General features: G+C 38.1%; 1 protein-coding gene across 1 annotated transcript; it reads right to left on the reverse strand.

Annotated features, from left to right (window-relative positions):
* Positions 1 to 21905: 21905 nt before the first annotated feature.
* On the reverse strand, positions 21906 to 43299 carry LOC131573868 (uncharacterized). Its single transcript, XM_058828195.1, has 7 exons — positions 43186 to 43299; positions 40001 to 40171; positions 37998 to 38120; positions 35944 to 36015; positions 33494 to 33582; positions 32108 to 32200; positions 21906 to 24570 (listed from the first exon to the last, which is right to left on the reverse strand). The coding sequence occupies exons 2-7, from the start codon at positions 40110 to 40112 to the stop codon at positions 24382 to 24384; spliced, it is 678 nt and encodes a 225-aa protein (XP_058684178.1). The 5' UTR covers positions 40113 to 40171; positions 43186 to 43299; the 3' UTR covers positions 21906 to 24381.
* Positions 43300 to 51991: the final 8692 nt, after the last annotated feature.

Here is a 51991-nt window from a genome sequence, read left to right on the forward strand (position 1 = left end):
CATTCAACGAACTGTAAAATAAAAGCGCACCACAACGTATCATGATGTTTTTGTAGGCCCGTTTCTCAAGTCTGTCAAAGTCCAGTATGGCATTCTCTCTCACATTTGTCAACCTGAGTGGTTGTACTCTCAACCTGAAAGTAAACCACTGTAGTGGTTTAGGTTCACCAATTTGAGTTTTCTGGCCAACACAACAAATAATGTAGTGAGTTTAGCCCTGGCTAAAATCGCCAGTGCACCTATTAGAATTATTTATTCATTTCCTGCTGTGAGGTATGAATTAGGAGGAAGGCAAAGCAGGCTCAAAACTTAAAATATATAAAGAAAACTTTATTAATATAACTAAAAGAATAAGAAAATTCAGAATAAAACCTTCAGGACGCTTTTCCTCTCCCTGCCTGACTTCTTTTCTTTCCCAGCTGACAACGTAGAGATGAAATCTGGGATTTTTCAATCAGTTACCACCTCTACAATAGTCTTTCATCATTTCTTGTAGGGAGATGAATTTTCACTCACCATGCCATGGAGACTTATCCCGAAGAAACAGTTCTCTCATGGCTTTTAATTTCCACGAAGAGCATCTGCCTGGAAAATCTGCAATCATGAAATTCCTCCCATTTCCACAGCCTTTCCACAGCTGAGTTAATGGGCCATATCAGCTTATGCGGTATTATTTTAAGGATGAGCTGTTCAAAAGCAAAGGTTCTCTTCATCTATCTCTGTGATCATCTTCATCTCTGGGGACAGAGGTCTTTTTCTCTCCCTGGGAGCAAAGGGTCTATATCACTCTCTCTCTGTTAAAGCCTCTCATGGGATCACAGCTACTTCCACATCTGCTTTGCTTCATTATGGATGCCTCTGCTCATGTCTACAGTTTGAACACTCCACCCACCCATACTTTCTCATGAATTAAAAGGCATATTCTAGTCCTTAGTGTACCACAGTCCACTAAGCTCCATGGCCTTACCAAAGGAACTTTCAGCCCAATAGTAAGGCATCTCTTCATTCTCCTTCCATCTGGGACTTGACTCCTTCTTTACTGACCTTGGTGTCTTCATTTTGTCCTCTACAAGTCTTCATTCTGTCCTTTTCTCTCACTCAAGAGAGGATCAATGTTTTGCAAGTTTCATCTGTGCAGTGAAAGAGTTAATATCTCACCCAGACCTGTGGACAGTCATGATAGTTCCTGCTGGGCAGTAGCCAAAGGAGTCACAGTGATGGATTTCACAGCTGGGGATGTGCCAAGATCTCAGGGGGCCCAGCCAGAACAGTGGCAGCTGCTCTGGCCGCATGGCTGGTCTCTGGCCCCTGCTTCCTTCAATTTCAGCTGTGGGCTGATGACTTCCCCTCTCTTTGCCTGGCAGCTGCTGGGGCCGCATAGGGCCACAGTGGAGGGAGCCTGGCCTGGCCCAGAGCCACTCCTGGGGCTCAGCGGACCCCAGTTTGGCATGGGCCAGCAGTGGGACAAGGCTCAGTGTCAGCAAGATGCTAGCAGCCACAACCCAGCCCAGCCTTGGCTGGGGCCCCATGGCCTCCCCTCCCCCAGCCTGGCCACTGCAGGGTCCAGCCTGGCCCCAGCAGGCTGCTCGGGCTGCAGCGGAGTGGGGCCAGCCTGACTGGCACCCAGTTACCTCTTCAGAGCCGGAAGCAAAAGAGAGATTTCCTGTGCTTGCCCGCCTTTGAATGTGAATCTCACAGAGGTGGACTCAACTTCTAAATGGTTCAATAGCTTGTCAGTTCTCAGAACTAGCCAGCTATTGGTTTTCATTAGGCACAGAGGAAGCTCTCAGAAACCCCTCCTAGAAAATCATCTCTGTGAGTGGCTTCTTCCCTTCTCACCAATTAATTCAAAACCAGCACAACCACTCACAGCTTGGTTTCGTCAATAAACTTGCTGAGACTGCACTCAATTCCTTCATCTATGTCAGGGATAAAGATATGCAACAGTGGTGATCCCAGTAGGGACCCCTGAGGTGTGCCACTTGTCATGATGTCCATTTGGACATGGACCAGTATTCACTGGATGGCATCCCCCAGTCAGTTCCTTATGGAATGAACAGTCCATCCATCAAACTATGTATTTCCACTTTAGAGGGAAGGCTGTTGTAGAAGCACCGTGTAAAAGACCTTATAGAAGTTCAGACACATTTCATACTTAGCTTTTCCCTTTCCACTGATGGAGGCACTCCATCATGAGACCAACCCATTGTTCTCTCAAGGCTTATCCTTGTTGAAGCAGTCCTGATTTCCTCAAGTCACCTCCCTGTCCTCCATGTGCCTTAGCACAGTTTCTAGGAGGATCTGTTCCATGATCTTCCCAGGCACAGAGCTGAGGTTGACAGATAGGTACTTCCCAGTATCCTCCTTTTTACCCTTTAAAAAATGGGTGCAATGTCTCTTTTTTTCCAGTTGCCTGGGACTTCACCTGACTGCCATGACTGTTCAAGTATCACAAAGAATAGTTTGGCTGCTACATCAGCCAGTTTCTTCAGGTCTCTGGGATGCATCTTCTGTGATCCCAGAGACCTATGCACCTTCAGGTTCCGCAGGTGGTCATAAGCACCTGATACTTCCTTACAGCAGGTGCGGGTTTCCTTCCTTCCCAATTCCCTCCTTTGTGGTCCATCCACTTAATGTTTGTGAAGAGAGATTGACAGAGAGGACTGAGGCAAAAAATTAGTTGAGCATTTAAATTTGTTGAGCCTTCTACTCATCTGTTTCTACTACCTTGCTCATTGGGGGTGGGGGTTACACTCCCTTTACTCTTCCACTTCTGGCTGACATGCCTTCAGAAGTGCTTACTATTCTTTGTGTATCTGGGTCTTTCTTGCCTGTAGCAACAAATACTGCTTATCTAAACATTTACATTTTATAAAGTTGTAAAGGAGATTATAATTTTACCCCTTGAAAGTTATACTAAAATTTCATCAAGTACTTTTTGGTGGAAGCAGGATTTATCTTTTTAGAAATATTTCTATTCTGGAATATCTGTCATCGAAGTGATTCATGAACTGTGTGCAACCCACAACAGCAATGAGCAAGACATTTCTAAATGGTTCACATTTGCTCCTCTTTACACAGGAAATGTAGAACGTTCTTGTCCCAGGTTATCGTAGGGAGAGGCTAGAGAATAGCCCTCTGAGAAAGAGGGCTTTCTTGTGCCAACAGTTTACTGGAAAACACAAAATTTTCTTGTTAAACAAAGACTTTTAATAGACAGGTAGGGTAAGTGGGAGTAATCCAACAGCAATTCAATACCTAGCACTTGTGGTATCAAGTGTAGACCTATGAGTGAAACATTTAAGCTAATTGCACATCATGTGCTAAAATTAGATACACAAGAAGTACATCCAAAACTGACAACATGATGAATAGGGGGCTATTTAAAGTCAGTATGGACTATTTGTGTCTGTCCTGATCTATAAGGACAGAAACACTAAGGGAAGTCTTAAATTATGTTTTGCAAGTAATACCAGCCGCTCAAAATAGCTAGTTCTGGATAACCATTTGTCAGTTTGCAATAAATACGTTGGAATTTTCTTTAAGATATTTGTCTAAGGTATTTTATACAAATAGTAAGGTATCACTTCCTAAAGGTAATGTAAGTCAGTTCTTTCAGCTGCTTAACTGACTTGGTATAAGTGATTGTGATTTTGGTTTGCTGTGATGACATTCTGAGCAGCTATGTGTCCAGTGTGGTATAAAACTATCAGCCTTCTGTACATCATGGCAGTCAACATAAATTTCTGGAAAAAAAAAGAAAAAAAGAGGTATTTATATCATCACATACTTACATATCTGTTACGTTCAACATACATAGAATATTGTACATATCAGATAGAAACTATAATGTAAAAAAAGAGTTACAACTGAAAAATAAAGTAAAGGCTGAATGCTGTATGACCTTAAAATATTGAGTAAAAACATTCTTGGACTTCTTGGAATTTTATATGAGTAAGGGATTAAGATGATTTCTCAAAAAAATGAATCTGTGACTGGTGACAGAATTAGTCCCTTATCTCGATTATTTTTATGATGCCTTTAGTTTAAAATGTTTTTTAATTTTCTGTATTTCAGGGGATTATCAGAGAATAAAAAGGGAAAAATGAAGTGATTTTATACTGCTCTATGGGATATAGACTAAAAATCTAAAACATTTGTAGAATTTTATTAGAGACATTCAAGAATCTTATAATTCACATTGGTGTTTTTTTCACACAATAGGCTTTGCAATAAAATCTCTCTAGGAATATTGCTAGAAGTTTAACCAAATGGCAAAACTGAGAAATAAATAGGGCTTTAGCAAGATGCAGACTTGATTATGTTTTATCCTTAATGACTGAAGGTCATGCCATGTGTTAATTTGTGGAGATCATACAGTTGCAAATGTTACCATCTGCTCTAAAACTATTACATCAGAAAAAATCAGTGTAATCAGCTCTCTGATATATATCATCTTGCATATATCCAGATCTAACTAAAGAAAGGACCATTTGTTGTAGAATCAACTTGCTGATAAAAGTAATGTAAATCCTAAACTGTAAACCCAAACTGCTGCAGGAACCAGAGTGTACTCTGACGCCTCTCCTTTTTGTTATCCTTGACACCCCTAAGCTGAGAATTTTCAACACTCCTCTGTTCCTTAGATTTTTTTTGTCCTGTTGCCTTTACAAGATTTTTGAGGAGGATGGAATATTCACTGTTAGGGTGACTATGTCTGGCTCTTTCTAGGGCTCATTATAAGAGAATGAAAGAATCCAATCCAATTTCGGTTTTTCTTTTCATTTTTTATTTATTTGTTTTATATATTTTTTTTAATGTTTTTTCTAGTATACCGTCTGGGTTTGGGATATTTTTGGGGGTTGGGTTGGTTTGTCTTGGTTTTTTTTAGCCACTGTTTGTAGTATTTCAACCATCTTTTCTACTCACATATTAGCAGCCACTCTTTCCTACATGAACTTCCTCCTGATGTTTTGGGAGGACACCTTGCACCTGCAAACCCACAGACCGTAAGTAGAGATGCTTTTTCATTATCTCTGAGCAGCTTCCTGAGGCGGTGGAGCTCACCAAACACAGTTGCAACGTGGGAATACACTGAGTGCTCAAAGAAATACAAACCCTGCCACCCAGTGGGTTCTAGTGAGACAAACAGCCACGAGAAATAAAAATTAACTAATCACTGAGGAGTTTCTATCTTTTTGATTGCAAGATGTTGGGTACTGTGCTTTTATCCAAAACCTGCTTGTATTATTAAATGCTAAGTCCTTTAGTTTTTGTTGTGGAGAATGAACTGTCCCTGAAAGGTAAGAATTTCTGAAGATCAGGATATGGAGCTGTACTTTCTAAATACTCATTTAATTAAGCTGTGAACACCAAGGTCTGGAGTTTTTTTCAGTTTATATAATGGAAAGGAAATGTACCATATAATAACGAATGAGGTTGGAAGACATTTAATTCATCTGCTTTCTATTTAAAATACAATTTAATCTTAATGGTTTTGATGTTAAGTGTGTGCTATTTTAACTGAACTAAAAAAGTTTTAAAATTCTCATTAAAGATTTCTTTAGATTCTTTTAAAAGATTCTTACAGTTCATTTATGGATGATTTTTCTATTATTTGTTCACTTATCAGAGTAAAAAGCAATGGAAATGATGACTTCTAACACTTACAGCAGCCAAGGATCTGCAGTCCAGAATCCAGTGAATATTAATTGAAAGGAAAATTAATTTTTATCTTTATTGCAAATAATATTGCACAAAATAGCTTTTTTCCCTATAATTTTTATTCATCAGAACTTGATCAGGGATTGATCTTCAGTGAAAAACACTTGAATTTGTTCCTTGACAAAGAATGTCTTAAATAGTTGTAATGTCTATAATCACAGAGATCAGAAAAAGATGTAGCTGAACAACTATAAATTTTAAAAAGTAAGAACTCGCTACAATACCAGAGATGGATTTTAAGTTTTTGTTCCTCCCTGTATGATGTGATACTCAGGCATGCTTCTCTTCTGATTATCATACAAATATGTCATTTACTACAGAATCTTTAGTTGAAGTTCATCTGACATAACTGTAAGTATAATATATTAACTAAGCCTGTTCTTAACTTTTTTCTCTCCAGCAACTCCTAGAACACTGAGAATTTTTTATTCGTATTTTAATAATGATAAGCAAATAAAATTTTGAATTATCTTTATAAGTAGACCAGGTAGGTATGCAAAACCCCCTGAATTTAGCTATGTTATGGTATCAAGTAATTGATGTAGTTCCTCAGTGACCTCAAAAAATATATTGCAATCATATTCATAAAATGTAATATTCTTGTCTTATGATACAATATGAAATGTAGGTTATACTACTTGTTACTTCACTGTCTATTTGATATATAAAATTTGAGATCTTTCAGGATGTTTTAATCATTCTTTTAAATTTATTTCTTTCTTTTATTACTGTGTCTGAAAGCCCATAAGGGTCTTGCAAGCCTGGAACAAATGCACACACAAATTTGGGCATATGTAGTAGCTGCAGTAGCTCAGGATATAATTTTTTAGTGCTAAGAAATTAAGGTATACAAAGGATGCCTCTGGCTAACATAGCATTGCAAAGCCCTACATAATTTTTGTCAACAATTTCCTCCTGTGAATTTTGCCATATATGTCTATGCAAATTTGCCTGTTGGACCAATAAAAACCTTGCTAAAATTTGTCCTCCTCAGCTTTGGCTGAAAACCACTCAGAATTCTGTAAAATTATAGCAATCATTTTTGGTTTTGGGTTTTTTTTTGCTGTTATGGTTGATTCTTGGACTATTTTGTAAGAACTCCCTAGTTTTGTGAAAATGTGTTTTCTGCTTGTTGCATTCAAAATAAGGTTATTCTATATTTCAGAGAGAAAGAAAGACTGGATTGGAGAATTCTCTGTATAGTTATGCTAGTACTAATAATTCATTTCCATTGAGAATTAAAGCAGTTGAAAATAATGTATTTCAGGAGAAACCCTCCTTTTTCAGCTCTTTACTGATTTGTAGTTTGGGGATGGTTGGCTGGTAAGTGAGCAGGTGATATTCTTAAATGCAATTTGTTTTCTATTCTTTACATGGCCACCACAATTCATGCTGCTGTTTGAAGAAAGGCTTTCAGACCTGTTATAGTAGATACTGCATGACACATTTCCTGATAACTCAAAACAGATGTAGAACGGTTTCTCCTTTTCCATGGTGATTTTATTCCTTAACCTCATTCCTTTTTGGTTTTCTGTTTCTATTCCTTTTTAATTTTTTCTTTTTTTGGGGGGGGGGGGGGGGGCAGTGGGATGTGGATATGGGCACGGGCTGGGGAGAGTTGCTTTGGCTACAGGCATGTGATTTCTTGCCAGTTCTGGGCTATTTTGTATGTTGAAAGAGGAAAGATCAACAAATAGACCTTCTGTATTGATTTCAAAGAGAACTGAGAGGAAGGAAGTTGTCCAAAAAATATTCCTGAATCTCTTTGCAGAGGTCTGGGGGAAGTGATGAAGTCTGCCTTTAAAATATAATCACTTTTTAAAAATGGCAAATTAAGAACATAAAGTACTGAAACTGATAAACAGATTAAAATTACTGTTCTGACATAGATAATATTTCATTAATATATTTTTTACTGCTAGAAATACACTAGAATGTTATATGATTCACAGCTACTATATGAGCAGCTACACTATATAAACTAGACTGCTGGATGACGATGTAAAGCAGTTCCTTATTCCAGCATGTACAGTAAAAAAGGTCTTTCCATCTTGGATTTCAGTTTTTTTATCACCTTCCCATGCTTTTGCTAAAAATGAAACTAAATAGCTGATCTTTTCTTAGACTTTTGTTATGAGACAGCACCAAGCTATATTTGACTCATCTGTTTGCTGAACTAGTCAGTTACTGGCCAACACAAAACATTTTCAAAGTGTACCCTGAGAAAGAGGCGTTTTATTTCTGAGATTAAATTTTCAGCCTATGAAAACACATCCCAGTTAATGACCTACTTTCAAAGTAAATTGTTTTCAAAACATGAGGTAAAATTTTTTCAGGTTTTACAACTGTGTCTGACCTGCTTCTACAAGGCTTTAGTGCTGTATTTTCATATTTTGGTCATTCTCTTATATTAGAAACCCATTCAAACAGAAGAGAATTCAACTACAGTCTTCATTGTGTAGCTGAAGTGGCAAGGGTTCAAGAAACAGAACAGTTACTAGGAGATCTGAGAAACTGTAATTCACACTAGCCCTAAAGCCTTTCTAGAGTCTGCCTCTGGCAGCACCATCAGGTTCCAAATGAAAATCCTCAGAGCCTCTGTTTTCCAAATGCCAACTTCTTAGCCCTCTTACTCCATGCTGGTTGATCTGGCCAAGAAAACTATTGTCCTTATTTTTTAATTGTCTCGGGCATTACTAGTGTGCATCACTGTGGTAAAAGTGTGATTGGTGATTTGTCCTATTTAAGACCCAAATAAGAGGAGAATTAAAAATATTTGTATTCTGATGCAAATAGAAGCATAACATTTAAACCAAATGAAACAGATAATGGCGGTACCACTGCCTAGAGCAGTACTGTTGTACTTAACTGTTTTAAATGTAGTTCAGCAGTAGAATGTAGAGGATTGTGAGGCAGGTCTTCCATTAAGGACAACAGAGTTCATTACCACCACGTTTTTAATAGAAATCAGCTTATTAATATCTTTATTTTCTTTGTGCTGAACAAGATAGAAACAATGGGAGCAATAAGGTGGTCTTCCTAAGTACAGAAAAAGATGGTTCTATATCCCCCAGGTAGGTGAGGACTGGCTAAAAAACATTGTAATTGTCATTATTATATCTCAGGTTATGGCTGATATTGCCATCTCTCTGTCTTAACTCCCAAAAGATTCCTTCATTGGAATTCCTTTTGCTCTCAGTGACAGTTAAGTAACTCATACAGTAGGTTTATGTAATAAAATATTAACCATTTTTAAACAAACAATTCAGTGTATACAGCTGATAATTTCTTTGTTTACCAAAAGCATGTCACTCTGATAAGGTACATGATTTGATATAACAGTGCAATTATACTAGTATGTCTATTTTCCTACCAGCATTAGATAAACAGTGCTTCTTCTGTTCGTTGTCAACAATACTATAAAATTGCCCACAGATTAGCTAGTTTGTGTAGGAGTGGGAGAATCACTTGTCAGCAGCTTACTTTATCCTTATTGTTAATAAATACATAATTATTAGAGCAATTAAAAGAGTAGACACCTTAATTTGTGATTATTGAATGATTAAGGGTCTGTAGTCAGAACTTGGACCTCGCTGAAATGTTATTCCAACAGAGTTTTTTTAGATGTTTAAGGTCAGACATGATAAGAAAGTATAACAAAGGATAGAGAGACTAGGATTTCAGGCAAGAAAGGATGGGGATTACAGTGCATTTCTTTGTCTGACATGCTCTCTCCTGTAGAGCATTATACTTTTGATGGATTTTAGTACTTTTTCAAATTTAAGGGGAAGCATAAAGAATATAAGTTCTTCTGGGCTAAATAACTAGCAACTGAATGTCTATTACATCTCCAATTTCATAACCAGAAGCCATTGCTCAGCTGATTCCTTCAATTTTCATGGTTGTTCTGTATTTACACAGATCATAATTTTCAGCTGTCCATAGTAAATTCCTGGCCCTATGAAATTAAATTTAAAAGTCAACTTCAAGTCATATTACTAGGTTTAGGGTATTCCCACATGGAAGCAGAAAAATTCTGGCAAAGAAATGGAGATTAATCTTAGGTTTTAAATAAAAGAGTTCATTATCATGAATTAAAATAGTGCTTTCAGAAATTGAACAGGATTAAAAGACAAAACAGAATATAATTATAACATCTGTTTGCCCATAAAAATACCATGCCCTGTCATAAACACTACAGGACTAAAGCCTAAGAATTACACACTTCAGTGCAAAGCTAAGTATACTGTCACTTAGGTTTGCAGAAATTTTATAAGAACACGATGTAACTGTATTTCTAAATTGTCATTTCAAAGCTATCAAAGCTTTAAATGTGTTTTGAGTGATCAGGAGGAAAGCTGTGTATAGTTGAGTTAATTTTCCTGATCTTTGCCTCCTATTAGAAATTTTTGTAACAGACTTAAGACACATATATGTCGTTTAAATGCTAAAATCCACTGTTAAATATGTATAATAAGACAAACTACATTAATCAACTAGTTGTTTTATAAGAAACCAATTTTTTTTGAATGTCTCTTTAAGGAAAATTATGTCATGGCCTTGAACACATCAACAGGTTCTAATTGCCATAAGAAGCCTGTAACCCGCTTTCTCTGTATGTCCCCTGTGTAAACTCTTCCTCTCACTGAATGGTTGATTGCTTTTATTTAAGGCCAAATCACCTTCCCTTGCTGAGAACACAGCCCCTGCTGCTCACTGACATGTTTATTTGCCATTTGTTACTCCAAATGTCTGTAATTAGTCCCTCAAAAATGTATCTCCAAAAAAAAAAAAAAAAAAAAAAAAAATTCCCAACATTTCTTGGGTATGTTTCGCAGTCACATTAACGTAAATAAATTGAACAAACTTTCTTAGGTATAAGAAGTAGCTTAATGAAGACTCATGACAAAGGTTTGTAGTAGATTATTTTTCTCTGTTTCTCTGATGGGAAAAAAAAGCATTTAGAAGGAGAAGATCAGGTTTACTTCAATAGAGTTTGCCTAAGTAGATTACAATTAGAAGACTGACAACTAGTAATTTGATAGCAAATTTCAGTTGCCTTCTAGCATGCATGAACCTGCTGTTAAACTCACCAGTTCTTTGGGGTCTGAATTTCTACCAGTAATAATTTCTGCATCTCAGTAAAGGCAGATAAACCGTCTAGGTTTAAACATTTTTTTACAATTAGTATCATATATGAAATTTTATAACACAATGCTGGCAAACATTTTATCTGTGTCCAGAGTTAAAACCTTCTAAATTTATTGAATTTTATATATTACAGATATATCTAAACATTGCTGATCACCTCATCTATTAAAACTAAGTTCCACAAAATATTTGGGGTTGAAGATCTTTCTAGTTTATTGTTAGTGACTAGAATAAAAAACATACAAAATTACTTTATTTCAGTTCTGAAAAAATCAACTAAAAGGTTAAACTCAATTCTGATTGACACATTTGCAAGACACTCTGCTTTGCTTTGGAAGTCATCCTCTAAAGCATTTATTCTCTGATAGATGTGGAAAATCTGTTAGAATCTTACTGTTTGGCTGTGAGAATGCACACGGATGTCATACATACCATTTCAATTCTGCATTAGAAGAAGACCAGAGCAATGTGTATAGGAATCTGGGATTCATAAATTAGAATTATGGATTTGCCTGATATTGGCTAATTAATTTTTCTGTCTGTAGTTTATTTAAAATATACACAATGAATTTTGTATCTACCTTTATTTTATGAAACTGATTCAGAACAGATTAAGGAACTGTGAGTGTTGTTGCAGGCTATACCAATGCAGGCTATATCACAATGTTTACAATACCACATCTTCAACCATCTTGCTTATTTACAATTCCAGCATGAGAAGTATGGATTTTCACCCAATCAGTACATTTTGGAGCACGATACACATCCCATTGTATCCTGGAAAGGTGTATACGTATGGATACAGTGAGAGTTAAGGAGCCAGATTTATAGTTTTAGAACAGACAGTGATGCTACTGTTAGAACAAATTTTTCAGTTACCTCTAAAAAAATGTAATAATGAAAACACTGGACAAAAGAATGAAGAAAACATTGTACAACTCTTACAGTAATGTAATCTACCAACAAAGAGATCACTCAAGGTTGATATTTGATGATTTATCTCAGTGTCCTTCTGTAAGGAAAATTTCATAAGAACAAACATTTTATTCTCACCCAAAGTATTTATATCCCATTTCCATGTATTTGAGACTCCTCCCAAAAGAAATTTTTCCTGGCATTAATTCCTCTTACAGAATAGATACCCAGCAGTTATCATAAAGTAACTGAAGTTGGAAGAGAACTCCAGAAATCATGTAGTCAGCTCTTTTTTTTCAAAGCAGACTGAACAGAAATGTTACTCACTGCTTCTGATGAACATCATCACTTTTTTTGCTAATTCATAACTGACTTGGAGATCCGTCTGACTATCAGTAACCAATCTTAGAGTTCTTCCTTTTATCTAATGCAAGAACTGAAGTTTGTTCTGTATCCAGGTAACACTTCGGAAACTCCAGTTTCAACACCTATATTGGTTTGCATGGTTTTGGTAGCAGGTGGGACATTTGTGTGTGTGTGTGTGTGTGTGCACAGACTACAGGACTGGCTTCTGTGAGAAGCTGCTGGAAGCTGCTTCCAGCACAGCAAAACCCTGGTGTCTCCAAAGACTGGCTTGAACCTGGCCAAGGCTGGGCCAAGTAGAAATGGTGGTAATACCTCTGTGATAACAGATTTAAGAAGAAATAAAGAAAAAAAAAGTTGCACAGTTTTAATATCAGCCAGAGAAGAGCAGAGTGAAACATGAGAAAACAGCTCTATAGATGCCGACATCAGCGAAGAAGGAGAGGGAGGAGGTGGTTCAGGTACCAGAGCTGAGATTGCCTGCAACCTGTGGTGCAGACCCCTGTGAGAGAGCCGTGCCCTTGCAGCCTATGGAGATCCCTGGGGAATGCAGAGATCCACCTGCAGCCCAGGGAGGACCCCATGCTGGAGCAGGTGGATGCCTGAGAGGAGGCTGTGACCCCATGGGAGACCCATGGAGAGAGGGGCCCTGCTCCCAGGCTGGAGCAGCCTGTCCTTGGAGGACTGCACCCCGTGGAAGAGTGAGCCACGCTGCAGCACTTTGGGGAGAACTGCTGCCTGTGGGATGGACTCACACTGCAGAAGTTCATGGAGATCTGTCTCCTGTGGGAGGGGACCCCACAGTGCAGCAGGGGAAGGACTCCTCTGCCTGAGCAGTGGGAGAAGCCACAGGTCATGAACTGACCATAACCCCCATTTTCTTTCTCCTTGCACTGCTAGGGTAAGAGGTAGAGCTGAGAAGGAGGGAGAGGTCGGGAGAGGGTGTTTTTTAAGGGGCTTATTTTACTTTACTTATCTTACTTTCATTATCCTGCTCTAATTTTATTAGTAACAAAAATATATTTTCCTTTGTTACTGCATATTTTGTACCTTTTAGCTATCTTTCTTTTTCTTGTGTGTCCTTCTTCTCTATACTGTGTCTTTTAGGTCTCATCTGTTCTGTTTCTCAAGTTAGTTGGTGAGGCTGGAGTAGTGGCACACAAGGTCAGTCCAGGTGTGATATGAGGGACAGATTGGGCTCTACAAGGGGGTTGCCAAGCTCAGGGACAGCATCCCAGAGCCCCATTAGGACTGGGAAGCTCCCAGAGATAATCAGGTATGGGGATGTGTGAGATTAAAGGAGATGGCCTGCTATTGAATCAGCAACAGTGGTGAAATCACTCTCCTAGGACTGAAATGTGTCCCACCCCAAAATTACCTCAGGATACTGAGATATCCATCCCTGAGATAAGACCACCTCTCACTGAGTTAGATATATGAATAAAGTCATTCTTCATGTAAAACTAAAGTAGTATAAAAGTAAGTCAAGAATGAGAAGTTAGGGAAGATTCCATTACAAGTTCTGATACCAGTCAATGGTCTGAACCTGTCATTTTGCCCTTAAGAAAGCCCATCGGGTAAGAACTGTACTCTATGCATGCTCAATCATCATCTCAAGTTACCTTTAATTAGGGATTACAGCTTGTTTGTATACTGCTTTGAATTACTATATTGCTTTGAATATGTTTTTGCAGCCATATACTATCACCAGCAACTCTTGAACCTTAACCTGTCACAATTATATATATAAGTACTGTTATTCTGTAAGCAGGTAATGTGAGTCCTTCAAGGGCAGTAGCAGACACTTGCGGTGCATAAAGGTAAGAAGACCCATAATGAGGTGTCTCTGTTTGGCATGTGATCCTAAACAAGTCAATTGAACTGCCCTCCAATCTGGTGATCTGCTCAGTGAAGGGTCCCCATAGTAAGACAATGACAGACTGGTCAGGCACAAGGGTCTCGGCTTCCCTGGGGCACAGATGGACTAATCAAACATTAAGGGTTTGAGAAAATCTCCCTTTTCATGTGATGAGTGCCAGTACTTGGTGGGACAAATCCCATGGCTGCAGTGCAACTACCGATGGCTAAAGGATCTTGGGAGAAGACAGGTGAGGAAAGAGAGGGGCAGAGGCATTGCCCTCTACATCAGCAGGTAGACTGAGTGTGAAGAGCTGTCTCTGAAGAACAGCCACAAGCAGGTCAAAAGCCTGTGGATAAGAATTAGGGACCAAGTCAAGAAAGGGAACCTTGTGGGTGGTTTTAAGTACAGACCCCTGATCAAAGGGACCCTACTGATGAAGCCCGCTTGCTCCAGCTACAGGCAGCACCATGATCACAGGGTCTTGTCCTGCTGGGGCACTTTAACCACCCCAAAATCTGCTGGGAAAGCAGCATAGCGGGCTGCAGGCAAGCCAGGAGACTCCTGAAAAGCATGAGGGATACCTTCTTGAGCCAAGGAATACACAGAGGACACGCAATCCTGGATCTGATGGGCACCAGTGTAAGTGAGCTGACATTGAACATCAAGACTGGAGGGAGTCTGGGCTGCTGTGATCATGCATTGGTGGAGTTTGTAGTCCTGAGGAATATGGGCCGGGCGAGGAACAAAGTTAGGCCTTGAACTTTAGGAAAGCAGACTCCCAACTCTTCAAGGAGATAGCCAGTGGGATCCACTGGGAGACTTCCCTCAGGGACAAGGGAGTGCAACAGAGATGGCAGATCTTCAAGGAAGTCTTCCACAGAGTGCAAGAGCTGGCAATCCCCAGGAGCAAGAAACTGGGGAAGGAAGGCAAGGGAACAGCAGGGCTGAGTAGGGAACTGCTGGTCAGACTGAAGGGAAAGAAGCAAATGCACAGGCAGCTGAAACCAGAAAAGCTTGAAGAGATCAAGTTTGGTTGTGCAGAGTCAGGGTGAAGAAGTCCAAGGCAAAACTGGAATTGAACTTGGCAAAGGACACAAAAAATAACAGGAAGGGTTTCTACAGGCACGTTAACCACAAAAGGAAGGCCAAAGAAGGTGACCCCCTCTGATAAATAAGGGTGGAAAAACTGGTAACAATGAATAAGGAGAAGGCTGAGGTACTCAAAGGCTTTTTGCTTCACTCTTCAAGGGCAGTATTTCTTCACAAACCTTCTGACTGGATGGAAAGCAGGATGGGGACTGGGGTAACAAAGTCCCTCCCACTCTAAATAAAGATCAGGTTAATGTCCATTTAGGGAACATGAGTGTACAGAGGTCTATGGGGCCCAATGAGATACATCCCAGAGGCCTGAGGGAATGGCTGATGTATTTTCCAGGCCATTCTCCATGATATTTGAAAATGTCTCGGAAGTTAGGTGAAGTCCTGGGTAACTGGGAAAAGGAAAACATTGCACTCATCTTCAAAAAAGGTAGAAAGGAGGACTCTGGGAAGTACCAGCCTGTCAGCCTCACCTCTGTGTCTGGGAAGATCCTGGAACAGACTCTCCCAGAAGCTGTGCCAAGGCACATGTAAGACAGGGAATCATTTGGGACAGACAGCATGGCTGCACCAAGGGCAGGTCCAGCCAGACCAATCCAATGGCCTTCTGTGATGGGGTGACCGCATCAGTGGGCAAGGGAAGGGTGACAGATGTCATTTATCTGGACTTCTGTAAAGCCTTTGACACAGGCTCTGGCAATATAATCTTTCTAGACTGGAAGGAGATGGATTTATTGAGTGGATTGTTATGTAGGTGAAAAATTGGTTGGATGGTGGCATCCAGAGGGTAGTGGTCAATGGACATCAGTGACAAGAGGTGTCCCTCCAGGGGTCCATACCAGTGTTATGTAATATTTTCATTTATGACCTAGACAAATGGATTGGATACACCCTTGGCAAATTTGCAGATGGCATCAAGCTGAGTGGTATTGTTGGCACACCTGAAACATGGGACGTCATCCAGGAGGCTCTGGAAAAGCTTGAAAAGTGCATCCTTAGAAATCTCATGAGGTTTAACAAAGAGTGCTGGTTTTTGCTGGTGTAAAGTTAACCTTCACCGTGGCTGGTATGGGGCTAGATTTCTGATTTGTGCTGAACACAGGGTTGATAACACAGAGATATTTTTGGTTTTTGCTGAGCAGGGCTTGCACAGAATCAAGGTCTTTACTGCTTCTTGTACTGCCACACTGATGAGGGACACATGAGAAACTGGAAGGGCACAGGACAGGTGACCTCAATTTACCAAAGAGATATTCCAAGCCATGTGACAGCAAGCTAAGTTAAGCTCACTATAAAGTGAGAGGAAGAAGGGGAAAGGAGGGGACATTTGGAGCAATGGTGTTAGACTTCCCAAGTGTCATGGGGTGACTTTGCCTTTAAGATGGTTTTGGGAGCTGAGGAAGTTGAAGCTGCTGGTGACTGATGGGAGTCTTTTCTCCTGACCAATTATCAGTCATTTCTAAGAAGTGACAGCAGTTTTGACCATTAAAAAGTGAGATCAACTTGTGAACACCCCCTTGTTCTCTTTGGTTTCCGGCTTCTGACAAGGTAACAAGGCTCTGTCTTGGCCTCCCCCTCCCCCCCCTCCAGGCCGGACAAGGTCACGGGGTCGGGGGAGAAGCAGAGCCGGCCAGCCGGGCTTAGTTTGTAGTTTCTCCTGCTGGACTGAAACCTGACACCATGAACTCTTGCAGCTTTTCTAAGACTTTAATTCTTTTACTACCTGGATAAAACGTACAGATTATTCCTTTTTCCCAGAGAGACAGAGAGAGAGACAATCAACATGAAGAAGACATCATAAAACCACCAACAGCAGTGAGGAAAAGAGTTAAGTTTTAGATGGGGAAGAGAGAATAAGGAGATGCTTTATAAGCTGAAATATCTTTCTGTTAAAGCTATGGAAATGGACAGTAGTGTTTTGAAAAGACTCCTTTAATTCATGACAGAGTATATTGGGAGAAATAGAGTGTTCAAAGTGTGGATTTTGAGCAAAAGATGGAGTAATTGTGATACAGTGAGGTGCTGGAACAGAGTGAGGTGAAGATTTGAAGCCGTTTGAGACAATGAGAAAACTGTTTCCAGGGAAGCTCACAGAGACAGATGAAGAGGACTTTTGCCTTTGAATAACTCATCCTTAAAATGACATTCCTAGACTCATGGCCCATACACACCTCAGAGTGATGTGAAATGGGAGGAGTGAACTCTGATGACAGATTTCCAGGCAGCTGGCATCAGGGAAATAGAAAACTATAACAAAAATAGTTTTTCTCATGAGAAACTCCATAGATTAGCAGAAGAAGACTTCTGTTTCTCTACAAAGGCTGATGAAAAACTCTAGCAAGAATTGGGACTGTTTTAACCACCAAAGTTCTAAAGTTTTTTTGTCTCTATGTTGTCATGTGCACAAGAGAATGGTTAGGTAGTGGGGGATAAAAGAGTTTTCTGGAAGTTTATTCTGGTGTTTTTATTCTTGTAGTTTTGTTAATAAACTTTCTTTATTCCTTTTAAGTTTTAAGCCTGTTTTGCCCTTGTTCTAATCCATATCTCACAGCAAGAAATAAGCAATTTTTTTAGTTACTGCTTTAAAACCACAACACCAAGTCACTGTTATGTGTGATGGGGCCCTGATCTCCTGGAGCTGGCTGAACACCTGCCTGCCCATGGGAAGCACTGAATTAATTCCATGTTTTAGTTTATTTGTGTGTGTGGCTTCTGTTTTCCCTTTTAAACTGTTTTTATCTCAACCCATGAGTTCTCCAGCTGCTACCCTTCTGATTCTCTCCCCAGTCCTGCTGGTGGGAGAGTGAGTGAGAGGCTATGGGGGTTTGGCTGCTGGCTGGGATTAAATTGATACAAAACGTAGAGCAAGGTGCTGCACCTGGACTGGGGCAACCCCCTGTACTAACACAGGCTGTGATGAACATACCAGAGCAGCCCTGCTGAGAGGTTCTTGGGGGTGCTGGTGGATGAGAGGCTGGACATGACCCAGCCATGGGCACTCCCAGCCCAGAGAGCCAAACGTGTCCTGGGCTGCATCCAGAGCAGCGTGGGCAGCAGGGCCAGGGAGAGGATTCTGCCTCTCTGCTCTGCTCTGCTGAGACCCCACTGCAGTGCTGCATCAGCTCTGGGGTGCCAGCACAGGAAAGACATAGAACTGTTGGTGTGAGTCCAGAGGCCACCAAAATGATAGAGGCACCAAAATGGAGCATCTCTCCTACAAGAGAGAGAAGAAGCCAAGAGAATTTAATTTGTTCAGCCAGGAAAGGAGGCACCTTCAGGGAGACCGAATTGCGACCTTCTAGTACCTGAAGGGAGTCTACAAGAAACCTGGAGAATTTTTTTTTTTAAATAAGAGTATGTAGTGACAGGACAAGGGGCAATAGCTTCAAATTGAAAACAAGTAGGTTTAGATTAGATATCAGGAAAAAATCCTTTACTGTTTTTTCTCTCTAATTTTATTCCTTTTTCTAGACTTCCTTGCCCCATTTTTTCATGGACTTCTTATATTTAGCCTCTGTAAAACACCTTAGAATCCTTTTGTCAATAAACTGGCAGGAAAGATGTAATAAACAACAATTTCATAGCTCTGATCATTGTCTGCTAATTGCTTCTGTTACCTGCTTTGACACCAGGTTTGAAGACTGCTACACCAACAACTCACCAGAATCCTGAAAATCTTGTGACTTTCTCATTGTGAATATTTTTATGAGAAAGCAGTGAAAATGTCAGAATTGCTGGTATAGTGCCTAAAAAGGTAATCTTAATGTTTAAGGAAAGAACATGCATATATTCAGCTGCACCTTCAATATATATAAGAGAAAAATACATTTATTGCAGGAAATTAATTTTTCTGATAGTAATTTTTGCAGCTTGGGAAATTTAGGCAACATTTGCAGCTAGGTCTATCAGGTCTCTTAGTTTCTAACACTTTTATAATACCTAATGTATAATTTGATTTCTTTAACAAAATTGTAGTTTATTCATTACTTTCTCTGTTGGGTGGAAAATGAAGAGGATCTTTACACAACAGACTTGAGTTCACTCTAATGAGATGTTCTTACTGAGATCATTCAAATATTGAGAAGATAATTATTTCAAGAACTACGTCAGAAACAATCAGATAAAATGACACTAACTTGTAAATATTCCTGCTAATCATATTACAATTACTTTTTATCTTCCAAATGACCCCTTGTTCTCGTTATGCAATTTTCTGCTTTGAAATAGCCTATGTATTTTGATTTGGGTTTTCTGGAGATCAAGGTGCAATCTTTCACTTGTGATGGCATTTTTTCTGACTCTGAATGTGTTTTCTTTTGGCCTCAAGCCTATATGCAATCCTGAAAACATTGTGCCTTGAGGTGAAATCAACAGGATTTATTTTTTCTTTCATATTGTTCATCTGTATGTTTGTGTAGCTTCTATTGAATTCTTTCACTCTTTGGATTAAATGCTCTGTGTGTTCCAAGACACAGAAATGTCCTTTGAATCATAGGATCACAAGGTATTTTATGTTGGAAGGACCTGCTGGAGGTAATTTTGTCAAACCACCTGTTCAAAAGGGTTACCTGCAGCGTCAGGTGAGGTTGCACAGAGCCCTGTTCTACTGAATTTAGAAAAATTCAGAGCATGAATACTTTGTAATCACAAAACCTGTTCCAGTTCCTGTATCCTCTGTGTTTTTCTTTTTCCTTACAGGCTGTGAGAATTCATAACTTGTGACTTCTGTCTATTGTTCTTCTGATGTGTACCTCTAAGGAAAGCTTGGTTCCATCTTCTCTGTAATCCCCCTGCAGGCAGGTGAAGATCTAGCTTCTAATCTCCAATGTAAACAAAAACTGCCGTCCTAGCTCTTCCTCCTCATGTGCTCCATCCTCCTGACTTTCTCATGCCTCTGCTCAGCCTTGTTCTAGTATGTGTTGGAAAGTCCAAAACTGAACACAGTACAGCTGTGTCATGGATGGATTGATGCACTGCACTTGTAACAGAGATGCAACAATGTGGTTTTTGATCTAAACCAGTGATTAAACAAAGTTTCATAGTAAATGTGACAGGGGTTTTATTAGATTCGATGGAAAAGAGCTCTTAAGTGTTTTCTGCACAAAGGACAGGGTCAGGCAGAGCTATCAGAGATTGTGCTGTTGAGTCATCAGGTTCAGAAAGGACCCTGCTCCTTTCTAAACTTCTTTCATGAGGGGAGGTCACATGCAGCTACATCCAGACTTAGTCCCAGAGCTGGTCACTCTGGGAGCTGGTCACTTTATGTCACTTAGGCAGGATTTCAAAGTTTAGGATCCTGTTGATCACCTTCCAAAGATCTGTTACAGCAAGGAATCTCTCAGCCTCGAGGATTAACCTTGAAAAATGTCCCTGCTCAAAGGGAGATCCTGGCTGCTGCCTGTTGTCCCATGGTAAAGCTCAACGAGCCCTGGGCTCTCCTTTGTGTGTGGAGGAGGATGGTTGACTTACACAGCTGTATTTGGGGTTTCCTCATACTCAACTAGCCCTTGTCTGTTGAACAAGAATTATGGACCTTGGCTGCTGAGCAAGAGTTATGGCCCTGAACTATTGTATCTGTCAGTCAGATGCACCACAAACATCACTGGTGGCCATTGCTTGAGCAGAAATGGGGGAAGTGAGGGCACACCATCACATGCAGACATAGCCTTAGAAATGCCAAATAGACAAGGAAAGTTTTCTTTCCTTCTCCTGCTAGTCTGCACCCTTTAGTCATTCCAGATACAGGAGATCTAGGCTCTGTGTAATCTGGAAATTAATATCCAGGTTTGGAAAATATTTATTTTTTTCTTCTCAGCTAGTGAAAGGTTTTTATAGCTTGCTGATGTAATGAAATGTGGATGGCAGTTTACAAGAGACCACGAGATGGTGCTAGAGATGGACGACTTCAAGGAGCTCTACAATAGCAGCCTGTGTGTCTTGTTTCTGGGCACCAGCTCGCCCTTGTAATTTGCCAGAAGCAATGAAGGGAGGGGATGGCAGAGAATCTTCTTCTCTGCAGTCTCTTACTATAAACAGCAAATATGAGGAGTCACATTTAAAGCACACAAACTATGATTTCTTTGGTTAGACAAATTATAAATGAGCAGAATCAAAACCAAAATGACACTAAAATAATGTCTGTTTATATACATCTTCAAAATTAATACCGTGTATATATAAAAGTAGCATCGCTTAAGGCAGAGTACTCTTCTGTTAAATCATATGGGAATTACAAGACACACATGTATTGTGTTTACTGTGATGGCACCCTGACCACATCATTCTATCTAAGTAAAAAGAACCCTTGACATAAAATTGTGAGTGCAAGGTGAGAATTTAACACCAGGGAAGAGGCATAAATGAGTAGTTCTACTGCGACATTGTGTTACTGAAGATTATGAAACTGCGTAGTTTGAATTGCTTACAAGTTTTAGCAGTATCGCAATTGCATCAATGGGAGATTGAGATTTGTTTAGACTGTAGAGACATTCATTGTCTACTGAATGTTGAACAAGAATTATGGACCTTGGCTGCTGAGCAAGAGTTATAGCCCTGAACTATTGTATCTGTCAGTCAGATGCACCACAAACATCACTGGTGGCCATTGCTTGAGCAGAAATGGGGAAATGAGGACACACCGTCACAGGCAGACATAGCCTTAGAAATGCCAAATAGAGGCAAGAAAATTACAATTTCTAATTCTAATTTCTAGTCCTTTTGGATCCCTATAATGGAGGGAGTGTATGTAACACAGAGAAGGATCACCTACTTCACAGTTATTGTAGTTCTTCTCACAGGTTTTATTGTAAAAAGTCACAAATATGGTCAAAATACTAGAAGCTATATATGAAGAATACTTGCATTACATTGGTCTAAGCAAACAAAATGCAGTACTTTCTTTAAGGCACAGCTTTAGAAGGGCAGAAATACAAGAGAAAAATATATATTATTTTAATAATCATCACATATGTTAAATGAAAGTTAAAGAATACCATATTAGTTTTGACAGAAAAATACTAATATTTAGTATTCAAATGATAGACACATTGGATTTTTTTAATTGCAAAGTATTAGCAACTATATTATCCTAAAAGGCTAACTGGCTTTCATTTTCTATTTTAAAATAAAATTTCTATGTGATTTCCACCTCACATAATAAAAACTTATTTGCCACTCGCAAGACACTTCAATTAGTGGGAACTGGAAAATGTCCAGTTTGAAGAGATTTTATGATCAGAATAAGACTCCAGCAAAGATTAGGATAGAGAATTTTTTAACTTGCTTTACTAAGAAGATTTAGAGTTACAAAGTTGTCTGACTTTACTGTGTTTTATGAGAAAAGGAGTCAAATGATATTACTATCTCAGGTATAAAATCTGAAATTTCACAAAATTGCCACTTCTGTTTTCCATAAGGGCTTATTTTCCCTTGAATTGTTAAAAAAAATTAAGATGGAAGATGGCAAAAGTACAAAATTCTGCATATAACCATAATTTAATTTTAAACTATAAAACAGACTCAAATTTAGCTGAGATAAATGTTACTTTTGTGGTGATATCAGCAATGCTGATTTCATTCATTGCTTTGTACAAGCTTTATGGTGACTTTTCATCATTTCATCATCTTTTCATCATCTTTTCATCAGCTTTCCATCTAGCTCATTCTGTAATTTAGTGAGGTGATTACCCTACCAAGAATAGATGTATGACTATGAAGTGTTAGTGTATCAGATAGTGAAATTAACATGACTGAATCTATTTCTTGTGCTGAAATAACTTGATTCTGGTGTGATAAATGCTGAGATTAATATATAGAGTTTTGGAGTTTTTTCTTCATGCTAACTTTATTAAACTCTTGGCAGGTCCAGAAGTTGTAAGTATTATTTAGAAAATACTTAAAAGCTCTCTTCAATGAGCATAATCAACATAAAGATTTTTGCTATTTGAAGAATACAACAAGCAAGCCGTGAAATCTTTTAAGGTCTCATAGACCTTTGGAGTTTAGTTTACAGCAGAAAATTGCCTTATTGCAATGTGCATTGGTGTGATCAACTGACTGACAATAGGATTCCTATTTCAGGTGTGCATTGTTTATTGTACTTACACAGGACTAATCCTCCAAGTGTTGTGTTATCTTGTAGGCTGTTTTGTTGCAGCTAGGCAGCAGTCTCGTGGCATAGATGTGTCATGTCTAGAATTTATACACATAAAGTCTCAAATTACTTACATCACAGAAAATTGCTACTAAATCAGAGTGGAATTCCATGTACACCAATGAAGAACCAGATCTTTAACACCTAGTGATCCTGATAACTTTCATGTTGTTTTCTCAGGTATTCCAAATATGTTTTGCAGGGTATAGTCTATGGACATTTAAGCGTCAACATCAGCCATTTAACACTGACAGACCCTGTTGTTCAAAGGTAGGTACTCTTATATCTCCCCCAGTGTACTCCACATAAGCACCTAGTGTTTATTTTATTCAGTAATTTTGAACATTATTATTTTTCTGATGTTGTTCTCCACTCTGCTTTGCAGAAAATATGATTGCATTTCCCTCTGTGACTCAAAAGTGGAAGCCAATATGTCAGAGCAATTTTCTGCTGTGTTTGCAGGCATCTGTTATGGCCCATCAGTTCAATGTGTCTCCCTCCATCTGCCTGCACATTGTGCATCTGATGCTCTGTGTACATCTTCTTTGAGAGGTGCCATGCTGGAGAGATGCTGAAATTGCATAATGGACTATATGGGCTGACTTGGAGCTACAGGTGCTGTCTTTCAGCTTCCAGCATCTTCCCTTATCCCCAGACAGACTCAAGACACCTTTGCTACCTCTTTCTCAAAGTTAGTCAGTCAGGATTTGCACATATGCACTTAACAACTTCTGAAAGTTTTCTTGTCATATTCAGGTGAGCTTATAAGAGACAGTTTATAAAAAGTAAAATGTTTACCACATGGAGAACTAATAGTACATTTTATGATCATATATGTACCTAATTGTTGCCATCTTTGAAATATCCCCTGTATATTTTCCCACACCAGAATATTTTGTTTCCTTAAAAGCATAATTGTGTAGGTAGGACACAGAGATTGATCAGTTACTAAGTTTTTCAGTTTGGCCTTCCTCTTTTGCTGTTAAATGTAGAGAAATAAAGGATGTTGGTAACTTAGAAATTATGAAAATGTAAGAATTTATCTCAAACAGAAATTAGTTGATAACAAACTTCCTCATCTTCTTAGGAGCTCTAGTGCCTCCGAAAGGTAGACATGTTACTTTTCCTGTAAATATGACACCCTGAAGTAAAAATTTTTGTCCTCGTTGGGCTCTTTGTTTTCCAGCTTGCGAATATCCAGTGAGTCGTTGTTCACACACAGATAGTACCTTCTGTCTTCATAGCATTGGAACTGCACTGAATCTCCTTGGTAATGCATGATGAAAAAGTTATTGTCTTCACTCAGCTATGGAAATACACAAAGTGAAAAACACATTATATTTCTAATACCATTCTATAATGTTAAATATGACAAAAAATCACAGATATTGTTGGTTTGTTATATTTTATGCTTGTTATGCTTTTCTGCAGTGACTCATATTTACCAATTTTTAAATAAACCATAGGCAACAACTAATCATTTTGGGATAGATTCTGTGATAGCTACGAATAAAATAATACCCACCTCCCAAAAAGACTGAGTAACACCAGACCAATAGGTGCATTCCTTTGCTTCACAAAAACACTGGCACAGTTTCCCCAGAGTCATTACTATAATTTAGGTTTTTTGTCTGGTTATTTTCTCACCTTAGGCCTACCCTGTCAACTGCCACTAGCAATAAAATGTCAATCCACAGTTTTTCTTGCCTCTTTTGAAGTAAAATTAGAATGTTACAGTAGAAATTACTCTTAAACAACTGTTGTATTACCTATGGCTTTTTTGTATATCTCTGGTTTCCAATGCAGTTTTTAAAAAAGATACATCTCTGGAGAAATACCTATTGTCTAAAAAGCTCCTCTGTCTGTGTGTGTATATGTGTTTGGGCTCACAAGGCACCTCAGGATGGGGATGGACAAATAGTTACAAAACTTCACGCCAGAGAGAGAGTATGTGCTGAAATCTGCAGAAACTGGTAAGTTTGGGGCACCAAAGGGCGGCTGAATCTGATCGTGGTCTCCAGCACTCCTCCGACGCCTACCGCAGGTTGTGTAGTCCACATCACATCCAGTGGCTGCTATAGCTGGACAAAGATTACAGAGCAGTGTGTGTGAAAACAGCTTCTGAAACCAGGATCCCTGGGTGTGACAGGGCACAGCTGCTTGGAACCCACTGAGGTATGGGTATGAGCCCCTGCTCCTGCCTGTGTGCACTGAGCGAAGGAGTAACTGAGAAAACTGTGAATAGTTATCTGATGCTAACAGTGTAAGACATTAATTAATAGAAGGTTAAGATTTGTGTTTCCACCAACTTACCCTCCTGCCAGAGAGCAGGAAATTTATAGTATCTTTTGGGAAAGACTGAACATATCATAATCAAGTTATTTAAAATTTCCTTTTGAGTGAACTCGTTGAACATTCATATTCTGCCCATGAGACAATTCTACAACTCTGACTAGTCTGCTGTGTTACCATTGCTTAAGGGGACCTCTAAAAGGAAACGGAATGCTTGAGGGAAAGCAGGAGCACATTTAAGGGTACCAGCTGGCTGGATATTACAGCATTGGCAATAACCACCTTTTGACAGAAGAAGCAATGTGTCCTTTCAGCCCATATGACAACAGGAGATGGAAATAAGATGTCCTGCAGTTATTGCAGAATACCTCAAGGAAATTTGAGTATATATCTTCTGTTATCAGCAAAGCTATAATGGGAAGCGTTCTGCTGTGATCAAGTCAATGTAACAACAGTGTATCTGCAGCTTCAATCAAAGAAGTCAGTTTTAAAAAATACTATTATAGATAGTTGAAGAAAATTTGCCTTTGGAAAACAAATACCTTCTAGGGACTCAGAATTGTAAAAAGTAAACATAAAAGGAATAGGAATGTTTGGTGAAAATAAACCAGTAGAAGAAAGGAGAGAGATTCATACGCACAATGTAGAAATTCATGCTAGAGCAAGGGAGATTCCAGTGGGATCTTGTAAAGCAAAAATTACATACTTGCAAAAGCAGATTGAGATCCAGAAATTTAAAAAATATGCTGCTGTACCTGCATAAAATGATGGAAAATTAGATGGAAAACTGTAAGAGGGAAATTATTTGGAGAATGACATTATGTGACTGGGAGAAGAAAGAAGAACTCAGAGTAGAAGCATAATGAAACACCATTAGGGCTGGGAGGTGCAGCAGGTCATTAAAGAACAAAATTTTTTGCAAGAAATCACGGAAGATGTGATTTTCTATTATGACCTATAAAGAAGGATGGTGAAAAAGCCTGGAGAATGTGGGGGACTACTGCCATATAAAGTTCCTCCTGAGAACAGTTTCTACAGTAGTAGTCAAGACAATTTGCAAGTTCCAAGAAATAAGCCACTTATTTTTAGTTACAGTCTGATAATTTGTTTTCCATTGCATTAAATGAAGAACCAATTTAAAGTTTAGGTTTCACATTTAATGACAAAAATTACACTTTTATTCATGTCCCACAAGTGATTCACAATGCACTTGAAATAGAATACATATGCTCATGCTGGAAATGTGATACAAATGTTGTCTTCAGAGAGTAAAGAAAATATGTCAGTGATGGGAACTGAAAGAGATGTGAGAGAGTAGTAAAGTTTTAAAATAGATAGACTCAAAATTATTTAGAGGCGATCACATATGACACAATGAGCATTACTCCAAGCTAGGTTCAAGTTCTGTACCTAACTTAGAAAGAAACTAGAAGATAAAAAGGAATGGATTTGAAAGCCAGCAGAAAACAGAACATCTTGTGTTGTTATGATACATTACACAAAGAGGTGTAGAGCGCACTGCAATCTACATTTGTCTCAGATTTAGCAAGGAAATGATCAAAGAGATATGAGTCATAAATGATGATACAACTAGTAAAACTGAGCTGCCACCTTGATTGCATTGGAGAAGCTATGGACCTCGGAAGGCATTATGTGGATGCTAAATGCAAAATGCAAGCAGGGGACAGGGCCTTTGTGAAACTAGGTCACACAAGATACTCACTCTGGCCTGAGAAAGCAAAAGAAAGAATCCAAACAGTCCTTGGTAAAGGACAACAATCTTTGCAGGTGTTGTTTAGGAAAGAGTCGAGGAAGGGGTGGTGTTCCACTTATCCAATAATGTGTTGTTTTAATGACCAATGAGAGTTTTACCTCTCAGACCTCCTTGAACATGTCTATAAAAGAACTAGAATAATAAACTTTGCTCTCTTGGACAATGAAGCTAAAAGAGTCATGTCGTTCTTCTTGCTGTTCCTAATATAGTGCGACAGCATTACAAATTAGTTATGTGGTTTGTGGCTAAAACAGGGTTGATGACACAGCAGTGAAAATTTTGGCTGCTGTTGTGCAGTGCACGCACAACATCATGAGCTCCTGTGTCTTCCCACTCAGCCTCAGTGCTGGGATGGGGAAGAAGGCTGGGACGGAACACAGCTGGGACAGCTGTCTCAGAGTGGCCAAAAGGATGCTGTAGACCATGTGACGTCATGGCCAGTCATAAAGCCTGGTGTAAAGGATGGAGAATGTGGGGTTGAGGGGATGGATGTTTGCTTAGAGAAGACTACTGCTTAGAGACTGGCTGGCCATTGGTCTGTTTATGGGAGGAGATGAGCAAGTGCTTTTGCATCACTTGTGGCTTTTTCTGACCTTCACATATTTTACTTTTGAGTTTTTTCTTAAAAGTTTTCTTACTTTTGCTATTCTCTAATAAATGGATATTGTGATGATTGCTCTTATGAATGTTAAATATATGTTATAAGGTTAAAAGAAGTTCTGTTAAGATCTGGTGTTTTTTCATACAAGTTTTGTAATGTTGAAAGTTGATCTCTGACCATTGGGCAAGTCAAAGCAAGAAGGACTGCACAGACTCTGAGAGGCAGGATGAAGGAGGAGCTGGGCCAGAAGAATGAAATATGCATGAGTGTGGGGAGTGTTGGCTTAACAGGGGGTTGGTTTGTCAATAGCAGATATAAGGATTGTTATGGGTGTGGGTGGTGTGCCTCTGGCTGCACCTAAGCACCCAGCACTGTCTTTTTTTCCTTATTCAGTCCCTTGTTGTGGTTTGATAAAACTTTTGAAATTCTAAGAAGGGAAGTGTCATTTCTCACACATTCCCTCCCCTGTCCACTGGCAGGGAATGGATCTGCATGAATACCTGGGGCAGGGGCTTGGAAGCTGGCTGGAGCAACACACCTCAGTGTATTCTTTCCCCACAGACGTCCTGACAAATGGTAGGGCTGTGCTTCCAGCCCTGGGTCAGTCAGTTCCGGGTGTACTGGGCATCCCTCCATTGAAAGTAAATTTTGACCTGCACACTGCTGCCACAGTGATCAAGAAAAATGTTTTGGCAATATCAGCTGTAGCATTCACTCTGCCACCTTTTATTCCATTCATACTGAAGGTGCAGGATCTCTGATACAGCAGCCCTCAATGATGGCGTGACTTTGTTCAGCCCAGAACAGTACACTTTCACCCTCCATCAAACTTCTACACTGGGCATACTTGAGTATTGAAGCGTGAATGAGGCTTGCAGATCCCTCCTTGGCTTTTCAATAGATGAATCACATTCTGGAGCAAAAAAACCCAATAATCCTCAAGCTGCATGCCAAAAAGGACTGTGCCCCCACCAGCCTGCTGCCAAGCACAGTAAAGATGGCATTGTCACTAGTTGCAAGGTCAAAACTTCGGAACCAAGGTATCTTGGTGGGCCACACCAGAATTTACCTGTTTTGAATTTATTTTGGCCGACTTAACTGGAGTAAAAAATTAGTCTATTAATAAAGTCTTTCATGACTGCATAGCCTCTGGTATAATCTCTCTCTTATCTACCTTCATCAAATTACTCAGTAAAACAGAGAGGACTGTGGAATAAAAACTGTTACAGTTCTTAACAGAACTTTTACAGCTGCAGTCCTTCAGGTCCCAGTCCACCCACACTGGAGTATTCTCATCAGAATTTTGTGAAATGCTATCCAGACACAATCACCTAATAACCTTGCATTATCCAGCAAGATAATGCTTGAAGAGAAGCAGCCAGATCCAGAAATTGAGATGGTTGAATTCTATCTTTCAATATTCTTTTAAAAAAATGTGTTAATTTGTGGAGATTTGAAATGGAGGGAAAACTAAGTGTTACTAGTACTTAAGAAAAGCTGAAAGGGTAAAGAATGCATCTGTGAAAGTCTGAGGGTAGTAATGGGTCAAGAATAGTAAAATATTATTATTGAAGAGAAGTTACACTAAAGTGAGATACTATATATATGTACTGAAGAAGATGTGTATTTCTTAGATAACCATTATATACCCACTAATTTCTGCATGCACTTCTGGAAGAGTAAAAAAAAAGAAACAGCAAAAATTGACACATAACTAATGCAAATGGTAAAATGAGAGCTGTCTTGCCTACTGGGAGAATGGTGCACAAGGGGTGGGGGAACTGGGAAAACCTTTTAAGTGGAGGATCTAAAGGGAAATATTGTTCTGTAGCTGAGATCATTCTGTTGTGTGGTTAACTGCATTTTCTTTTATGATATTATTAATTATGATAAGCATGCTCTATTACAGAGTTAAAATAATCACAGATGTAAGTAAATGTTTTTGAGTGAACCACTGGCTTCTCCACTGCTGCTCTGGCTGGGATGCTGCCACTCTGTGAACTGTGTGAGACCATAGCTGTGTCTACAGTGCAGTTTTCCATTCCTACCACAACAGCATTGCAATAAGTATTGGTTGTCACCTGTGCTGCCTTTCTGACTTAATTCCCAATCAGAACCAGATCTTATTGTAAACCATTACTTGCTGTAATTAAAAAAAAAATAAATAAATATTGTTATTACAACCTAATAAATATTTTTGATTAAATTTAATAAAAGATGTTTCAATTAATATTGATTGTGAACCATGTTTTGATAGCCTTGGTTACAGGTATTAATGTTGACAACACTATGTGCAACTATTCCTGGTATATATATATATAATAGGGTCCACAGATTCTCATGTTTCTGCTAATTCTACTGGCAGTCTTCAAATAGAAAAAAGGAAATGTCTGTCTTTAAGATCTACTATTCAAAGCTAAAAGATTAAATATCACATTTCAGCCCTGCATAGCTTTGTCATTATCTCTGAGAAGTATTTCTCCATCTCAGTGCACTACTCCCACGCTCTCTCATCCTAAGGACAATGCAGGCATTATTCATCACACTTGAAATTATTTACTGTTCGGTTCACTCATTTTAGAAGATTTATTAAGAATCTCATGATTCAGAGTTGCCTCTGAATCTTGCCTCTTTGCCCTACTGGATATGATTCAAGTGCAGGCTTCTGATTTCTCCTTATACAAATAAGTAATATTTTTTCTTCCCTTTCAGAGTATCAGCAAGAAATGACGATGACCAGATAATTTTCTGTCTTGTTAGGTAATGAATGGGCTTCCAGAAAGAATTTTTAATTTTAGCTATGTTTAAAAACTCAAAGTGTTATATAGGTCTCTACAGGCAATTGTTACTGCTCTTTCCAGATGTCTCCCAAAATTTGCAGGAATAAAGACATTAAGCCTCTGTGAACAGCTCCACAGAAAATGCATGTATTTGTATGTTAAAAAAGTGTATGAAATAAAAAAGCATATTAAATATAATTTGCAAGATTCAATATAACTGTGATAGTTTACAGCATACAAGGAGAGGACTAAAAGTTGCATTAAAAATATCCTAAGCTTTATTGCTTTCTCCTTCCCTGTGGAGTCAAGGAATATTAGTGGCAGATGAGTAACTCAGCCAAGCTTAAACTGAAGGACCCACACTTAGATTTTCCAGGCCCAGAAGGCAGGAGACTTTTTCATTAATTATTAGTAGTGTAGCTCATACTTTTTGGAAACCATTTCAGATAGACTTCAATTTACCAGAATTGGTAATTCGATACTTTCTGATTTAGGAGAAAGGTTTCATGTTAGAAATTCTGGGCTGGGAATTTCAGGTTTTCAGGGTTTTACAGTCCCTCTTATGAAGTTCTGAAACTACCTGGGTCCAAATAACTCTAATTTTGCCTATTGAAATTGGAAAGATTGTCTTTTCAGTTGAATAATAAACCCACAGGGCTACAATCCTAGTAAAAATTATTATTCGTTACATTTCCTTAGTTTTGAATTTTCTGTAGGCTACAATGTCTATTATCCTAAAGTTCAGATATCCCAAAGAGCAACTAATTTCCTTCATGTGCCCACTAAGTTTTATCAGTTCTATCTAGAGAAGAGCCAACAAAACCAAGTTTGGTCACAAAAAGCATGATAAGAAACCACCCAGCTATCTGTATTTCTGTCCACAATACATTACTGCTGATTTATAATCATCTGATGATAAGAAATTCAGTCTGAAAATACGACACGGCTTTATTACTAATTCCCAGAAGTTTATGACTGATGGATTCATTAGTTCTTAAAACATCATAACTTTTGTAATCTGATCCTTCTAGATCTGCTAATATACTCATCCAGATTTTCTGCATCTAAGAATTTGTACCAGGTAAAATCTAGTACAGATTTTATGTATCTCCCTCCATTTTGTATAAGCATAGTAATACAGGAAACATATCCACCTGTCATGCTTTAATTGAAAGTCAGATATTTTGCCTGGAGATTGAAGGATGTAGTCATAAATACAAGTCAAGGAAAATTTTCTTATTTTCCTTTTCTGATAAAAACACAAAAAATCAGTTGAAAGAAAAGTAAGTAATTTGTTACTTAATGAGTAACAGGATGAATTTAGCTGCCCTTTTTACACACCTGTATTTGCATACACAGTCTCACACAAAGGTGTGATTTGATCATGACTGTATACCTGTTTAAAGTCAGGATCTTCATGGTTGCATGTTTTCATGTTGCATCTTTCCACTGAAGGATAATCTGGCTCTGAACAGGATGCTTTTAAGACCTGTATTTACAATACACAGGCTTGTTAATTTTGTAATTAATTTGGCAATTTTTTCTTAATATTTTGATTTTTAAACCCATCAAATGTAGCATTAATTCTAGAGAAAGCAACATTTTGTTTTGAAGTTCATTTATTATTACATTGAAATAACGAAAATTAATATTGGTTAAATTTAATTATGAAATTGATAAATTCTTGGAAAACTTCCATTAATATATTCCTCTTTTATCATTTGCAATGCAAAACAAATTGGGTTGAAAGCAAATACTCAAGACAGTCCTTCAAACTGTGTAATGCCCAGTTCTATTTAGAAATGCAGCTCTGATTGAACCATATTGTACCAAGATACCTAAACTTTATCCCAGATAAGAAGCCTTGTCCTGTTCCATACAAAAATCCCTGTTGAGATTAAGGAAATTACTTGTATTACGCTGGAAAAAGAAAGGTCCATGATCTTTCCAAGGTTTTTACATATCTCGTGGACCAAAAAACCCATAAAATTTATGTCTCTTACAACATAGATTACCCTAGAAAAATTCAGGAAATAGATTTTATGGAGAGTCATTTGTGAGTTAAAAACAAATGAAAAGCATCCAAGACTTTTTGAGGAATCATTTGGTGTTTTACAGCATCATGCATGACTGACATCAAATAAAGGGTTATTCTTTATCTCAACATTCCTGTGTAAACAGAGCTTCTTGGACCTTTGCTCTGTTTCAGACGGTAAATTGCGACAGAGCATTCTTCCTCAGGCAGATTTTAGCAATGGTTATAATCCCTCACAGAGTAAGATTGATGTTGCCATCTCTTCCTTTCAGAAACAAACCACCACAAGGCTGGAGAAAATGGGAATGCTCAGACACCAGATGGCAAATGTTCCAAACAGGATGTTCAGCTGTGTTTTCTTTTCATCAAATTCCTTATCTCATGATGTGGGTTCATTGGAAGAAAATAATTTCCATCTTAAACTCATCTCTTTCCAAGGCAAGATTCCTGCTTTTTACTCCCCTCTTATTTTCCTGCATGTTTTCTGGCTAAGAAGCTCCCTCTTCCTCCAGAGAGAGTGGATTCCAACGTTCCTGACTGTCTTGTAGTAGCGTTAGTGAACTAGCCAACACAAAAATTTTTGCAATAACCTTCTCTGAGTATTACCCAAGAAAGAATAAAAGGACATACTTGAATGCTATGAAATGTGGAAGGTGGTAAATAAAGTGAATTTGAAAGGGTCTGGGGGAAATTGTCTTATAGTAAGAGAGCACCTATAAGTTACAAAGAAAATAAACATCTTCTTACCTTCAGAGAGAGATGCTTCTTACCCTTGCACAAGAGGACAAATTCATTTAGCTTTGATCTCTGTGTAAGGATCACCAAATTTTTAGAATCTGTTTTACACAGAGGAGAATATTGTAATAATATGAGTATCACTTTATAAAATGAAGAAGAGCTGAATATGCTCTACAAAGAGAAAACAACATTTATAGGCATAGGAATAGAAATAAATACAATCACTCTTGATACCATTCTCTTGTCTAGTATTTAAAACCTGTGACTTTGTAAGACTTTAAATTTGCCATATATATAGTTTATTTCTCTACTTTTATGGTCAATGTATGAAATATCAGTTATACATTACTACACGTCATATGAACTACAGAGGCATATGCAGTAGTAGAAAAAACGTGTAATAAATGTGCTTATGGTGTACACCTGACTTTATAGGTGTCAATATGGAAAATGTAGCATTTTTTCCCTTTTGTTTTCTGCATGTTTTTAGATCAAAATTCTTCTACTATCAGAATTGTGGATCCATTGTATTAATTCCATTTTTGAGCTAATAATGTCTTTTCAGCTGCAGGAAGAAAGACAATATCAATAATATGGGACATTCTTCAACCCAATAAACTGACAATGTTCCTTGTTACCTTCTGGTACTTCAGGGCCCCAGCAAAAAGTAAATAAATTAAGGTACCCTTAGCCAACAGACACAGCACACAAGAGCATTACCTAGCAAAACCCATGACATTAATGACTACTCAGGGATGCTATACCTATCTGACTGGCTTACAAACTTACTTCAAGAATTACCATTTGTGCTTTTAGAAGTATCTCAAGTGTACCATTTAAGGCTAAAAATATAAAAGAAAGTGGCAGCTGATCTTTATGTTTAACAATGCAGCAACTGAATACAAATTTAAAAGATGTTAGATTATTATGCACTAACACTTGCAGTTAAGGAGTCTGGAGTTTTTTTACACATTACCAAAGGCATGTTTTAGCCTCTGAAGGGTATTCAGGATTAGCAGAACGTATTCATCCTGCTTGACTGATTCTAGCTGCTGTTTGCCCTGATTTTAGTTGCCTTAACTTTACTTTATTGAAATGCTTTTGTATTATTCTTCTGAAGGATTTTTTCTGAGGCAGCTGTAGTATGAAAATAGCATAAAAAACCTTGTTAAAAGTTGAGAAAAACTCTCTAGCCTAAACTAAGTATGCTTTATTCAGTTTACTTGACTATTCAGATAAATATGGTAGACTGTAGGTCTAGGATTCTATAATTTTTATTACTTTTTGTGACATCACCTTAGATTGCCTCAACTGCAGTTGTCCAATTTCAGTTATAACATTTAAGAGACACATGATCAGGCAAGAGAGGTTTCTTATCCAAGCCAAGAGTGTTTCCTCTTGAAGGCAGGAGTGACAACAAAAGAGGTATGCAGGAGTCCATCCAGTTGAACAGGGACATCCATCAACATGACTTAAATCCTAACTATTCTATTCCATCTCCATCTGTAGAATTTATTGTGACTTGCTTATACATTGTTTGGTCTGAGTAAGTCCAAATTTACTCAGCCCAACGTCGTCTTTCTAAAAGATGTGACAAGTGGTCTATCAGGCATCCAGAGAATGGCAAGGAAAGTAAGGAACTTTTCCATGGTTGTATTTCACTTTCCATGGTATGTTTTCACTTTCTGATGGCTTTTGAATTAATTACCTTGATTCTCTGGTCATTAAAACCTTACCAGAGTCTAAGGGGCAATTTTAAAATTCATGCAAGGAAAATGGCTTGAAATTATATGAATTAAATAACTTCTTGCTTGGGATATCCCTAAAATACAAAGCTTTGGGATTTGGGAGGACATCAGTATTTTTATAGTGTTCCCTAGAAATCCTCATTTGTCCCTTCTTCAAGGTGCAGTACTGGACCAGATGGATATTTGTTCACATTGGTTACAGGAACCCTTGATGACTGGAATTAGAGTGCATTTTTCTTCCACCGTAATCTCAACTAATATATCTTTAACTTTTGCAATCATTTCTCAAATATAAAATATGAAAGTTTCAAAAGTGTGCCTCCTCTTTCTTCATATTGATTTCTTTTTGGTTCTCCTTTCCTGCTGAAACAGGCCTTTGCTATTTAAGACTCATATGCCAGCAATGGAACACCTACACTTTTCTACAAAAAAAAAAAAAGGTTTGTTCCAGTTTGTATACAATATAGTCCCTTATATACATTCATGTTCAGTCCAAACCACTACCCCTAATTTACAAATTTTGTAACATTGAAGATTTCTTTTTATAGAACACAAAAAGTCGTTTAATTTTCAGACCTGTTCAGTAACCTGAGCTAAGTGAAAAATCTGATATATTACTTCTAATGTCAAGTCTATGTGTAAAATACTACTACCTTCTTTTCCTACTCTGAAATGTATCTTCAAAACCAGAGCCTAACAAAGAGATGATACCTTTTTTTCCCACAAGACGCTTATCAGTAGCTGCTGCTTCGCTCCTTGTGAACACGCTTAACCACGCAATATCTAAAACAGAAAGTATTTAACAAATATGTGGAATTAGAGAGCTACTTTCCTCAGATTTAGAAATAATACAAATAATTTAAAGAATTGTTTTGAAACATAACCTGAAAAGGAATGTGTAAAAGCAACAGATTTCAGATTTCTTTTCTTGAGGGTCTCTGAATTCATTTAGCCCTGGAAGGCTGTACAGTTAGACTTGTGGACAGGTACACTGAAGCCTGAATGCTGAGCCTAGAAACTGTATTGATTGCTTAATTATCTTTTGCAACAGAGAATGAGATATAAGAGGTTGGTGACCAGCTGCAAAGCCTAGTATGCTATTAAAGAGGAGCCTGAAGTGCTTTGGCAGGGAAGGTGAGTACCCTAATAAGAAAGGTATGGGATTGGAAGGGAACAGGTAACAGTAGCAGGTAGTTTCTGGCTTTTCTAACATGAGCCTGAATCACACAGCCAGTCAGCTGGGGAAAGCATCACCCACTTCAGGTAAAAATGTCACAAATGTCCTGATTACAACTGGTTGCTAATATTAAGTTGTCTTAACTGTATCACAAATATATGTCTGTGGTGCTTGTGTGCACAAGAATATTACACAACATTTCCATTTGGTTTGGTTTTTTTTTTTAATCTTCTAGGACTATCACTTCTGCATCAGGCTTGTCAGATTGTGTATCTGTTCACAAACTTCTTCCATTGTACATCTATACAGGTTTTGGTTCTGTTCATAAATTAACAATAATAATTTTCTGAGTGACTTTAAAAATTTTAATGGAGTTATTGAAGAAATGATACTGAAAAAAATACAGAACACACTTTGGTACACTATCAGTGTAGCTGTCATTATTCTGAATTTAATAGAATAAAAGTTTAAGTAATTCAATAGCTAACTTAGAGATTTTAACTTTTTCCTCTATTTTGGTTAAAAATAGGTTTTTTTGAGTTTTTTATTCCTATTTTCACACCTCTGGAAATGGTACCATTCTAGAGTAACTGCATCATTCTAGAATAACTATATTTGACAGACATTATTTAACTCTACCAAAATTATATCCTCTAACAAGTCTTTGCATGATGATAGTTATGATAACATTTTTGGTGTCAAATACAGAAGCCTCATTTAAGACAAAACAGTTCAATGAAAAATTAAATAACCCCACAAATTCTAAAATATGCTCTATTCACCATTGCACATTTGTTCTTTTATTTTGCATTTGTTCTTGAGCATTACCTTTCCTTTCTCTCTCTTAGTGCTGTATGTCTAGACTACACACTAAGTCAAATGACCATGAACAATGTAATCTTATCATTTAAATATATATCATACCTACTGTAAATCAGGATAAAGGTTTTCTTGTATCATTATCAATATTCATACAGATTCAATATATTGATATGTCTACAGAGAACAGGATCATAGAATCATTTAGGTTGGAAAAGACCCTTGTTATCATTGAATACAACCATAATCTGACACTGCCAAGTACACGGTGTTCCTAATAACCACTTTCAAAAACCTACGTCCCTACAGGGGCAGAGACACAAACACTTCCTTGGGCAGCCTGTTCCAAAGCTTGGCAACACTTGCAATAGAGAAATTTTTCCTAATACTTAATCTAAAGCTCCCCTTGCACAGCCTGAAGCCATTTGCCCTCACCCTGTCTCTCATTACCTGGCAGAAGAGGCTGACCCCCACCTGGATACACCCTCCTGTCAGGCGGCTGTGAAGAGTGATAAGTTCCCCCCTGAGCCTCCTTTTCTCCAGGCTAAACACCCCCAGCTGCCTCAGCTGCTCCTCACAGGACTTGTGCTCCAGACCCTTCACCAGGTCCATTGCCCTTCTCTGGATACACTCCAGCACCTCCATGTCCTTCTTGGAGTGAGGGGCCCAGGGACACATGACACATAATAGTACATTTGAAAATGTCTGGTTTTCTGTACTATAGAAATATACATACAGTTGGTGAGTTTTGGTACTTAAAGAACAGTACCTTCATGGGATTGTGAATCCTTGGTACATATTTCATGATGACCATCTTCATCTATATCAAAATGCACGGTTTTTGAATCTTCAGTTAGGATATAACATTTCACTGTTTTTCGCAGACTAAACACTAGTAAGAAATGAGTTATAATTAATTTTACTATCAACAGATAAATTACAACATTCCATTAGAAAAAGATCAAGTGCATTTTTTAAAACAATCTTTAGTTGATAATCTGTGTATATTTGAACTATGAGCAGTATAGCAAATGTATACTAGAAGTTACCAAGTGGGCTTAAGCAACTGTTTTGAGGGCTTGGTGCTGGTGTGAAGAAGGAAGATAAATATTTCTTTGCTTAGACGGTTATGTCAGCTAACAGAAAATATGCATCTCAACCTTTCAGAGAGATAACATGTGAAAACTTGAGTTTGACAAAATAGATTCCAACCCAAGATCCTGAGGAATAGTGCAAGAAAGACAGATGGTGGACAGCACGCAATGTGTTGAAAAGGACTAAAGACTAATGGGGACAGGATGCATTTGAATGTGGGAGAGTGGGTCCGCATTTGCATTTGGCTGGTGAATGAGCAGACTTAGAGTAGCCAATGGAACTCTGTGGGAAGCCTGAGCCAAAGGAAGGCTGTTTACAGAACTCTTTGAATGGAGAGATGTGAAAAATAAAGTTGTAAGTTTCATTATGAAGAAAAGAAGAGATAAAGTAGGGAATGTTTCTCTGCATACTGTTTATAGACTAGTTTCCTGTATTTCATAGGTAACTACTTGTCTGTTTCCCAGTTTTGCATTTTGAATATTGGATCCAGGTATAAACAGGACTTTTAGGTTAGAGTGCTTATGGCTACCTAAAATAGCAGCATTTAGTTTGGGGATCAGACATCTCATACTGAAAATAAAACAAGAAATCCCTGGTCTTTCTAGCTAAAAGTTTCCGTGAGGGAAATTGTTCCCTTTCATTCCTGAGCACAATTGTGTTGTTCTGGATGTCAGAAAGATGAATGTCCAGACACTTGATATTAGACACCTCCAGAATAACACTATGAGGCAGAATTTTGATTATGTTCAGAACATTGTTTTACTGGAAGAGGTTTGATACTTTGAAGTGCAGTTAAGACATTTCTGAGATCACACAGACTTCCGGGGTATGCTGCAAGATAAAATCTCCTGTCTTTGCCAGAATGATTAGGCAAGCAAAACAATAGGATACACAGAATGCATCAGCAGTGGCATAATGTTTTAGCAATGTTTGACTTCACCAAATAACTCCTTTTATAATGAAATACCTCCTCTGAAACATCTGTATTTAAGCAAATGTTTTGAAAAAATTGTATTGTTGCCAAGAAGCTTTCTTTCCACCCTGTTTGGGCTGAGCAGAAATTCTGCACACACAATGAGATAGAAGGATGATGCACATTCTGACTGCCAGAGTCACACGCTCCAGAAGTGGCAGGTTCTGTGTTGGACCTTTGATTACATGCATAGCTCGTTTATGGCTAGACAAAGATTTCCTCTTTAAAGGCTGCTGGCAATCAGGCTTCCAGATAAAAAAGATGAGCTGTTCTAAAAAGCAACAGGACAACAACTACAATAATCAATACAGAAAACCTTTTAAAAAATTTACTATGAAGTAGCTACAGTAGGAATATAGTAGGAATTTTATTTGCAACTAGAATTACAAGAACCAGTACAGTGCCCAAACTAAAATGATTGGCAGGTCCACTTACATAATTCACTCATTTCCAGGGAGATACATTTGTACTTTAGGAATTACTGGCCTGAACGTGATGGCGTGAAAAATGTCAGTATTTTAAGGAGTATTTATGTTCTGGTTATTTTAAAGGTAGCTTTTGTGATCTATTTTACACCAAATGTTGTTATTTTTGACAGAATTATAGAAAAGCTGTTACACATGCTTAATTTAATTGGCTTTTTCTTTGAATTAGAATATTCTTTTCAAGATTACAAACATACCTGTCACTCAGGTAAGAGTTACCTGGCTTTCCAGGAGCTGTTCTCATACTTCTAAGCAGAAATTTCTTCTTCACAGGCTGCCTTCTCTGGCGAGGCATTTGATATGGCTTTATACGGCCTGAGCGGAGCAGCATTGCAGAGGCACTGAAAAAATGCTGCTGCTGATGATCTCAGCTGACTGCCTTTTTGAGTCCTAAAGTAGGAGTTAGAATTTGTCAGAAGACTTTGTGTTTCCATTGAGAAGCAACTGTTCAAATATAATTTTGATAAATGACAGTTAATGGAAGTAGATGATTTGGTGATTTTGATGTTTGACTGGTTGCATGACCCAAGCCTTTGTCTTGGATAGCCAAAACACTGTGTTTCCAGTGATGATAAATCAGTTAACTATCTAAATTTCCACTAAGATGCATGCTAACATGGATAACACAGCTGTGTTGAAGGAATGTATTTTGAAAGACTTCTCCTTAGATGAGATACAAGAATTGTTTGTTTGGCTTTGGTTTATGTTCATCAATCATAGCTAGCTACATTTTGCTGAGTTGGAAAATCTCTTTCATTTTGTGAATACAGTCTAAGATAATTGTCAAAGTATTCATAAGTGATTGAAAATTATGCAAACTTTGAATCAGCATAATCTGACTCTCAGAGGTATATGCAGGTATATTGCAATCTTAAGCCAAGTTTCAGGAAATCTTGCCTTAGAAATGAGGACTGGAATTTGGAAATTTGAGGAATATATTACAGTTTTTAAGGAATATCAGTTAGGTTAGATTCCTGAAGGAGAGGCTGATGTCTAAGATTTGATGGTGAAACCACCCAGGCAGTTACTAAGGTATCCTGAAGTTGCAAGCTAAATCACTGCATTTCAGAAAAGCTAAGAACTTTATTTTGATTTAAAGAAAGGGAAACGGAGATTCTGAAGTCTAATGTGCTCTCCTGAAGTCACCTGTTTATGACAAGTGTTTATGGCAAGTGCAAACCAAGAAAAACAATGTGCTTCAATTCTGTCTGGTATCCTGGGGAATGAAGCTGGTCAAGATGGGTACAATTTTAGCCCCATGTGGCTTTCAACAGAATAACTAAATATCTGTCAGATCAGAGAGATCACGGCTCTGACACAAGTGTTATGGCTTGTAAATTCACCCAAGGAAGGGTAGGGCAATTTTGTTTTCTGGTTTGGTTCACTTCCCTGATGCAAACTTCATATTAAATTTTGACACAGAATTAAAGACTTATGTCCCTGGCAATTCTGTTACTGGAATAAACAAGATAACTAAGGCTCTTATTCACTCTCTTCAACTCTAGTTACAGCAATGTTCAGTTAGATAAATGAAAAGTGAAACACTTATTTTATGGGATTGCCTTTCCTTGTAAATAGGGCTCATATAATGAGCAATAACTTGCAGTCAGGGGTAGAAAGAAGAGGCTGGGTTTTCCTCATCTTGCTGAAACTGCTTTATCACTGAGTGTTCTAAGCAAACAAAAACATTCTTTGTGTTTTTTCACTAGAAACTCTGGAAACTTCCACCTGAACCGGACTCTGTGGTGTGTGTGGACAGTAATACCACCTTGTGGATCCTAAGAGATATAACTTTTAGGTGTTCATTAAGACTTTGCAAGGTCTATGAGGCTTAAACACAGTCACTTACTCAAATTTCCTTCTGAAAACAAGTATAATTCTAGTTTGGCTGCTCTTGATCAGAAGTTCTGAAGATCCCAATTCCTGATTTTATCTGTGTCAGAGCCTTGCACATTATGTAAGTAATTCTTGTGAAGGAGAATGTTCACAAATCAGGACTCTGAAGGATTCCTGAAGAGGGCAGGCCAGTTCAAAGACATTTTCAGAAACATATTTAGGAAGTGGATTAATTCTTAAGAAATCTTCTACAATGAATGATGGATAGGTAATCTTGATGTTATGAAGGACTACACTGAAATTTAACTATTTTGTCTTGTTAAAACAAGTAGAACATAGAAAAGCCTGTGTTAGAGCTTCACCTCTGTTGGCTCTCCAGAAGCCAATTAATTGTTTTCCAGAAAAATTAATGCTCCCGTACAATAAATAAAACAAGCTTTCACACCTTGAATTGCCTCTTATATTCCTTAAGACTGAGTGACATATAACTACTCCCATTTCAATAAACTTTTCCTGTCATTACATGTTCTTATATATATGTCACCTATGCTCACATCTCTCATTCTTTGTAATAGGTTTTTATGCTGTGTATATCTCCCTATGTTGATTTCTCTATCTTAATGTCTTTCATACCTATGTCTTCAGTTCTTTTCCCTGTTCTATAAGGTATACATTGAAAAGGACAAGGAAAAATTGGATATTGCTCTTGGCTGCAGGCCTATCAACCATTGTTTTGGAATCTTGGCTCAGATTTGTTTCATTTTGCATCTAAACTAAGTATAAGGGAATTAAAGCTCTTTAAAATGCTGAAACTAGCAGCAGTCTAACTACTCCTAACAAACTAATGAGTATGCCTGTGGCCAATGACAACAAGATCACACTAAAAGCAGAGGAAATTTGATTTTTTTTTTTCCTATTACAAAGACTACATGAATACATTGATATGAAGACAGCAAAGAAAATCTGTTATACAATGGCGTCTCTTGCTCTCATTGTGGTCTTGTTCTTGTTTGTTCTTAGCCATCATTCTCTCTTTCTTTTAACCCCAAGACACATGTGATCATAAAATTAAATTAAATAAAATTCAGTACATGAAAACAACATTTAGAATTTTGGAGTTAATTCATATGGTGGTATGTTCCAAATATTATCTCATATTGTGTTAATAAATTCATAACAAGGTATGTCTAAGATACTTGCAGGGTCAGAACTGTTTTAGTTGAGAGTATTTGGTCGCAGCTGTCAGTCCTGCTAGCGAAGATAGTAATTCCTCCAAGTTTATTCCAATTTAACAGTGGATTAAAAAGAATTTTTGTCATCCTATGGCTAATAAAAAATAAGGTTATAGACTTTCAAAACAGAATTTACAAAATCTATCATCTAAACTAGACACAGGAATATACAAAAATGCACATGAACTAGATGAAGAAAGAGATTTCTTAAGAAAATTTTAAAGTCAACTGAAAAACATCATTATTTCATAGAATCTCAAAAAACATTCAGACAAACAGTCTGACAATATAATCTTAAATTATTTAATCCTGATGTAATCTACCATTCTTGCTTACCTTATTTTGTGTATTTTTGTCTCTGCTGGGATACTTCTACTGAACAGAATGCTAGAAGGAGCTCTGTTACAGCCAATTTATTGCCTGAACAGAGGGCAGGAAGCCAAACCTCTGAATGAAACAAAAGTCTGACGCGGACCAATCTTCTAGATCTCTACTTTCATTTATACCAACATTCCAATGGTTGTAATTACTCCTGGAATTACAAGAGGGCTGGAAATTGTAGGAAAAAACTTTTAAATGTCTGTTTCTGTAAGATGCCACAGAAGCTTTTCTGCCTAGAGCTGCATGCAAATTTTTAGCCTACATACATAGTTCTATGTATTCTATTCCTATATTTTATGTCACTAATATTGTTCTTGTTATCTGTCATTCTTCCAGGACTGAGTCATGTGCAGATACTGGGTTTATAGTAATATGGGCATATTAAAAAATAGGAGTGTAACCTAGTTTCCCTTGTTTCAGGGAGCTCAGAATAAATGTACTGCTTAAATATTTATCCAGCTATGAAACGGGCATCAGTGGAAATGCTTGTGACATGAATGAACTGGTGAAAGTGGATGTGATACATTTCTTTGCCCATGAAACACTGGTAATATCTATATATTGAATGCAGCATGTTCAGTTGGCCTTATCTATCTACCTATTTACATTTCTAATGTTTCACACACCTATTGGTGAGTTCTCCCCCTTCATATTATCTTTTTTTTTTTTTTTAATTAGAGAGCCTTTCATTTTTACAGGAGTGAATCACACTTTTATTTACCTCACTGAAATGATAAAAATTCTCTAGAAATAATTACTCTGACTATTTTTCTTTTTGCCAAAGTTTTCCTAAAATCAAGGAGCTACTGTTTTTATCTAGATTTTGTTCACTGTGTAAAGAAAGTTCTATGTTTTATCTCTGTTTGGTTTAGGAAAAGTTTATTTTTAGTTTAGTAAGCTCTCACCAGACACTGGTAATGTATTGGGTAAACAGGAAGACTTTATTAAAACATACATTTAGTGATAAAGCAATGTGATACTTTGAAATATCAAGTCTTTGCCCATTACCTGAATAGTCTGAAAAATGTGGAGAAGTTTCTAAATGGCATGACATAAGATTGTCCTTTCAGTACATAACTGTCCTGATTTTGTGTGAGATAGAGTTAATTTTTATGCTGGTATATGGCATAATGCTGTGGTTTAGATTTAGGATGAGAATAATGTTGTTAACACCCTGATGGGTGAACTGTTAAGCATTAAGACAAAGACAAATTAAACAAAATTTTCTGTTTCTCACATCACACCACCAGTGAGGAGGCTGGGAGACAGGAGTAGCCAGGAGACACAGGTGATATAGCTGACCATGACTGACTGAAGGGATATTCTGTACTATATGGTGTGAAGCTCAGTAATACAGCTAAAGATAGAGCTGGCTGGGGGCTGCTGCTTGGAACCGGCTGTGCATCAACTAGCAGGTTGCTAGGAACTGCACTGTGCATTATTTGTTTTGTATATTCTAATTTTTTAATGATAGCTATTTTTGTTTCCCCTCCTGTTCTTGCCTATTAAACTGTCTTTATCTGAATGGGTGAATTTTATGTTTTTTCCCCAATTCTCTTACCCATCCTAGAGTGGTGATAGGGAAGTGAGCAAGTGGTTTGTATGTTGTTAGCTGCCTGCTGGGTTAAACCACAACAGTCCCTTTTGGTAACCAACCCATGGGGTGTGAAGGGTTAAGATAACCACTGTTCTGACGTGTTAAAACAAATTTGTTATAAGCAATTAGTTGCATTGGTTTAATGGTTGCTGGCCACAATGATGATTTATTGGATCTCAATGTAGTTGCGTGTTCTCAGAGCTGCATTATGTAACACCTTACTTGTTGTGTGTGTTCCCCATTGTGTCATTTCTCAGCTCTGGGGTAAGGTTATGATGTTGTTGTGCTTTTTAACATGGGTTTTTCATATGTTAAGATGCCTGTTGGCAGGACTGAGGCAGTGTGTGCACCCGGCATCGCCGCTGCACCCGCTCAGCAGGAGCTACCTGTTTGGAATGGCACCTATCTTCACCTCCAAGAGCCTGCCCATGGGAATGGTACCCTCCACCATCCTTCCCTTCTCCTCCAGGCAAGTTACAACAGCTCTTGGAAAGTATCCCCAGGGTGTCCAAACCAGCACTTTGCATTGCTGTGACACCTGAATGTGTCTCACATCTCATGTAAGGTTACACGACTAGGTAAGAACATCACCCAGGGATCTGCCCTAAGGCTGGATAGTTATAAGTGTCAGGGAGTGTGGGATGAGATGGGCAAGTGCCTAGGAAGTGGGCACCTTCCAGTGTTTTGTAACTTCACCTCTGAAAAAATGTGGAATCCAGAAAAATTTATTAAAATATTTGGAAAAGATAAGCTGACACCAGATAGTTCCAGAGAGACAGAAATCTCTGCATTGTGAGGGGTCCTTGTCTGGGCTGACTGAACACTGTTCAACAGAGCTCAGTGTCCACTGAAGGGAGGGAAGGTCTCTGGGACTGAGAGCAAAGTGACAGAGTCCGTGGCTGAGCCAGGGAACCAACCTGTGCCAGTATTATCTGCCCTTGTATGCAAGGAGAAATGCTGGAAGCAGAGGTGGATATATCTAATAACAGATGAAGGAGCTGCCTCTAAGAGGGATCAGGAGGCAGACTACTCTAAAATAGGGCTATCACAAGAAGAGGATGAGGAAGATAGGTACCTTGGTGGGCCTATGATACGTTGGGCAATTAAGGAAGAAAGGCAATGTACAAATGAAAGAGGGATGGAGTTACCACGGACTTTATCCAATACCATGCACCGTCTCTTCAGCCCTGAAGGTCTAGTATGACAGAAGAAGCCTGGACCCATGGACTAAATTTACCCAATGGACATTTTAGATGTATGACCCATAGACTAAGGGAATGATATCTGTGTGTATGTATCAAAAGACAGGGAAGGACACATTGGGTAGAGTGGAACCTGGGCATGATACAAAATAAAGAGAGGTTATTTCTCTGGTTTTACTGGGGACACAGCTTATTTTTGCCCTTGCTGGTATAGTACTGAGTGACAGATTGATGATAGGAATAATGTTGATAACACACTGATGTTTTAGATTTTAATAAGTGGTGTTTACACTAACTCAAGGAATTTTCAGGTTCCCACTGCCATGCCAGGAGTCTGGGACACAAGAAGCTGGAGGGGACACAAGGGGAGGGTGGTGGTGGAAAGTGAGCCCACAGCTGTTTAGCTGCCTTCCAGATTAAACTGCAACAGGGACAAATGCTATGAAAAATGTATTATGTGGCAAAAGCATTTTAATTTGTTTTAATACAGTTGTTCACATGCTATACTGAGTCAAGATTTGATGCTGCTTCTGCAGCTGCATTTTTTTAGTAAGGAGCAGATGGATACAGGTTGCAAAATGTAGACTGCATATCACATAAACCATGCTTGCAGGCTGCGCATTTACCTGGGCCAGGAGGTAAAATTCCAGGTTTAAGTATACCATCCCTATAGCCACAGCACAGAACAATCTCTTATTTTAAAGAAGCAACTATAGGGACATCATAATGTGCTACATCAGCACTACACTTGAGGAGCTAAATAACAACATACACCATCAGCAGCCACACACACACGAAAAATCTAATTGTAATTGATACAGTGTGGGTGGATTAAGCCATAGAAATATTGAGGATGCAACTACATTTTATGAGACTTTCCCCCTTAACCTTTACAGTTTATTTTAAACCTTATTGTTTTATTGGTCCCATCAGCAATAACAGAACCAACAGCAGAAAAACCCAAAGATGATTTTGTGCAGACGCTGATGGAAAGTATCAAGTTGCTATGTTAGACGTGAAACAGAGGAGGACACCATCTGGGCAACCCTGGACACTTCTCTTCTAGGTTGGCCTCTGGGAAGTATTTCCCATCCTCTGTCTCTTTCCAACACTGCCTACCCCACCCCTGCTTCCTGGCACCTATGTCTCCCTTTCTAAATCTCACACTCTTCTTTTCTTTCTTTGCTTGCTTGCTTGCTTTTCTTCTCCAAGCTTCACCATTAGGGTTAATGTATTTCATTGGTATGGACCCCTTTTAATAACTGTATCACTACAGTTGCTACATTAGGTTCAGTCCATTACAGGACAGGTTTTCAAAATTCTCTTCTAATTCAAATTAATACGTCATATTAAATTATTGAAAGGCAACAACCTCTAGAAAACAGTGATAGAGAAAAAAACATTGATGAAATTACTAAAAGAATACTTTATGTATAACTATTGGCACGGAAACTAGCAAGAAAAACAGCTACCTGGAACTGATTTAGGTTTTTTGGTTTTAGATATTCATCTGCAAAAAGTAAATATTTGGAGAAAAGAGAAGAAGGAAAAGTTTCCTGGTACCGCATGCTACTGCATGAATAATTTTGAGCATACTGTAAATACTAAGCATTTTATCAGCCATTTAAATTGCCAACAATTTACCGGAGATCTAATTCAAAATCTCTCAAGCTGGAAAAATACTGGAACATAGTCCATGGACTGTACCACACAAAAAGATCAGGTATTTATAATTTGGACTCCAGTGTATAGTCAGATTTACACTGAGGAAAAGGTTGATTACAAGTAGTAATAATGTGAAGAAAGCTTTTTCTAAACATTTTCAGTGAACATGATTGAAGACATTAAAATAGATTGTGCAAGGTAGGGTTTTCAGATTTTGGAGATGTCAGCTCAAAAAAACCTGCTCTAGTTTACAGTACAGGGTTTTATTCTGAAGTCCAGAATGTATATTAACATTGGTATAAGTTCTTTTTCTTCACACTGAAGTCTTTCTTCCCTAAAGGTATAAAAAAACAAACCGAATATGTTTAGCAGTAATATATTTTCTAACTGACAGAAACTGACATGGTAATCTATCAATGCATTTTTTTTCTTGGAAACTGTTGGGTTTTTTTAATATTCTAAGAATATTATAACATGAGCATTTAACTTCCAACTTAATCTTACTTCATATCCTGTTTACATGGCATGCCAAAGACATATATAGGACTAAACAGAGCCTACTGTAGCCTATCTATTGCTCCCAGTACTTCCAAACTGTCATTAAATAATTCTGTTCCATATGCAGTGAGGACCTCTACTACTGAAAAAAGCAGGGACTTACTTAAACCTTCATGTGTTTCTGTTTACAATGGAAGACTTATGACGTAGTAATGTCTATGCTGACCACTGCTGTAAAATCTACAAGTTTTTGGAAGTTTGTTCTCAAAAACATACACACAAAAGTGAAAAGTGACATGTATAAATGAAAACTATTTCTGCTTAAATGCTAAATTACTATTTTTTAACATTTCTATAAGCCTAGAGTTCTTACACCAAATGTTACTGTAAATGTTTTTTATTCATTAAGGGTTATATTATTTTTGGCGTTTCTTGGAATAAGAGAAGGATGATACCTCTCGAATTGAGATGATGGCAAAAGATGTCCTCCCTTCACTTGCTAGGGGACACACAGGACCAGGCGTACAGCAAAAGGGTCCACTGGACAATAATATTTTGAAGCCGTACAAGGTGTGGCTGAGGTCACTTGTTCTTTCCAGTCTGGAGAAAAAGAGACTGAGGAGAGACCTCATTGTAGTTACAACTTCCTTACAAGGGGAAGATAAGGGACAGGTACTGATCTCTTCACTGTGTCAGGACCAGTTACAGGACCCAAGGGAATGGCCTGAAGTTGTGTCAGGAGAGATTTAGGTTGGTAATCAGGAAAAAGGTCTTCACCCAGACAGTAGCTGGACATTGGACAAGGATCCTCAGGAAGTGAGGAAGTGACAGAGCTCATGAAGCATTTGGACAATTACCTCAGGCACATGGTGTGACTCTTGGGATGTCTTGAGCAGAGCCAGGAGTTGGACTGAATGATCTTTGTGGGTCCCTTCCAGCTCAGGATGGTCTATAACTCTAACACCCTGGGGTGCTGTAAGCCATGCACATTAACTGCAAATAGGGGAAAATATAGAGGCTGTCAGGGTATCTCCTTGGACTACAGTAGTTTGCCTTTATTGCATGCAAACCTTTCATGGAGCCTCTATCCTTGAAGGTATTCAAAACCCAACTGAACGAGACACTGAGCAAGCAGCTCTGTTTGCCCCTACTTCGAGCGTGGAGGCAACAGACACACAGAGATCTGTTTCAACCTCAACTATACTGTGATTCTGTGAAATCAATATTAAGATTATGGGTTTTATATTGATGAATTAATTACTCTGACTTTTCTAACTCTCCTATTTTGTTTTGAAACAATTGTATTTTCTCTTTGAATGTAGAATAAAACCAGACATATAGAAGAGATGTGTCTGAATGAGACTAAAGACTGTTACATTTTGACCAAATTTTGCTGATAGATTCCTGTAACTTTTGTGACAGCACTTCAGAACAAGACTCAGTGTTTACATAGATAATCCTTTTAATTTATTATTTTCAAATATTGCCCAGTCTTTCCACTATTCCTCATTACTGGACTAGTACAGTAGCATGTAGGAGTTCTCTTGCGGACTGGTCTTTGTGCGAGGCGTGTCTACATTTAAGGTGATTACACATTGCCACTTTCTTTTCTTTCACACCATCCACCAGGAACAGTGACATACAACACATACTGTAGAATTGTGGATATCGTGAACATATTTGGAGGAGTTCTCTTTTCCCCTGTCAGAAGCAGACATTCATATCTGTGTGACTACAGTTTTAGCTCTTGCCCATAATTTGTCCTCTCAGATACTGTATAACACAGTCTTTACTGTTAATGATTATAAAGGAACTGAATGGACACTTAATGGAACAAATATTTTAGTCATCCAAACATTGACTCTCTGTGCATTTTAATCTTTGCACCTAATCATTCTCAAAATCTCTATTTGCTATGAAAATTACATCCTTGTATTTTTTCTCCATTGGGAAGGGGAAATAATTGCCATTTCTATAGTACCGCAAAAATGAAAAAAAAAAAAAAAGTTTCAGGTCTGCAATTACACACAACAAAGTGTAATTGCAAAACCTTTCACATAAATAAATGTTAGGTCTGTGTGAAGCAATTTTGTTGCCTTTCCTGTCTTGCACAATTACAGAGAGCAGAATAAAAATAAGCGGTGTCGGAGATTACTAGGTTCCTGCTACCAACTTTCTAAGGGACTAGGCATATGTAGTTGTGTTGTCTGTCTGTCCTATCCAGCCACTTTTTAATCTGCTGGATAATTTAAACTAAGTTTGGCAAAGGCATGGAAGGAGGAAGCTTAGTTGTAAAAAAGACACATATTTTCAAATTCTGTGAACATCAGCAGATGAGCAGTAGAAAAACTGACAAACATTGCTAAATGAAATACTGCAGCCTGGTCTCATCAGTTATACTTCCAGCTTGGCTAAGGACCTAGTTTTCAGCTGGTATGTACAGGAAGTCCAGCTGTCAGATGTAAATGGCAATCAACAGGGGATCTGAACTCTGGAATTTATTACAGAACCAAAGAGATTAGATGTTTTACCCTACTTGATTATCTGCCACAATCATTCCCTCATGTCACATTCCTAGGTCTCAACCTGCAGGATGGTCTCTGCTGGTGGTCTGGCATGGCTGGGGAGGAAATCATGTTGATTCCTGCTATGCCACTTCCTGCAGCAGCCAGCTGCATTAGGCATTAGTGGTAAAAGTCCCTGGGCATCCTACAGCACTCATCTTCATACATTTCTCATGCAGTGGACTCCAAAGGCCATCTGGAATCAAGAAAAAAGACCATTTGAATGCGCACAATTGCTTTATTCTTTCTCTGCTTCTAAAAAGACATCATAACAGAATTTTGGATCATAACATGTCATATTAATTTAAAAAATACTTATTAATGGTGTTTGTTAGAGAGTGGATTTTTGATGCATTGTAACACATTGTAAAATCGTAATTCTGCTTTAAGTTGATGAGAATTACTTATTTTAAGGAGAACTGTAATTTTTCAGCATTATATGCTGCAGAAGCTTAAATACAAGACAGTTTATGGCTTTGAGGACTCAAAAAACGAAGAATGTCTCTAAAGTGTAGAACTCAAGGACAGTTTATTTGTTTTCTGTTTGTTTATATTCTAGTTGGCATTGAGGACATCACTGGCACTAGAAAGTAGCACTGTATCCTTAAAAGGGAGAAAGATGCAAGTAAAGGTGGTGGGAACATGAGAGATGGCTGAAAAAGATCAGCAGGATAAGTAATCTGAAATATTTCGAATATTGATTATTTTCTCGACACTCCAAAGCCCCTGCTTCTTCCACAAGAATTTTTGTGCATCTCATAAAAGGAAACTTCAGGTGGAAGATCTGCAAATGGAAAACACATTGATAGTGTTTTCTAGAGTTTGGTGTTCATTTTATTTACCATTACTATATGTAAGCAGAAGGAGCATGCTCACTACTTGAGCATGCAGTTTAAATGGCTTTGGTGGCGATGGTAATCCAGTCACCTCACAGAAGAGTTCCAAGGATCCTTAATGTGGGCTATATTCTACGTCACCATGAAGGTCATCAGGAGCAGCAACCTGTACTTTGGACCCCTGGCTTTAGTATGAAACAGAAGAAGCAGAATGAAGGAAAATGGGAGCCACTCAGCCACTATTTATGACACTGCCAGGAAAAGAATAAAATTATATACTGAGTGAATGTATATGGTATATAAAAAGATTTTTTTTTCTGATTTGTGAAGTGTAATATCCAGTATGGGCATATGATAAAAACTTATACCCAAATCAAGGTTTAGGAAGAGACTAATTAT

Source organism: Poecile atricapillus, chromosome Z (genome assembly GCF_030490865.1).
Source record: "Poecile atricapillus isolate bPoeAtr1 chromosome Z, bPoeAtr1.hap1, whole genome shotgun sequence".
Taxonomy (NCBI): domain Eukaryota; kingdom Metazoa; phylum Chordata; class Aves; order Passeriformes; family Paridae; genus Poecile; species Poecile atricapillus.

Bases quoted from the DNA above. Each gene is read 5' to 3' on its own strand.
- LOC131573868 (XM_058828195.1), bottom strand. From the start codon at position 40,112: ATGCTGCTCCGCTCAGGCCGTATAAAGCCATATCAAATGCCTCGCCAG. The intron at 36,016-37,997 runs GTACTGTTCTTT...TTTCTGTTTTAG, and splicing joins GGATTCACAATCCCATGAAG to ATATTGCGTGGTTAAGCGTG. The intron at 24,571-32,107 runs GTATACAGTCAT...GTATTTCCATAG, and splicing joins AAGATCCTGACTTTAAACAG to CTGAGTGAAGACAATAACTT.